This window comes from Elgaria multicarinata, chromosome 1 (assembly GCF_023053635.1).
Source record: "Elgaria multicarinata webbii isolate HBS135686 ecotype San Diego chromosome 1, rElgMul1.1.pri, whole genome shotgun sequence".
Lineage (NCBI taxonomy): Eukaryota > Metazoa > Chordata > Lepidosauria > Squamata > Anguidae > Elgaria > Elgaria multicarinata.
This window is the reverse complement of record NC_086171.1, coordinates 167962028-168023734: the sequence shown is the minus strand read 5'-3', so window position 1 is coordinate 168023734 and position 61707 is coordinate 167962028. Positions and strand designations below refer to the sequence as shown.

At 41.4% G+C, this 61707-nt stretch overlaps 2 protein-coding genes across 3 annotated transcripts; both read left to right on the top strand.

The window, feature by feature from the left end:
• The first annotated feature begins 1274 nt into the window (after positions 1-1274).
• Positions 1275-20833, top strand: RAB29 (RAB29, member RAS oncogene family). Its single transcript, XM_063142576.1, has 5 exons — positions 1275-1560; positions 10661-10732; positions 12299-12480; positions 18120-18241; positions 19177-20833. Exons 1-5 carry the CDS (start codon positions 1434-1436, stop codon positions 19295-19297), a joined length of 624 nt encoding a protein of 207 aa, XP_062998646.1. The 5' UTR covers positions 1275-1433; the 3' UTR covers positions 19298-20833.
• Positions 20834-29666: 8833 nt separating this feature from the next.
• Positions 29667-54324, top strand: NUCKS1 (nuclear casein kinase and cyclin dependent kinase substrate 1). 2 transcript variants are annotated; one of them, XM_063142555.1, is made up of 8 exons: positions 29667-29834; positions 38928-38977; positions 40721-40826; positions 47637-47689; positions 48368-48517; positions 50377-50529; positions 51641-51790; positions 52897-54324. In XM_063142555.1, exons 1-8 carry the CDS (start codon positions 29818-29820, stop codon positions 53118-53120), a joined length of 903 nt encoding a protein of 300 aa, XP_062998625.1. In that variant the 5' UTR covers positions 29667-29817; the 3' UTR covers positions 53121-54324. The 2 variants fall into 2 exon arrangements, with proteins under 2 accessions (XP_062998625.1, XP_062998634.1); XM_063142564.1 differs by lacking the exon at positions 51641-51790 and having other exon boundaries at positions 29669-29834.
• The last annotated feature ends 7383 nt before the right edge of the window (positions 54325-61707 follow it).

The window sequence follows — 61707 nt, the reverse complement described above, 5'->3', positions numbered from 1 at the left end:
TAAAACAGACAAAGTAGAGCCTTCAGCAATGTGGAATGGAGGAATTATATTACAAGCGTTTGGCTTATTTGCGTCTGTGAGAAATGCTGGAGGGAACGATTTTTAATTGCTGCCAGTTACGCACAAGGCACGTCCTCTGCATGCCTGTAATGGGTGGTACTACTGAAGCACAGCCCACTCCTTTAAGCAAAAAGTACAGTAGCTGCACTCCTGGCTAGCTACAATACTACCAAAAACAACGGTAGTTGTGTTGGTCATAATGAAATTTCTGAGTAAACAGCTGGATTGTATATATTTTTTAAAGAAAAGGAGGATCAAATATCTGCCTTTCTACTCCCAGCAGCTCCAGGTGAAATCTGAAACCATCACATCACCTACCGGAGCCTTATTTGAACATCTGCAAACACTTCCTCTTCATTGCCTCTCATGATGGTGAGCATACAGACAACATGATTTCAACACCTGAGTCATCTCCCACCGCCTTCCCTTTCTCCGTTTGAGGAAGAGATCCGGAGGGCTCGAAAGCGTGCTCAGACTTTGTGATCTTTTCATCATCGGCCTAAGTAACGTATTGTGCTTCGTGTTTTGGCACGAAAACAGAGGGAGGGAGCGGGGGGAACCCTCACCCTATGCACGCCGGGTAATGTAGTTCCCTTAATGGGGCAGGGCAGCCGCCTGGCCCCTCACATGACAGGCAGGGGAATGCGGAAAAGAGCCGGCGGCGCCGAAGCAGTGGCGATTGACACGCTTGCGAGATAAGGAAGTGCGGGCCGTATCGTCTCGGGAGGACGCGCAGCTGAAATCTCCTCTTCTTTTGCGTCTTCCTTGGCAAAGCGTAAACGCCTTTCCTTCCGGCTGCGGGGGACCCGCTGCTTCCACCGTGCAACAACGGCGTATAAACATTGGGCGTTTCTACCTAGCAAGCGTGCTGGGTTGTATATTGTTTTCCCCCGCTGTTCATGGGGTGGAGAACTCGTCCTTTTGGTTCCTCGTGTGTGTTTTAATGAGTAAGGAAGGGCGGGTGAGTCTTCTGCTGGGTACAAGTTCTTCAAAAGCCGGCATCGTAGCGTCTCGCTGAACTAACCGAGAGCTATGCCTTGCAGGAGGAAGTGAAGCATTAAACGTGAAAGCGGCGTACTAATTTTTAATTCTTTTTTGGGGGGGTCCCCGCTTTGACCCTCTAAATTTGGGGCTGGCCGGCTAGAACCCTGTCAAGCGCCCTTTCTCAGAGGAAAGTGATTCTTGCAGTCGGAGAAAAACCTGGAAGCGTGAAGTTCTGGCTCGCCGGTTCTTTCGGAGGCTGCCGTTGGGTGCACAGATTTTCTTTGTAGGGAAAAACGAGGTGTCTCTTTTCCCACGTGGCTGTCCATTCTGTAGACTGAAGGGGGAAAGGCGGAGTGCGCTTCCCTTGATTGGCTTTGCTCTTTCAAATCATGGTGGGCCATCACGACCATATGTTCAAAGTGCTGATCATTGGGGATGCCACTGTTGGGAAGACATCACTGGTCCAGCGATATGCAAACGATAGTTTCAACAAGCACTACAAATCTACGGTCGGAGGTGAGTGTTTGGGCTGGGTTCCCTCTGCCTCCCCCAGTGCTGCGTTAAAAGTCTTATTTGTGATAGAAAGATGATGAAGCTCTCTTATTTTTTCACGGACAGAAGTTATAATGAAATATATTACTTCATTTCTTTTAATTCCTCTTTTTTCTTTTTTTGTATGTTGCCTCTCTCAGTTCCTCTTTGTGACTCATTTGTGTTTCCACCCTTTGTTGAAATAAAACCATGTGTTTCTCATCCTGGGAAGCAATATGCCACTGAGGTAACCTAATAATATGTATGTCCACAATTACTCATTCTAAAATCTCCCATCTTGAGAACTTGTCTGAACAGCAGATTTCTTGGCCAAAACATCTGTTCGATTTTCTGGACTCTTCTATTGCTCCCCCATCTCCTGTTTTTTTTGCTAACTTTTAAAAATACATAGTTACATATAACCATATTTGCAGTTGCCAATTCTTAAATAATCATAGTCTGCACTTACTTATGCATTGGCTATGCAGCGTTTTGTTCCATAGGAGAAACTGACTTGGCCAAACACTGTCTCACTGTGACAGGGCTGACCTGTGTCATGTGTGCACGCGCCTCTCTTTTCCTTTTCGGTTTTTTGATTGGAAGCTCTTTGGGCTATCAAGGTGGAACATCTACCTTCCATCCTCCTATGTTCTACGTAGAGTATGTCTTTGGACCAAAATAAAGATGGCGCTCTCTTTTAGGCAAACTTCTGTTAATGTGGATGAGAAAGGCACGATTTAAATCACTGTGGGGTGTTTGCATGTCTGGTGACAGGAAACAACAAAACCTTTTGACACTTCATCATTTTGGAAGTGATGAGACTGTTGGGTTAGCTGCCTTCTTGACCTAAAGAGGTGGGGCAGCTCCAGGGCTGGCGTCAAGGGTAGGCGTGGTTGGGCCACCAGCAGAAGCCCATTGACAAAAGCTCCCTGGAGTTGCTCCTCCTCCACTTCACTATTGCAATCTGCATGATTACCTGCCTCTCGGTCTGGGCCAGAAAATGTTGGTGGTGAGAAGGAGGAGCAGGTGGTGAGAAGGAGGAGCAGGAGATGCCATGGCTGACTTGCTCACTGTCTCTCTGCCTGTCAAGCAAGCAAGTGGTAGCAGTGACATGGAAGAGGATGAGGAGCAGGAGCAGCTAGTGAGAAAACTCATTTAGGGAGTGGACCCATTTGGGGGTGCCCTGCCCAGGGGTCTCCAAAAACCTGGAGAGACGGCACTCCCCTCTCCCTTCTTGCTGTGTGTAAGCACTTAAGTATGGTGAGTGGATGGCAGAGGTGGAGGGAGCAACTAGGACAATAGAGGTTCTTATCAATAGTGGTGTTTCTGTGTGACTCAAACTTATAGAATGTTTGGTTCCACACCAGCATTACAAGCTGCAAGCAGGGCTGCTGACAGAATCTTCTGGGCCTGGTTTTCTATTTTTATTCTGCCTCCTCCCAGCTACTGAGTTGAAGAGATACATCATTCTCTCAGAAGGCAACCCCTGCAGAAGGCTCTTAAAAATATCAGGGCCAAACCACATTGGGCTTTGTTGAAAATAAAGTTTTATTTCCCAGCATCTTTAGATGCATTCCTTCTCTGCAGATCTATAATTCTTTAACAGGAATTACAGTGTCAGCGTGAGCAAGACTATTTATTGGTATATCATCTAAACTTATGTGATCACTGGGTGTCACAAGGAAAGTTCTATATTTTTGAGGGAGTAGTCCATTTAGTCACTCTTTCTCACTCCCAGTTTCCTTACAGAGCCTAGATATAAAAATGTATCTCTGAGTCCTAGCAGCCACAGCTGCCTCCCAAGATAACCATTGCTTATTGCCAAAAGTGTGCATCACATCTTCTGCAGCTACTTTTTTAAACAATCATCGAGTTGGAAGGGATTGTGTTGATCATCTAGTCTGACCCCCTGCCGAATGCAAGCTCTGCAATGTAGGATTCAACTACAGCACCCCTGACAGATGGCTACACAGCCTATCTTTTAATACAGCAAAGGAGAAGCTACCACCACCTGAAGCAGTCTGTTCCAACTGCTCAATAGTCCTTGCTGTTAGGAAGTTTCTCCTATTGCAGCAGTGGCCCATGGCTCCAATGCCAGTGGAGTGGTGTATCTGCACCTGGAGCGGAATCACAGCCCCACTGTTACCAGAGCCACCAGCCTCCACTATCCTAATGGTTAGCCAAACTCTGCTTCTTTGCAGCTTCCACCCATTGATTCTAGTCCTGCTCTCTGTAGCAACAACTCCCAATTACAATCTTGTAACTTTGCAATTTTGCAAACTCAGAGGTTGCCTTTTGAGGGGGTTCTCTCTCCATTCTGTTTTGTATATTGGTGTATTCTGTTTTGAAACCAGATAGCTGGCTATCCATTAAGCATAAACTTTTCTGTTGTCTCATACCTTGAAGAATCGATAGTTATATTGTCAGGAATAGCATGGTTGTAGATAAGGTGGGTAGTAGGCTGACCTTTCCTGTTGCTCGGCAAACAAATTCAACAGGCAACACCAGCAATATCTGACCTCTTTGGTTAAGGGATTGGTACAGAGCCACTTAACATGTCTTGACAGTATGATCATAATAAGGCTATAGCACACTGATTGGATTTTTGTCATTTCAAAGAACATTCTACTGATACATTAGACTGCAATTTTAACATTAATTATTGCACAATTGGCCCTAAATAATTGGTTCATTGATGGCAGCCTTCTTTGAATTTTTCTCCTTCTCCCATAATACTAGAACCTGAGGTCATCCCATGAAGCTGGTGGGAGATTCAAGACAAATAAAAGGAAGTACAACTTCACACAGTGCATAATTAAACTATGGAATTTACTATTGCAAGATGTACTACTACTACCAGTTCGGATGGCTTTAAAAGGGGGTTGGATAAATTCCGGGAGGAGAAGGCTATCAATGGCTACTAGCCCTGATGACTATGTGCTACCTCCAGTATCAGAGGCAGTATGCTTATATTCACCAGTTGCTGGGGAATATGGGTGGGAGGGTGCTGTTGCACTGTGCCCTGCTCTGTTGGTTCCTGGCTGACAGCTGTTTGGCCACTGTGTGAACAGAGTGCTGGACTAGATGGACCCTTGGTCTGATCCAGCATGACTTATGTTCTTATGGATGTAGTATTTAAAGTGAAGGGATTCAAGTTGGATTGATGGAAGTACTGGGTGTTTTTTTAAAAAAGTATATCTTTCCTAAAAGTGTCTTTGACACTTTTCTAAAGTGAGGACAATAGCAGTGGGTAAAATTATGACAAATATGATGTGAAAAGTCAATATGGAAAGCTACTCTGGTAATGTAGTCTTAAAATCTGTGAATCTTCTCTATTGCCCATGTTTTTGTGGAGGAACAGAACCAGCATGGTGAAAGTGCAGGGGTGGGCAGAAGGTATCTGGATGTACTGATAGATCTCTGGGTGAATTGCAGTAGATCAGCAAGGATTTCTGATTCCTAAATGTTTAACAATAACAGCAACAAAGTGACTCCCCTAACTATATTGGTAAAATGAAGAACCCTAGTATGGATTTTAGTGTGGAAAGACTCCAGTTCCATTCTGCTACTCAAAACAAACTCCTGGGTTTAGAATTCTTTTAATTCTAAGTGTGTCTTTTACCCCAGGTGCCAGTGGGTGGGTCTCAGGGTGTTAGTGCAAAACAAAGTAGATCCTGCAAACCTGAAATTTGCCCACCCCTGCTGTAGTGGATAGAACATCAGACTGAGACCAAACAAACTCTAGTTCAAATTCTTACCCAATCACGAAGCTCATTGGGTGCCCAGCCACCTTCTTTCAGCCTAATCTGCCTCGCAAAATTGTTGAGATGATCCTCTTCTGCTGCCTTGAATTCCTTGGAGGTTGGGAGGGGTACAAATATAGTAAACGTATAATTGGGTAGTTCTCATGGCATATTGAAGGACATGGCTCATATCAAAGAGCTGCATACATTAAGTAATGTTGACATGATAGCACTCTTCAAGTACGAAAGCTTGTCACACAGAGGAGGGCCAGAATCTCTTCTTGATCATCCCAGAGTGCAGAACATGGAATAATGAGCTCAAGTTACAGGAAGCCCGATTCTGGCTGGACATCAGAAATAACTTCCTGACTGTTAGAGTAGTACAACAATAGAACCGATTCCCTAGGAAGGTCATGGGCTCTCCCACGCTAGAGGCACTCAACGATGCAGCTTTCAGGTATTCCTGCATTGAGCAGGGGGTTGGACTTGATGGCCTTATAGGCCCCTTCCAACTCCACTATTCTATGACATCGCTAAGAGAAACGAAATAATATTTTAGGAGACGAAGTGGGCGTACCTTGCCATGCTGTTTGGAAAAAGAGCACTTTTGACCCTGCTTGCGAATAACATGATGTCTTGTTGCTTCATCTGAGGAGCCCGCGGCTGCTTTTAATTAATTTGAATGTGGCTGCTGAAGTAGTAATTGCTTTCACCTTGTATGTAATCCTTAGCCATTCTGCCTCTAAATGCTGAAAGCAAACATGTTATGAAGATGCCTGGATCAGCCCCAAGGCAAGATTTGCTATAACCCACACAGTATAGTTTGTAAGATGTACAAACTGGGCTATTGGTGAAATGAGTCTTGTCTTTTTATATTGATGGCTTTGACCAGGGTTCTTCTAAGTAGCCTGATTTTGTTCTCTGGAATGGAGGGGAATCTCTTAAATATCCACCCTGCATAAAGTAATGCTATTAAAAAAAGAAAAAAAAAAGAAATAAGGCTGGAGGGTTGTGGGGGAAGCAAGCAGTTAGGAGTCAAGGAGAGGCATCTTGAATGGTGCCATGGAACTTGGGTGTTTTCTGGCATATTCAACATTAGTCTGATTTCTGTTCCATTCATTTCAATGAGTCTATTCTAAGTAGGAATTGCATTGAATGCAACCCAAGGTTTTTATCCTGCAATTGCTGTGCCTCAAACATGGATTTTTATTGGGGGGCACAGGTGACATCACCTTCCACATGCCACCCTCCCATCATTGCCCGCCACTCCTGTTTTTTGTTTTTTAACCACCAAAAATTCCTGAAGGAGGGAAGAGCTCCTTCTAATTTTAATTTTTGTGAACCGCCCAGAGAGCTTCAGCTTGTTTATTATATTATATTTTATTTATTATAAAAATGCAATAAATAAATAAATAAAGAGCTGCTTAATGCCTTTTGGTAGCACTAATAACTGCCTGGAAGCACTCTTAGTCAATGTGGTACAACTACATTGTGACTCTCGGTGTCCCTAGGGTCATCTTTGCACTACACCAGTGTGGTGTAGTGGCTAGAGTGTTAGACTGGGAGTCGCAAGTTCCAGGTTCTAGTCCCCACTCAGCCATGGAAGTTCATTGGGTGGCTTTGGGCCAGTCACAGCCTCTCAGTCCAACCTACCTCAGAGGGTTGTTGTTGTGCGGTTAGAAATGGAGAGGAAGAGGATTATGTACGCTGTCTTGGGTTCCTTGGAGGAAAAAAGGTGGGATATAAATGCAATGAATAAATAAATGCTCTATTTGACACTCCTGAAAGCTTCACAGTGACTGTGACTGAAGAGTTCACAAGCTACAGAGAAGGCACCCAGTTTCTGGTTTGGTGTGATAGAGATGTAGTACATGGGGACGTTCTCTCCATAGAGCCAGTGCAGTGGTACAAACATAAGGCGAGGGAGGGTGCACGACAAGGGGAATAGCGAGTGAGTGGCTGCACCGCAGGGCTCCAAGCAGCCCCTCTGTCACTGCAGCAAATGCCATGGTGGGGGAGTGGCTGTCCCAGCACCCTCTGGAGGCAGCGGAGCAGCGGCAGCATGCCCTCCTGGCAGGAGTAGAGCAATTCGCTTCTCCTCCTGCTCCTCACCTTGCTTCATGAGAGGGCTGGCCTTGAGTGCCATCCACCCCTCACTGATGTACAAAGGACCCCGTTTTATCCCTGTGAAGATTCATTTACACTCCACTTCAAACTGTTGCAGTGGATCAACTTTGCAGTCTTCCCCCATCTCGTTTTCTCTAGTCTGCCTTTGGAAAAAGAATTCCCCACTTGAAACATGTCAGATCCACTGACCTAGATAATAGCTATCGACAAGTTTGGTTTTGTTCCTGTTGTGTTCTGGGGGGCAGGGCAGGGGAAGTGCAGTTCTCAGGGGATCCGCCTAACACACTTGCTGGAATCTGATTTTTATTACTTGGCTGGGGAGGGGGAAGCAGTTGTGATAACATTATGATTCAGGCAGCGTGTACAGCTGATGGTGAGAAATTAATTTTCAACTAGCCCTCCAAATGGAACTCTACTTAATACTTGTTGCCTAATTTTTTTGAAAAAATCTTATTGTGCATAGTTTTTCGATGTTTTTCTTTGGTTTTGCACTAAGTCCGTAAGATCATTAGTTAAAGAACAGAATCAAACTAGGGCAAGATTAGCACAGCTAGCTGCCTTAGTTTAAATTATCCCCATTGTATAAGACTGACCCTAATCAAAGTGGTCTGATTATCTCTGCTGTTTCTAGTGGGGGTGAATGCTTCCGAATTCGTGGCTCTAACTCACTTCACTGAAGCCCAGAGTAAATTCAGAAGATGTGATGCGAGGGTAGTGGCAGGAGTTGCAAAAGTTGTCTTTTCCTTTGGGGGAAAGGTTACACCCAGATGGCACAACTTTTTCTTTGTAGGGTGTGTGTAAAATAAACTCCCATTGTTACCCAGGTTGTGCTTCCACTATGGCATATTATGACCCAGTTCACAGTAGGCAATCTGAGGTCCTCCAGATGCTTTGTACTACACCGTCCATAATCCCAGATCATTGGCCATGCTGGCTGGGGCTTATGGATGTTGTTGTCCAACACATCTGGAGGACACCAGGTTGTCCACCCCTGGTCTAGCAAGATGTGTATGAGCCTAGGGGGAGGGAGCTCTTCTGCCTACAAGGAGAATAGGCTCATTCAAGTCTCACCAAACCAGACTTTAGCATGCTATCCCAATGCAGCAATTATCTTGTTGTAGTCCTTATAACAACCCTGTAAGGTTGTTCAGTCTTATTGTGGAATGGCTTGCCAGGAGAGATTCGTCAACTTAACAGTCTTCCAGAATTTAAGAAAGCCATAAAGACTGATCTCTTCTGGCAGGCCTACCCAGTTGAATTTTAAGATGCCTTTTTAATAATGTGCTGCTTTTAATAATGTATTAGTTTTAAATGTTTTAATTAGTTATATGTATTTTATGGTGTTTGCATTTGTGTTGTACCCCGCCTCGATCCAGAGGGAGAGGGAGGTAACAAATAAATTTATTATTATACCCATATTGCAGCTGGGGAGCTGAGCCTGAGAGCAGCATTCTTAAGGCTGCCTAGTTCAAACCAGAAATTTCCTGATTAAAGCTGTGGTCCCATACCTACTTATCCAGGAATAAGCCCAATTGAACTCAACGAGTCTTACTTTTGAGTGTACTTGGGTGTAATCAGTGGGTTCCGATGTCAGTGGGCTGGTGAATCTGTTCCGTGTTTCAGTCAGAACTCTGAAGGAGCTATCCAAGGAGCGAGATTCACCACCCCACTGACATTGGACACACCAGCCTCCACTGGCCATATTAGAACAGTGGGCTTTATAGTAGGAATATAAACAGTGTTGCTGGATTATATGCTGGTGTTGCCGTATTTTGGCCTGTTAGCTTGGGCCAAACATTTTTCTTGGGCGGTGGCTACTTTAGCAACTGCCTCTTCTAACCAACATCTTAATGAGTTTGAGAGTTACATTCAAGTGTGTGCATTTTTAAAACCCAATCTAGCTTTTCTTGGGAGAAATAAAACAAAAACAGCACTAATATCAGAAAGAAGAATGTGTATGTTCAGCTGCTGGGAGAGACAGTGGCCCTTGTGCTTAAAAGCAGATGCTGAGATTGATGCTGGAGATATTATGACAATGTACTGATGGAGTAAGAATGTTGCAATGCTAAAGACATCTTGAGGGATATGTGAGGCTTCTACCTCAAAGCAAATCTTATCTTCATATTTCAGGTGGAATAAATTCTTAATCCGTACAGGTAGATACAACCCCCCAGGATTTGGGACTTGAGTGTATATATGTGCACATGCACAAGGTATGTGCAGACTTCTGGCTAAAAGTTGCTTAGTTGCCACAGAAATTTGGAGAAGCAAAAGAACACGGTGAGGTTTGCCTTGCCAAATGGCTGTGGCCTGCAGGCAACTAGCTCCCCATGTGGTTAAAGCAGCATTCACGCAGTTAGCGGTTGTCTGTTTCAACCCTGAATCAGTGTGATTTACTGAAGCATAAACTTATTCCGCGGGGTCAGTAGTGCTAAAGTAATGCTGCGGCTTGTGCATAGTGCATCCCACTAGTAAGAAGAAAGTGAACAGCATCAAGTGTCAACACTGATTCTAGCCTGCTTGCACTGGTTCCCTGTATCCAAGCCTGATTCAAGGTGTTAGTTAGCATTGCACAGCTTGGGACCACAATACCTGATGGAGCATCTCTCCCGGCATAAATTGAGCCGTACACTACATTCAGCATCTAAGGCCCTTCTCCAGGTGCCTCCTTTGAGAAATGCTTGGGGCGGTGGTAACAAGGGAGAAGACCTTCTTGGTGGTGGCTCCCAATTATGGGATGATCTCCCCGATGAGGCCCACCTGGCACCAACATCGTTATCTCTTCAGCATCAGGTTAAAGATGCCCTCTTCCCTCAGGCATTCATTAGCACATAATGAGTTTTTCATCAGGTCCTGGATTATCTTTCATTGATTGTTTACAAAATTGTTTTTAGATATATGTTGTGTCTTGTGTCTGTGTCCATTTATATGTTTTCAGGTAAATGGGTTTTGTATTTTTAATGGTTTTTAATTTTTGTGAACCACCCAGAGAGCTTCAGCTATGGGGCAGTATAGAAATATCATAAATGAATGAAATCAGTGTGGAAGCAACTACAATGCTGCACAGCAGCCCGGTGCAAATCTCCTGTGGCATTCAAGCATCATTTACAAAACCTGAAACGGAATTGCTCAGCGGAGGAGTTCACATGCATCATGTTTTTGCTCATCTGCTAAGTGGCCTTTGCATTTTTCTTTCTCTTCCCATGGCTGTTCAGTGGACTTTGCTCTGAAGGTGGTGCAGTGGTCAGAGTCGGAGTCGGTGAGGCTGCAACTGTGGGACATAGCAGGTTAGTGCTGAGAAGTCACCTTTTTTCTTTGGACTACATTTTTTATATTCATTGTAGCTTCCCTACCTGTTTGTTTTCTTTCAATCTGCTTAGGATAATTTTTAAAGCAGTACCAAAGGGAACAACTAGGGAAGATTCTTGAAATTTAAAGAAGGGAGATATGTGTGTGTGTGTGTGTGTTAGGCCTTAGCTAGACCTAAGGATTATCCCAGGCAAATGGAGGGGTCGTCCCTGCCTGCTCCTGGGATCCCCTGTGTTTCATTTGGAAGCACAGGGATGATCCCGGGACAATCCCGGGATATAGGCCTGGTCTAGCCATGGCCTTAGAGACTAACTCACTTAGAGATTTCCTTGCTATATAAACTATAACTATCCCCACTGCCAAAAAGACAATCTCTTGTTCAATGGAAAAAGTGGCTTGTCTCTTCAGCAAAGTTCTGGCAACATAAGCAGTTCTCTTCTTTTGATTCCAAGCTGCCTTCTCAATGAGGACAACTTGTGGATCACCTTTAAGACAGGGAATCAGTCGGGCAGCTCTGTAGTTCTTCTGCACTACGTTCACTTTAGAGTCATAGTGGATAAGGTTAATGACTACTTGTCCTTATGGCTATATGCTACCTGCAGTATCAGAGGCAAAGAGTACCAGCTGCTGGGAAACACAACCATGCCCTACTTGTGGGTATACCACAGGCAGCTGGTTTGCCACTGTATGAACACATTTCTGGATTAGATGGACCCTTGGTCTGGTCCAGTAGGGCTCTTCTTAAATTCTTGTTCTCCTCTACCCTTCCATAGGTGCCCAAAACCTTACGCCATAAAACAGAGGTATACAACCTGCAGTTCTTGGCCTAATCTCATGTGGCCCTCAGTCTAATTTCAAAAGTGCTCTCCATGTGATCAGTGCAGACCTCTGGCAAGCATCTGTCCCTTCCTTGACAGCTTTCTGGGTAGGAAGGAAGGCAGAGGCTGGTTTCAAACTCCACAATAAACCACACTCAGAGGTTTATACATGTGTATTATATGGTTCAAAAGTTGAGTGTAGGTTGTTGTTGAACTGTGAATTATTGTTTTGTCTGAATGCAGCCATGTTAACAAACCATGAAGAGAACCCATAGTTCGTTATTGGATTGTGAACGGTGGGTTGTTTGTGGTTAACAAACCATTGTTTGTTATTGTGGCTGGGTTCAGATAACACAATAACCCACAGTTCAGCAACAACCCAAACTGAACCCATACTCCCATACTCAGAGAAAGAAAAAAGTCAGGGCCAGAGCTACTTTTGCCTCTGGCCCTGCCCACAGCTGACATTGGCCCATCCACCGCCAACATGCAGATTAATAAAATAATAGATCACAGTATGGGCCATTCCGCTTCTTCATTTTTTACATAGTTCTTGCTAGCAGGCAGTTAGGAGAGAGTCTATAGATAGGGCAAGGCTCCATTTTGTTTTGCCTTGGATCTTATTTGTATTGATTTGCAAAAATTTAGTATTGAAATACAGAAGGGAGATTCACGTTAGGACTGAATCTGACAATACCTGCCTTCATTGTCCCTTTAAACCTCCAGGACAAGAGCGCTTCACCTCTATGACTCGGCTGTATTACAAGGAAGCATCGGCCTGCGTGATCATGTTTGATGTCACCAGCATTAGCACGTTCACCAGCTGCCAGAAATGGAAGCAGGATTTGGACAGCAAGCTAAAGCTGCCGGATGGAAGCCTCGTCCCTTGCCTGCTGCTGGCTAATAAAGTGAGTAGGTCTAGCTTTCCTACCAGGCGATTCAAGATGGCTAGCTAAGGAGCGTTTTTACTCCAGTAGCAAATGGAAAGGATTTTGTTTTTCTTTTACCAATGGAAAGGTTGGGCCCCAAGTCTTTTAAGTGCCTATTAATGCCCCTGCTTGGAGGTACAGTGGGGTAAATTAGAGGTGTGCTGCTTGCAGTAGGGTTAGGAATTGGGAGATGGGGAGCGAATGAAAAAAGCTCAGTTGCAAAGCCTACGAGACAAGAGGAGATGCAAGGATGAACTAATGAAGAATGCCTGTGACTCTCTCCTGAAGGCCTGGCTCACCTGTACAGGTCTTCTAGTGCAATTTGCTCTGCTGGTGCCTTTTCATACTTGCTGCTCTCTGCTTGTGAATCATCATAATCTGGATAGTGTATGGAGTAGCCGTGGCGTTCCTGCCTATTTACCAGTGAGAATGCTTTTCAATAAGGCGTTTCCCACAGTACAAAGTAATGCTGCCACCAGGACCTTTGCCTCAGGTTCTACACCTTTACTTCTTGAGGTGTGAGGACACATTGGCTTTGATTCTGACCTATATTATTCTTTTTACTGCTTTATCCTTTTTTAGCCATGAGCTGTAGGTATAGGATTTTATAAAATAAAGAAGTACTTATTATTTACAACATTAAGATGGTAAAGAGTAAATCAAGTTTATATCCTCTCACACGCACGCGGACTTAATTACACCTATCTATTCCCTATCTAAACTACACAAGCACAACTCCCTGTTTATATGTCACACCATCTCTCGCTGCCGCTCATTCAGCCAATCATCTCACATATGCAAATATGTCATACCTCCTGTCACTCATACTACTCTCATTCTAGATCTTCTTATCAGAAAACAGACACATAACATTAATACACATATATAAATCCAGATTCATAACATATGTACATGTGACATAACAGAGAGAGAGAAAGAGGAGGGGAGGGGATTTTGGAAAGATCCTGAAAAGGGGTAAGTGTGGCTTTTCATGTCTTTGCATTGAGGAGAAGGGAGGGACGTCTGTGTGTGCATGCATAGATGTATGCATTCATGATGCATATATGGGGTGTGTGTGTGAGTGTGTGTGTGTGTGTGAGAGAGAGAGAGAACATATTGGTAGTGAGCCAGGGTGAGAGTGAAAAACAGAGGGAGGAATGAGTCGCCTGGCAAGGGGCAGAGGGAGAGAACAAGAGTTTGCCTGCTGTGAGATAGGTTTCTGTTGCTGCAGAAAACCAGGTTCAAAGGAGCTGTTTAGTATGTTTGGAGCTCAGACCCTATCTCTGCGTTGCACTCAGACTCTTGGGCAGGTAACATGTCCTTTGGGACTACCATGACGGCCATTTTGTGGTGATGCTCAGGACAGTTTCTCAAATTTCAAAATGTGCCCCAAAGGTTGTCTACCCTTATCTGTGAGGAGTTGTGGGTAGGCTATACCGCTTTTAGTTTCTGTGGTGAAAGTTAGTATAGTGGTGCTAGCTGTAAAATATTTGACCTGGACAGGGAGACCTAGGTTAAAATCCTCACTCAGCCAACTCACTTAGGCCAGTTGTATACTCCCAATTTCATTGGCTTAATAGGATAAAATGGGGGCAACCCCTGTGTATGCCTGCCCTGAGAACCTTAGAGGAAGGATTGGCCTTTTGGATTTTCCAAATCTGAGTTCATGATTAGCAATCCCACCAATTACGCGCTCTCCACACACACGCCACCACCATCCCCCAACCACTAAACAGGCATTGCATTTGATGCACTCTCTAGCAATGTAGGAGAATTTGGTTTCAGCTCACAAATCACTTGATGATGCCCCATTCTCAACCCTGAACGAGAGCACCTGGTCTCTGAAAATGTTTGCAAATTCTCAAACTTGCATTTGCAACATGCACGCTTGGAAAGTGCCCGACTTTCTCAAAATGCGCAATGAACCGAAAACAGATTGCAAATGAGAACAGGAGCAAGCCAAATCCGAGTTCTGAAGTAAAGTTTGGAGATTTTCAGCAAGCTCCAACATCCTTGGTTCTCCCATCACTGCTCCATTATGTATCTGGGTAAATGCATAGATAGGGAGAAAATACATAAACATACAGTCTGCAGCACTTAAAGCTTGCCAAGCAGTTATTACGCATGAGCCAGTAACAGGGGTAGGCAACCTTTTGGGGCCATGTATAAGTATATATACTGGCTCATGAAGAATCACTATGGCAAGGTACAATAGCAATAAATACTAGCATAGGGATGGGAGTAGCAGGGACAATCGAGCTCACTGAAATTCTGAAAAAAGCCCCCCAACAGCCAGTATTCCCCAGTGAGCATTTTGAAAGTTGGGCATTATAGGACTTCCTTGTGTCTAAAGAAGCATAGAATTGCGCCCTTAGCACATGTAACATAGAAGTGGGAGTATCTCTGGCATGCCCTTTGCCATCCATGAGCCAACCTAGTCTTGGAAGCTTCACTGCAGTTTCTATTTATGGAACTACCACAAGCTGATCTTTCCAGCCCGATGGGCCAGAAAACTCCTTAAATGAAAAGAGCACAGTTAAAGTTCAAGCCCATCTCACATGTGGCTAAACCCTGTCACCAACATGCCATGACCACAAAATGGATTGATACCTAGCCATCAAAAGCAAGATTGATACCCAGCCATCAAAAAAGTGACCCTTCATATAATATAATCTGAATATTCCAAGGCGACACAATAGTGGCTTGCCTAGTATATTTATGCCTGTGCTGAGGTCTGAATTGGGGATCTCCAGCTCGTAGTTTTAACCAGTGTATTCCAATTTGAAAATTAGAAAAATACTTTTTGGTCCAGTGGAGAGAGATCAGGATAAATCCCACGAGGTAGACAATGAGCACTAGATGTCAGGAAGAACTAAAACTAGTGGGTTTGATTTTTGAAAGGGTTTGTCCAAATTCCCAGGATCCCAGTAGCCCTCTGAAATGTCCCACAAAATGTTCTTAAGTTTTAAAAGAAGAAACAACAGCCCCTCCCCGTTCCCATGTTAATTTAATGCTTTGGATCATATTGCCTTCTTCTGCAAATGTTTGGCTATTTTCAGCATTCAGCTTGATGAGGGTTGGCTATCCACTATTCCTCAAAGGACTAAAATACAATAGCTGATGATTTAAATGATGGCAAAGGCAAGACAGTGAAGAACACCAGAGCTGCATTTCCTTCTAGGACAAGTTAAAGGCATTTAATTAATTGCAGTGCTTAATATGACTACCCCAAGAAAATGGGAACTGTGCAGCCAATCCATATAGAGTTTGCACCATATTAAGTAAATCTCTCCAGATGCATTGATTTCAATTTTCTTGATGCAGCCCAGTCTGTCCTTGACAAATGAGACTATTTTCCTTTCCAGGCTGACTGTCCTGCTTCTAACTGAGTAAAACAGTTTAGGGTATGCATGTTCAGACAGAAAAAATCCTACAACTCCCATTATCCCCCAGCCAGCATGCATAGGATTGCACCCTTGTTGTTTTGAATTGCTATTGTCAGAAAGCAATTTTGTTTTTCAGTGTGCTGAACACAGGGCTTCATCCAGACTTGCCCTTCTACAAATGGAAGGACCCCTCTCTGGTGGGAGGAGCGGCTCGTGAGCAGAGTTCCACGCATGAGAGCTCCGAATCCAGAATATAATGCTTGGGAAGGGGAGGGCTGGGCTGGTGTGGTCCAGGTCCTGAAGGCTGACATCTCAGATTGAATTGTTCAAAAATCCCCCCAAAATCAGACTTTAAGCTGCAGGGCACTGTATAGGTAGTCACTGAGCAAGCCCACAGGTTGCACAGCCTGGAGAAGCTGAGCTCTTTTGCTCCCATTTCTCATCTTGTCTGACCAAGCCTGAGGAAGCTCTCATCAGATTGAGCTAAAGCTCACGCAGTGCCTTTTTGACCCTGTTCAGACAACACGCTAAGCCATGGTGTTTAAACATTTTGAGCTATCCCTGAAGGCTTAGCATGTCTTGTGTAAGGCATTTTCCTTATGGTTGCTCCATAACCACGGTTTAATCACCTTCAATAACCATATGTTGCAACAGGGTTAGCGGCCCTAATCATGGCTTAGTGTGTCGTCTGTAAGGCCCCCATAGTTAAATCAATGCTACCATAGAGCTCTGCGGCAAGAATGGCTGAAATCAGCCAAAGTGCTCTGTTCAGCCAGTGCGCTCTCTGCTGCTGAGATCTACATAGCAGCTCTGAACATGCCAGCCGCCATTTTGCATTCTCGCCTGAAATCCACACACACAGCACACCTGTATGCTTGTACTGGAGCCTTCAGGTGAGGACATTGCACACAGCTCTTGTAATGGCTGCCAGGAGCCACGGTGAGTCTTGTAGTGTGCGCCCGTGAGCTCCTTAGCCTCAACATGGCTGCCAGAAAAAGCCAGGAAATGGCTGTCCAGAGCTGTGCGGGCCACAAGGGATGCGGAACGGACCAGTCAGAGGACTACCAGGATCAGTGGAGAGGTACATAGTTAGGGTGTGGTTAGGCAAGCCATGCAGGAGGCTGTGGTTTCATGGTCATGTGGCAGCAGCAGTAGGCGTGGTTGGTGATAGCCACTTTAACTGTGATTAGCATAACCAAGTTGCTCAAAGTGTCGTCTGAACAGGGCTGTTCAGGTTTGGGCAGAGCTATTACCAGCCCATAGGCAGGGAAAGACAGTTTGCAGAGAGTGCGCAAAGCTGGGGCGTTGGTCGCACCACAAATTTGTGTAAAGGCAGTATGATATTGGCAGGTTTATTCTCAATTCCTATTCTGATAATGCCTAGTATGGAGTTTACCTTTTTTCACAGCAGCCACACACTACATTGACACTTTCATTGAGCTGCCCACCACAATCCCAAAATCTCTTTCTTGGTTGGTCACCGCTAGCTCAGATCCCATCAGGTTATACTTGAAGTTGGGATTTTTTTTGCCCCAATGTGCATCACTCTACACTTGTTTACATTGAACTGTATTTGCCATTTGGATGCCCATTCCCCCAGTTTGGAGATTTTTTGCTAGTAGCCCCAGATATAATGAACAACAATGTTTAATATAATAAATAACATTTAAAGAGAGCCTGAAAGTCCCACAATTCACTTAGGACTGAGAACTCTGCATGTGCACTATCGCCAAGCTACTGGTAAACATTGGCAACAATTGGGAGTTAGTGTAGGGCCTAAAATTGGGGTTGTATGATGAAATTGAGGATGAAGAATGAGCATGTTCACTGACATTGTCTGACCCAGTTGTGTCTTCCAACAGGGTCTTTAAAGATATGAAGCTATTGAAACATGGATTTAGCAATGCACAAACATGTTTAGCCCTTTGGTTTCCGTCATGATACAAAATAGTTAGCCAGAAACAATTTAGCAAGAATTTAGACCGCCCTTTCTTCATAGGGCCATAAAAGATAAATACAATTACCGCAGTCTTTCCCAACCTTGTACCCTCCATATGTGTTGGACTACAACTCCCATCTTTTCCAGTCAGAAGCTTAAATCGAGTTAGAGCTTTGCCTTATAATTGGCCTGTTAGATGTGCTGTCTTACCATGTGAAGATCTGTGACTGATACAGAAAAAGAATTGTGCTCATTTATTAGTAGCTTTAAAGGGGAAAACTCTCTTTTTTCAGTGTGACCTTTATCCGTGGGCTGTGACCAAAGAAGAAATTGATCGGTTCAGCAAAGAGAATGGTTTTACTGGATGGACTGAAACATCTGTCAAGGAAAACAAGAATGTAAATGAATCTATGAGGTAGGCAGAACGATTTTTTTAAAAAATATTTCTAAAAGGTAATCTGACAATGGACGTATTGTGAACATGTGTCAAAGTGGTAGCACTACTGAAAAGTTTAGAGAGAATTCCTACTTACCACAGTTCCAAAAATGCAGGAATGTTTTCATCATGCTATGGCATTGGGGCTAAGGATGGCTTAGAATTAGGGTGAGGCAGCACTGAGAGACAGTGTGGTGGTTAGAGTGTTACATTTCGACTAGCCCAGTTGAAGTCCCCATTTGGCTGTGAAGCTCACTGGGTGACTTTGGGCAAGTCACTGACTCTCAGCCTAACAGACCTCACAGGGTTGTTGTGAGGATAAAATGGAGAGAAGGAGGATCATGTATGTTGCCTTAGGCTCCTTGGAGAAAAGGCAGGATTTAAACGTTACAGATAAATAAAGAATCAGATCTCAGCATCAGAGTGATTTGAGTTAGATGGCTGCAATCTTGGTTGGTGGCCAGGTTTTGGGATTTAACACTAATGCTCTATAGAGGCTTGAACTCTAGTGAAAGGGGCAGGAGATGGAACAAGTATACATTCTTTGTAAGTGAGGCACAATGGTGTATGCATAACCTTGTTGGCCTGAATACATCAAACTTGTTTTTGGTTCCTTTTGGTCCATATCATTCTCAGTCTCAACAAGCCCTACTTCTGCCAAAGTACAACAAATTCAGAGTTGCAAAACACATCTGTTACTGAGATGCTTCCTTCTCTGAGGTCCTGATGTAAAAGATGCAGCATTAACAGCGCAGTGCAGAATCCCATAATCTCACTGTGCCATACTTTTGATCCAGAATAGAGAGGCCACAACTGTGATTTAGTTCTTGGCCTCTCTTGGGGCGTGTGTGTGTGCATGCGCACAAAATGAGTGCTATGAGTTCTCTGTGTAACTTAACTCTGCTTCTTCTTAGAGTCCTTATTGAAAAGATGATGATGATGAGGTCCTTGGGTGACGGAGACGTGTCTGTTTCAGGCCACGGAGACTACATCAATCTAAAGGATGCATCCACGCCCAGCTGGGGATGCTGCTAGTTGCTTCTGCTCAGAGGGTGACAGCGCCTTTCAAACAAATATATATAGGGCTATTTTTTAAGCAGTAGCATATTGCCTTTTGACACTGCTGTAAGCAAGAATAGAGGAAGGAGTCCCTCAGCCTAGCAGAGACAAATGAAAGCGTTGCCTTTGCTGCTGACGGGCCACAAGTGTGCACTTTTGCTCTTCCTTTCGGCATTGCAACTTGAGGCCACGCAGGAATGAAGAATCTTCCACCCATTGTAGCCCACTGCAAAGTCTCCAGCTCCTGCCATTGCAGGACGAGTGGCTTTGGGGAACTTTCGGCACTCCAAAAGCAAAGCCAAGTAACCGGATTATGTTTTGACTAGCGTGCGTGCTAAACCATCCTTTGCTCTCACTTTGAAACAGGCTGCCTTTAAAGTACCGTCTGTGGGGACAGGCTCTGGCCTGCGATCATCCCCCCCCCTTTGTGATCCAGCTGCAGAATTTTCTTCATGCAGCTTTTCTAGAGGTGCCATTTTTGTCGTGGGGCGCCTATTGTATATATTTGCCAAGGGCTGCATGTTTAAGCACTGAAGGGGAAAGCACAATGAACTCTGGCCCTTTTTTGTCCCTGTTTTTATGTGGGGGACACAATTGTTAAGACTTTCCTGATGCCTTTTTTTTTTTTTTTTTTTTTAGGGAACTCTGCAATGAATTGAGGCAAAAGCTGTAAACTGCCCTTGCATTGATGCACCTTATTAGAGCTCCAGCACCATCCTTTGTTTTTATAGCCCTTTCCCTGGCAGGATCTAATTTGCCTCTTTCAAATTCTGATGAATTACTTCCCCTTAGCAGCCCTACTGTGTGGGTGTAGATAGCCATCATTGTAAGGCTATCTAAAAGCCCACCTACTGTTTTTAGTGATCTAAAGGGGGGAAACACAGAATAAGGGGACACAGGAGGACAAAAAGCAAGTGCTAAATCTTCCCTGTACTTTTTTTGATACCAAGTACTTCCCCTTCATCTTTTTAATGTGGTCATAGCTGATGGACTTCAGTATTTTTGTGGGATATATAACATTATAACTTGTTAGGTTTTAAAACTTGCCATAATTCAGGAAAGTTGAAGTGACAAAATGGTAAGATGTATTGAAGTGTTTGAATTTTTAATCTTCCTTTTAAAATAAACAGTCAAGGAGATGAATGTGTTATGGATAAAAGATTCCATGGATGAATAATGTGTCCACATTCTGGATAACTTACTCATTTCTTGGGAAATTGGTTAAAAACAAATATGTTAAGGTCTTAACAGAAAGCTCTATTAATGTCTGGCACTATTTGCATGTTGTCTCTGATAACATTACAGTAGATTTTAAACTATCAGTCCAAACTGAGAATGGGAACATTTGCCAGATAAATATAAAATGTATGTTCTGACACTTTTCTGAATTATCTAGAAAAGATACCCATTATTCATCCATTGGCTTTTGCCTTGTAATGTAGGCATTCCAGATTAATATTTTGTAAATAAAGATTATTAAACAGGTGCTGCTAAATAAAGATATGAACACTGCATGAGGAAGTAGGATCGCTTTAAGAATTAGATACTGTTTTTGGGTGGCAATAACTTCTTTATCTCCTATATTTTTTAAACGTGGTTAAGGCTGTTAGTGAGTTTCTGTGCTGTATCTAAAAATGCTGTTGAAGCGCTAACCACTGAAAAATTCAAGCTAAACATTGCTTTTAGGAGATTTTCTTTAGATAAACAGTGTTCCAGAACTTGGTTGCGTTGTGGTATTCTAGCATCTCGGTATACTATTTGAAATACGAAACAACGAAAGTAACCTCAGGTTGTTACTGTAAAATGAAGTGCAATTTTTCTGCTTGAATCCATGAAGAAATTGGTAGGAAAAGAACTTAAATAAGGGCTGCCACATGTTGGAGGCGGTCTTTATGATATGGCCATATATTTTTCTCCTTATAATACAGCAGTAGTTTTTGCTCTTGATACTATTTTTGAAAAGCAGCATATAATATAGAATTAAATTGAGAAATTACTGTCTGGTAACTGGGTACGGAGACCCTTTGGACATGTTTTCCAAGTTGTTTCAAGAAGAATCTCTGACACAAGACAGATTTATATCAGGGAGAGCAAAACATGGAGATTTAGCACATTCCCTTTCACTTTACGTGCTTGTGCACCAGCTCAAAGTTACTGTTTTAATTGTAGAGCATTTTAGAGGGAGCTAGACAAGAATGCTTGGCGCTGGGAGACCATTCAAGTCACTAACCTAGGGTACCTGGCTGTGTGAACACAACTATAGAATTTTGCACTTGAAAATCTGTGTGCATGACCTTGATTTATATGCATTTTCACTTTTTGTGCCTTTTGGATAATTAATAAACTAGGGTGTTGTTGTTGTTGTTTTCTACCACTCAAACTGTTATCACGGGGAGCTACTGTCATGGCTTGTGAATGTTTAAAAGCCCTGACAGCTCACAAAACAGCTGATTCCAAATGCTGTCTTAAGAGGACCAACTAGAATATAAAGTATATAATTAAAACACAAACACAAAAGCCACAAGACTTCTAAAATTAAAATAGTCCTCTGCAAGGCAAGTGTTGGTTCAAGTTTAAATCATGTGTGTTGTGCTTGGGTCTAAAATTTTGGCAAAAAGGTTTCTCCCAACACACTCTTTGTCATACTTAGCTTAAAGGACTTGTTACATTGGCTTTTAAAACATGTCTCCTTAAACACATACCTTTTGTACATACTAATCGCTTCTAATCTAAAACATACCATTTTCCTAAGTTGGATGCTGAAAGCTACTTAACAGATATGGATTCAATTATTTTACTTTGTGCTAAAACAGATTTTAGTCTACCTCTTTTTTTAAAAAAGGTGTTAAAATAATCAAGCAACAGTGACTACATATAAAAAGCACTTTAGCACACATTAAACATTTTAAAAAGAAATTAATAATATAATCTTTAAAATGAGAAGTTGATTAAAAATGGCATACTCAGAATTGTGCCTTTCCCATCTACATGGCTGCCATGTTGCTACTTGTGTTGATGGATGAACACACAGTAAAAGTGCTATATACCCTAGCCTCTGAAGTGTGAGAATTCAACTGCAATTCTGCCTGTGGTTTTTAGAGAAGGAACAATGAATGTGTAGTGCTAGAAGCTATTAGTCTGGAATCACCGCCAGTAATGAGGCTCAGATAACTAGAAACTTTACTGCATGGAGTTGTCACAGTGAGAGTATATAGACCACATTCCATCAATCTGGTCAGTATTAACTGAAATTTACTCTCAGTCCATTGGTTGCTATGCACATTCTCACTAATTCTTCTCATATCCCTTGATTCTCATTGCAGTATTTTATGTCTTAACAGTATTTGTTTTTATATCAAAGGGACAAATGGGATTTTAGTTGTATCATTAAATAACCAGTGCAATACTGGGAGAACTAAAACATATTTGAAATAAAAAGGTCTGATGTTGCTTGTTCACAGCTATTGATTTCTCATTTCAACAGTCTAAAACATGCTTTGATACAGCTGGAGTTCTCTATCCCCATCCAAACCTCTACTTACTGAGGTAAAACAAGGGAATCATTCTTGCCCATGTTAATGGTTCAGTTGGGCCACTGTACTGGAATAGATGGTTAGAATTGTACTGTTTGAAACATCCACATACCACTAAATATGCTTAGGATTCTATAATGGTAATTTCAAAAAGATGGATCAAGATCTTCTGGAGAATTGTGGAGGCCTTCCTCAGGTGTCTTGTATTGGGTGTTTGGGTGCTTTTTAAGGCTTGGTGGATCTGAAGAAATTGTGAGGAGGTTGACGCAATAGCTATAAGTTGTTGGTTAAAATAGGTGGACTGCAATCTCTTGTTTCCCCCAAAGAGATTGCAAAACTTTGGGGGAAAGATTTGAATGAGACAGCTGGTTACAGGTGGGCACTGAATTTAGTTACGGACCACACAAGTGGCATTTATTGGTACTCTGTAATTATATTGTTTCAAAAGGTGCCTTTTGGCATTTGTGCACTGATGATTTCAAAATCTGTATTAGGGCAATAGATTAAGCTAACTCAAGGTAGCAAAATACTGTGCAGCCTTTTGAATTGGCCCTGCTGATGGTAGACCTATGACTCACCAAAGCACTGCTGGAATGAAGAAACAAACAATGAGTGATCCCCTATTCTGTTACTCAGAACTATCTCCATCCTTGAGCAAAACACCTAGATAGCTTGACAGGTAGGGGAAAAAAGCAGTTGGACAGTTCTTATATTGGCAAGCTGGAGATAATTTGGTGTACCAGATTTTCAAAAAAGAAGCCAATTCAGTAGGTTTATCAACTGAACTTTTAATACCACAAAAGAAAGCAATGACATCTATTCTTCCATCTTTATAGTACTTTCAAGTAGTGATAAGCTCTTCCAGTATGAATTCGAAGTATGTGTAGACACAAATGCTGGAGGTTATTTATCAATCATGATGTTCTGTCTTGAATGTGGGTGGTATGCATTTCGATGACTGCTCAACCTGCATTTTGATATAAGAAAAAATAACTGCATTGATTTGAGGCAGACATCCGTTTGGGGCTTTTGTTCATGAGCAATTGCACATAGCATATGCTATTTGTGCATGTTTATCAGCAGCCTAAGACAGTTTACATATAAGAAGGAGAAAACCTTCAGTGTAGTCTGTTCTGTTCCCACAAGAACTGCTTTTTAGCTCTTCTGTTTTAAATCTGTATTTTAAATCTCTGCATTGCTGCTCGGTTTTATTCGGTTTTACTTTTTATATTGTTTTAAATTTCTATATTTTATATCTTACACGGTTCCTTATGGTTTAAATTTTTGTAACCCACCCAAAGAGCTTCGGCTATTCGACAGTATAGAAATAAAATAAATACGCTCACATACACGTACACACTCTCTCTATCCCCATCTCAGTGTGCAGGGATGGTCAGGATTAAATCCCCCTTCCCTGATCACTGAGATCTAGGCCCTAGATCTCAGTGTCAGGGTAGGTAACTGACCCTCCAGATGTATTCATCAACCCTAGCCAAAATAAATGTTGAAGCATTCTGGGAGTTGTCGGCCAGAATATCTGGAGGGTCATAAGTTGCCCACCCCTGTCCTAAATGAATCAAGTGTTGTTTCTTGTCCTGGGATGGTAACCACCAATCTGCAATTAAGAAAGTGATTGAAATTCCCTCTAAGGGACTGAATAAACAATTAAGTGTTTCCAGGAGTACCAATTTCTTTCTTGAAAGTCATGTAAACCACCCTTTCCCAACTTGGTGCCCTCCAGATTTTAGGACTTCCAACTCCCATAAATCCCAGCCAGCATGGCCAATGGTCAGGAATTCTGGGAGTTGTTGTCCAAAACATCTAGAGGGTACCAGCTTTGGGAAGACTAATGTAAACAGTCTTGGAGAATTGTTGATTTAACAGATGGTAGTAGATATTCTGGAGTTATAGGAGTTGATATTTCTCTTTGAATAATTATTGATGATGTTTAATGAACTGGTAGGGTATGAAATGAGAAGTTTTGCATCTGATAATATTTTCAGTCCAAAGCAGATTATCATTGGGAAGGGCGATAACAAAATAGCATTTATAAATGGACATGTGGTATACACTGGGGGAAATTGAAAATATGGAGCCAATGTGGAAGCTTCCAACTAAATGAACGTATAAAACAAGATTTATTCATGTTTGCTTTGTGTACAGCACAAATCTAGATCTGTTTACTCAGAAGTACCTCTGAATTCAAGGGAACTTGCTCTCTAAGTGAAACTTAGGCTTGCTTCCCCCCTGGTAGTTTTTGGGATGTGCCATGTTCAGCAATCCAGTAATAAAGAATGCTAAGGATGCATCTGACAGAATTTCCCTCCCATGTTTTAAGTCTGGCATTTCTGTGATAAATTTCAGTGTCCCTGTACTTTCTGAAGTGAGGCAGTGGTGACACAAGATAGAGCCTTTTCTATTACGACACACCTTTCCATCTCATTCCCCAGGAAAGTTATTTTTTCAGTGCCAGGTGGAGACTTTATTTGCCCAGGCTACTTAGAATGTTTAGTTTGGCTCATTGCTTCATCTGGCTTTTTAATACTCTTCTGTATTAAAAGATTACTGTATTAATCTTTTATTGAGACAGTTTTGTTTCCATATTTTGTAAACTGCTTTTGGGTGTTGTATACGAAAAACTGGTATATACATCCTTTAAGGCAATAAATAAGTCTGAAGTTTGGAAAGTGAGCTAAATAGACAAAACAACAATTTTTGGGTTTATAGAAGCTGCCACCACAGTTACCTGCTTCCTAGACAGAGCTCGGAGAGCTGCAAAGGAGAAGTGGTCAGCACATATTGGCTGAGTGGGCAACATGCTAATAAACTGGGGGTAATAGGAACAGAATGGGAAACAACTGTTGATTAGTGTCATGTGAACTCAACCATTGACTCAATTCACACAATTGCAACTTGGAAATTAGCTTATTTCCCCTACCACACGTGTGTGTGTGTGTGTGTGTGTGTGTGTGTGTGTGTGTATTAGCATAACTACCCTCAGCAGCACGGCTTGTATCAAATGAATCTGGCCAGGGTGGCTTGTTCTTGTGGTTTAGAATCCATACCAGAAACCATGGGCTGTTGTAGGGTTGTGGTGTGGCTTGTTAACCATGGCAACAAGCCACCCTGCCTGGGTTTGCATAACAAGCCATGCTGCTGTGAGTAATTATGCTAATCCATCTGGCCTGTGACCAGCACTTGCAGGGTTGTTAACAAGCTGCTTATTAACTATCCAGTGATCATGTGAACTATGTCATAGATTCCACGGGTTGGGTGCACACACTATATTAAAAACAGTCATGTTAATGTATCCTAAAGAGAATGGAGAGAAATTACTCAAAACCTAATGGGCAATTCAAAACACATTTTACTAGGGAGCAGTCCCATATTTTGCACTTTTATGGAGAGAGTGCATATAACATAGGTTAGTCATTACAAATCAGCAAACAAACCTCAGTATGTCTGTATTTAGAATTACTTGAAATAGATTAAGTTAATTAATATTTTAAGTGTCAAGTACCCAAGGGCTCATCTAAACATTCTAGGCTGGCTGATTTCATTCACAACAGAGAGATTATGTCTGTCCAATGTAGCATATTTTGATCAGCCTCATTCATAGCAGTAATATTGTTTCTTCCATCTACATGATAAGTAACAGAGGTCTCCTAAGCAGCTGGAAGAATTACAATGTAGAAGCGAAGCGTCATTTTAAATGCCTTCTCAAAAGTTGAATCTTGTAATGTGAATAAAATAGGAAGGGTGGCAGAGCCTGAGATTACGATACTAGGGAAGCCCTCCCCATCCTGGTATTTTGGACTTCAATGCCCATCAACCCCAGAAAGCATGGCCAATGGTCAGGAATTCTAGGCGCTGTTGTCCAAAACATCTGTAAGGCATCAGTTTGGGGAAGGCTGTACTAAAGGATATAACATCCAACTACATATTGTTAAGGCTGGAATGCTATGGATACTTATTGGTGGGGGCAATTCTATGTTCCCTGGACAGAGCGGGGCCATAGGATAGCTAAATTGCAGGATCTGAGACAGCGCTCCGACCTCAGAGCCAGGAATCCGATCTCCCCTCCCTCTCCCCCTCACAGCAGGCATGGGGAAAATCACACTGGCTGCCTCCCTGAGGTCACAAAGGTGAGCTTGGAGGGGAGAGAAAGGGGGCATGCCAGTGGGCAGGGAGGGATTAGAGAGCTGGGAGATTATGCCATATCTCTAGGTCTCCCCAACCTCCTTACCTCCCAACTCCTCAGAGTTCCAGCTAGATGGGTGAAAAAGCTGAAAGGCAAAGTGGGAGGAGCACAGAGGCGAAGATTGACTCTGCCGCTCCTCCCACTCTCCATTGGATGGCCGTAAGCCTCCTAGTTCAGAGCGTACAGCCACCCCCATAGGATTGCAACCTTAATTAATTTATATCCTTGCTTTCTGCCAAAGAATGGCACCCAAGGCATCTAACAAAAACAAAATCCTAATTCAAACATAGCATTTAAACAAATAAATTAAATCACAATTAAAATGCAACCAACAAATAAGCAGCCGCCACCATTTTTTTAGTCTTTAGCAGCAGATCAGTTTATATACCAAGCTGTCTGAATAAAAAGGTCTTTGCCTGCTGCTGGGGGGAAGGGGGCAACCGAGAGGAACAGTAGGAAGTTCCAGAGCTTGGGAGCGGCCACCATAGGAACACAGGAAAATACCTGAGTCAGACCATTGGTCCATCTGGTCCATCTAGCCCTGTATTGTCAACAACACAGACTAGAAGTGGCTCTACAGGGTATGGTAATGGGGATTGGACCCAACTATCCCAGTCCTCCATACCATCCAGTCAGCCACCTTTGCTTGCTTGTTTCCTCTGGATTGCTAAATCGTTTTTCCTGTATTTCTGACCTCCTTACCCTCTTGCCAAAGATAGGACACATGTGCAGGTAGAGTAGTCTTCCCCAGCCTGGTCCCCTCCAGATGTTCTGGAGTTCAACTCACATCAACCCCAGCCAGCATGGCCAATGGCCAGGATTGTAGTCTTCTGGAGGGCACTATGTTGGAGAAGGCTGAGATGAGTGTTCAGAAGGAGCAGTAACCACCATTTGGCCAATCCCTCCTCCTGAGAAGAAAAGGCTGAGTGATTCTGTGAGGTAAGCAGCTGCTCCTGCAAGGAATAACTGCTTTCTCTTGTTCACCTTCTCACTCTCTGGGTGGCTTGCTTGTGGAGGTGGATAGGAAAGCAAGCAAGCACATTTCCTACCTCCTACTTACACTCTTTGGGCAGGGTGGATTGGGCCTATGTTGTGGTCAAGAGAGTATGAGCAGTGATTGCCCACTTATCCTCTCTCTTTGGGACGTGCAGCATATAGGGTCAGTCATGGAAGCAGCAACCGTTTATCCTCTTGCTTGCTCACTCAAATTCTCCCTCTGGGCAGCACAATGGTGGAGATTCTGCTCAGTGAGCCAAATCTTCCCGGCTGTGCGATCCAGAAAAAGAGACGGGTGAGCAAGAGGAGGCAGTAGCTGTTCCTTGCACAAGCAGCTGCTGACTCCACACGATCACACAACTCTTCTCTGGGAAGCAAGGACAGGCAAATTATGGTCGTGGTTGATTGATTGCCTGCCATCTCCCCCTGCAATGCTCTACCTGCTTGTACTTTCAATCTCTGGATGAGGCAGTAGGAAGGATTGGGTTTTGCCTAGGGGGTGGGGGTGGGGAAGCAATGGCCTACTGACCCGCTCTCAGTGCGCGGTGGAGAGGAAAAGAAGTGACTAAGCAAATGGTGGATACACTTTGGAAGGGCAGTGGCCACCACTACCTGTTCACTCATCTTCTCTCATGGGTGGTGTGGAGAGTACAGCTGCATGGCCAACCTTCTGTGCTGCATTGTCCAGAGAGAAGTCAAGCAAAGGCATCTATTTGCACTCTATCTAAGCAGTCTTGTGGGTCTAATCGTCCCTGCTTTGGCGCCCAGAGAGAGTGAGCAGACAGAAGAGGCTGGAGCAACTGTAGCCTTTTCTTTTGATTGCATACAGAAGTGTCAAAACTCGGAGAAGGTGTCACCACATGGAGGTGGGTCTTCTGGAGGGGTTGCCAGCTCCTCTCGTCCAGCATCTGCTGAATGGGCAGAACAAGGGAGGAGAGGCTGTTATCTGCTGCTTGTCACGTGAAGGTGTGTGTAGGATAGGAAGCGGGTACTTTTAGATAGTTCCCTTTTAAAGGGAAAACGTCCTCCCCGTGGTCCTCCAACAAATCTAGAGCTGAATACATAAGCACTAACTATGCAAGCATCGCGATAGGTGTCAGAGATACGTGGGACGGGATTGAATCCGATTCTCCTTTCCCTCCAAAAACCTAGCCCAGCCTTTAGTTCTCGAATCTGCCTTTTGGTTTTGGTTGCATGCCGTTTCATCTACGGCTAATAAATACACATGAATAAGGCTAATTCTCTCATGTACGAAAGAGGACTTCGCTTTTGAATTGGACGGCAATCGAAGCAGGCTCCTAGCGAATCTGCCCTCGTCAACCCCCGCCAGGTTTTTCTGTTGTTGGCTTCAGCTCTCATATTAGCTTTAACGAGAAGGGGCTCTCCTCCCGCTCTTAGGAGAGGAGGCGGGCCGTCGCTTCCGTGATGGTTCGAACGCGCCAATGAGACGCAGCAATGCCGCGCAACGCCCAATGAGAAAAATAGGGAGGAGATGCCAGCCGAGTAGGTTGCGCCGCCCTCTCAGCTCGGCGCATCTCCTCTGCTGGACGAAGTGCGACCATTTTGCAGGGGGGAGCGGCGAGCAGTGGCGATTGGCGGTGTAAGAGCTAAGTCTGGGGCGCGGGACGGCGGCGGCAGCCTGAGTCGCTGGGCCCGGGGACCAACGCCCCCCGGGAGGGCGAGCAAGAACGGCGCCGACCCTGCTCGGTTATTTTGCCGCCTGAGTCGCTAGCGCCCGCCTCAGGGCCTCGCTTGAACCATCCAAGATGTCTAGGCCCGTCAGGTGAGCCCTCTGCAAATGGAGAAAGGCCCGGGGCTGGCGTGGCTTCCCCTCCCGTAGGCCTCCCAGGGCCCTTTGCTGGGGAAGCGAGCGGACCTGGCCTCGTCCCACGCGAGGGAGGGAAGGCGGCCAGGAGTGGGGTATGGCGGGAGAGGAGAAGAGAGGGGAGGGGCGTGTGCAGGCATGCAGCGTGCTGCTGCTCTTCCTCGGCAGTCGGCTGCACGCTGCTGCCGCCGCCCTGCAGGTCCCTTCTTACAGGATGCAATGCTGCCCCTTAAGGTTAGCGCAAGCAAAGTCCATGTCTCTGCGGGGGAGGAAGCGTTTGTATCCGGAGCTCTTTATCTGTGCACGTCGTCGGTGTAGATCGAGTGAGCGAAGGCAAGCCTCGCGCGTCACTGGCGGAGAGAGTCGTGTGTGTCTTTGCTTTGGGGAAAGGGGAGGGGGGCACGCGTTGTTACTCTGCCTTTCGTGCAACGAGCTTCGAGCGACGACGTGCACTTACTGTGTCATTTCGTACAGTATTGCTAGTCCATCAGCTTGCTCGCACGAGGGTTCGAGCCAAAGGTGCTCCCTTTTGGGAAGGTGTGCACGTGAGGACGCTGTGCATGTTGTTTTTTGTGTGGGGGTGTGTGTCATGGGGTCTGATTGCAGCAATGGACTGAATAAAAAGTAAGCATGACCATGTTTTGTTGCCACGTATGAAAGGCTGTGTTCTCTGGTCTTTTTCTTTTCCAAGGAGCTGTGGATGGTGTGCATGGTTGTGCCACTAATTATATGTTCTCGCAACAATCCTGTGAGGTAGGTTAGGCTGAAAGAAAATGACTGGCTCACAAGGCTCTCCAGTAAGCGACATGGCTGACTAGGGATTAGAACCTTAGGGGACAGGATGCTGCAAGTGTACATGATTTTTGGGTGGCCTTAATAGTTAAGCCAAAAATAATGATAGTTGTGTCCATGCCAGTGTCTCTCCCCCCCCCCCCCCGGTCAGTTTAGCTGCTGCTTACTCAAGGTGTTCTGGGCATCTTGGCCACACAACAATCAAGGAAGCATCTCCCCCACCCCCTACTGAGGGGAAGGGAAATAAGGAGCATGCTGGCTCAGCTGGAGGCATTTGAGGCCCAAAGTTCCTCAACTGAATTGGAATGCTTCCTGCCTACATTCCTGCAAGAGCTTCTTTTTGGACTGCTGTTCTGCCAAAGCACACTGGCCAAGCTAGCATGTTCTCCACTCAAAAGGTGCTTCCATGTCTGTGTATCAGCAGAGGCACTTCCCGCCACCCTGGGTGCCAGGTGTTATGAAACCAGCTTAGTTGCTGCTAACTGCAATTTTTGGTTTCACTACTAAGTCCAGCCAAAAATTGTGAAACCACTTACTATATTTCTAATTCTCCCAGTTTTCTTATAACTATCACCTGTTGTAGGTCAGACACTGATAGTGATTTGGCCTAGCTTCTCAGTCACGTCAATGGCTGAACAGGCTGCCCCAATCAAAGTCCACTCCAGCACTGACCACTGCATCAGACTGGCTTTTAAGGCAGTGTTTTACAAAGGTTCTAAGAGTTTCCTATTGTGTTTTGGAACTGCAACGGAATAAACATTCTACTTTGCTTTCTTGAATCACACCTGCAAATGTTAAAACAGGACTGCTTAAGCTTGATTAAATGTGCAATTAAGTAGGATTCCTGCTAGATCTTGTACCCCAGTGCCTTAATTGTGTAGTTCTGCAAGGGGCTTTTATTTAAGGAACAATAAGTTGTCGAAGTATATTAACACATTCATTGGGAACTGTAAGTGTATATTAATAACTTCTTTGCATGGGGCCACTGGGATACTGAAGAAGAGAAAATGGTATTTTGATCTCAGTAACCCTGTTTAAATTATGCTTAATTAATTATACAACGTAGTCTTGCTATTTAGATTTTGGTTTAAGGGAAAGTCATTTGATTTTGGGAAGGTCTAAAGTTGATTTGGTCTTTAACTCAGTATTAATAAATATGAACTGAGATACACAGCAAGGGCACTTAAAGTGGAGCTGGCAGTCCTTGAAGCTAACCAAACCTGCACAAAACGTTTAATTTGCAAATACATCCCAAATTGTATCACATACCACTTAATATCTTGTAGAAATTTATTTATTTATTATATTTCTATACCACCCAATAGCCGGAGCTCTCTAACAATGAAGTTTCCATTGGCCTGGGTAGTTTATCCTTTTTAATGTTTTCTTCAATGTCCCATCTAAAATGAATTTTAGTACCATTTCTGTCCTTAGTTAATATATACATCCGAATTCGCATCCTAACTGGAAGGTGTGTGCACACTCATACCTCACTAGAATAATCAGAAATAGATTTTGAGGATATGCGATGCTAATTTAATTTATTGCTGAATACATTGATTTGAATGATTTGCTTCTTGTGATATGCAAAGCTGCAATTACCTGTCACTGTGGGTTCAACTTCTCTGATTAAGTGTTCAGACCTGGGATACTATAGGTAATGATTGGGTGCTTCTTGCATTGGGTGTCAAGATACTGTCATGACTTATAAAACCCTGCAATCATGTATTCACTTTCCTGAGACTAAGTCCCAGTGGGACTTGCATCTAAGTAGATGTGTATAGGCTTGTACAGTAAGTGGTTTTGGCCCTACATTTCTTGGAGATCATCTCCTTCCCTGTGCTTCAAAGTGATCCCATAGACCAAGAAAATGTAGAAGTACTTTTTTGATTGCAGCTCCATAAACACTGAAAGTTCCTCGTAGCATCTGACTCCCTGGAGATTGCTCAAAGCTTCAGACTTGAAAGATGTTCTGATTATATACATTTTAAAATCAATATTGGGGTCTTTTAATTTATTAAAGCTGCAATGGTATAATTATGTCTTATGAGCCTATTTTCTATCTTTTTTGTGTACTTGATTCCAAGAGGTAATGTCCATACCAATAACTACTGACAATATCCATTCATAGGAAATCTGAAGGCAGGTTCTTATGTCTATTGAAATCATCAGCACTTGAAATAGTTTGTTTGTTGAGGATTCAACATTGTTTTTATCCTATGTGACCCAAGTTGATGTCCAGTGAGAGGGATTCTACCTAGGTAGAGGTGAGGCTTATATCCTGGGCAATAGTCTGCTTAAATAGAAACAAAAATTTGTGTCCCGGCAATTCGTTCTATAAAACGTTGAGCAGATTTATATAATATCGTTTATTTTGCTAATGTAAACTTGCTTGATTTACTAATTTAAATATTTATAACCATGGCAGTATCCAAAGGGGCAGTTCAGCGAGCGGCCCCTCCTGCTGATTCCATTGTGTAAGTGGGACCCAATGCTTGCACAGCACAAATTTAATGCTTCCTACAGGAAGTGCCAAAATGAGCAGAAATGCGCATTTCTGGATCAAAAATGTGAGCTCCTCTGACCTGCACCATTCTAGAAATAAGTGTTTCCGCTCATTTCTTGTTCCTCCCAGTAGTGCTTTTGTAGCTTGTGGAACGGAATCATCTGGGCCACTGTACCCCATTAGATACTGCCCCAGGTCCACAGAAGCCACCTCCTTCCAAACCACTCAAGATCCTTTTAAGTCACTTTTTTGGCTTCTGCATTTTCAAACATGGTCCACATACTTTCAAGCACATTTTCGAAGATGCAAAAGTTAGAAGCCCCTCCCCTCCAAAAAAAACACATGCAAGCTGATATGATCAGGAAGCAAAATCCCATATTCTGAGCCATTTGTGTGCTCCCATGGAATTGCATTGTACTTGTAGTTGTGCTCTCTCTGCTTTATCTAGTGGTTTACTTGAAGAAGGGGCAGTGTAAACTGCTATTCAATAGGGGGTGCAATATTAATCTTTAAAGTAAAGAATTGAGATTTGAAATTGGATTGGGGGGATTAAAAAAGGACATGAACAATTTTTCTTTCTCTTAGAATTGTGCAATATTTTTAAGGAAAAGGTTTTAAAATCTGTTTTGTAAATAACCACACAAGTTACTAGCGTGCAAAAACTTATTAGCCTGCTTGGAGCTATCAAAGGAGTGACCTTCATTTCTATGCTTGGCACAGAGGAGGGAAATTCTCTCCTCTAACAGCCTGTTTGGTTTCTATGCTGGGTGCATTGCAGCCCAATCACTAACCTGCATGAAATTCCTGGTCTCCTTTACCAGACGTGTGCTTAAATACAAGGCTGTCTTAAAATACTGTTTTAGCTGCCCCTTATTCCTTCAAACTGCTTTCTACTAACTATGTAATCAACTTGTGGCATTCTACGTGTTTTAGCCTACAAGTTGATTACATAGGTATTAGAAAGCAGTTTGAAGGCGTAAGGACCACAAGTTGCCTGCCCCTGGTCTACAGTATTAAATAATATCAACTCTTGTGTATTTTAGTCATATCTTTCTTTCAAATTGTCATTTCTCCTCCAGATTCCTTCATCCTCTGTAACATGTGGGGAAAAAAACCTGTAGAAAATATAGCATCAAACTAAGATACAAGCTAATATGTAAAAGTAGAGAAGCTTGTTTCAGTCTGCAAATTTTCAGTCCATGGCGATAACAATGAAAGTTTAGAATTAGAAGCTATTGATCTTTCAGAAACTTACTTTGATTAGGAAAAACTAAAGATGGTAGTATTGTTTAAATAGCATTATATGGGTTTTTAGGTGCTAATTTTATCCATAGTTATCATGATACTTTTTAGTGCTGATGGTGATATACTACTAAAGAGTTTGATGTTTAATTCACTAGCCTCAATATTGTGATCTGTTAGGGTTTTTTCCCACCAGAGACCTGAAAGCAGTTTGAAAGGGATCGTTGCTTCTGGCTTGTATATTCCTCCCATCATTACTTCTGGGTAAATAGATGTTGCAGGTTTTTCTATTGTGTTTCTGGTTGATTGTGAGTGTTTGGAGAAGTTGTTTAACTCAGTTGGAATGGGCGGGCAGCAGCCAGTACACAGTTCATAGCTGTGATATGCAAACTGGGCCAGTGTGTATGTGCTTTTTTAAAAAAACAAAACAAAAACCAGTGCTGCTAATGATGGAGATCATGGTTAAACATAAGATCCCTCCATTTAGTTCACAGCTTTGCCCCAAGCTCACAAGTTCTAATAGTGAATTGGAACTACTCCCCTGCCCCCACCCCCAAGCACATACCAGTTTCAGATAAAGGATTTTCCTCAGGATCACAGCAGGGGAGAAATGGTTAAATTCCTCCTCCATACCTGCTCTGATTAGGTTAATTATCAACCATCCTAGCAGATGCAATTTGCAGTTTTAAAAACCTTGCATGGTAAATGCAAACACAAGATGCATTTAATGTCTCATTGAGTTAGACCTTAGAGAGAGGTGAGAGTTATCCATAAGAGTGGGATTACTATTTTTTTTAAAGCAGAGGTCTAATTTGTGTTTCTTTCAAAACAGATGGTACAACACCATGTGTACGGTAGGCAGCTGAAGATAATGTTCAGCTAAGCTTGTATATGGAATCAGCAGAAAGAAGAAATAAACAATAAAGGAAGTAGACTGGATTGCACTACATCAAAAGATTTGTACACTTTTTTTTATTTATTTGTTTATTACATTTTTATACCGCCCAATAGCCAAAGCTCTCTGGGCAGTTCACAAAAATTAAAACCACAATAAAACACCCAACAGGTTAAAAACACAATTACGAAATACAGTATAAAAAGCGCAACCAGGATAAAACCACACAGCAAAGTTGATATAAGATTAAAATACGGAGTTAAAACAGTTAAATTTAAGTTAAAATTAAGTGTTAAAATACTGAGTGAATAAAAAGGTCTTCAGCTGGCGACGAAAGCAGTACAGTGTAGGCGCCAGGCGGACCTCTCTGGGGAGCTCGTTCCACAACCGGGGTGCCACAGCGGAGAAAGCCCTCCTCCTAGGGGGGCTAGAATTTCTTTCTGGTACGTGTAAATTTCAGCAGGATTGATGAGGCATTATGGATTTTATGAACGCTCCCAATAACTGCTTTGTAATGGCGGAATGCAGAATCTACTCCCCGCCCTGAACTGCACGGACCCTGTAAAGGCGAAAGACCCTCGGTTGCACTGACCAGGAAGAGCTGCGGTGCTGGAAGGGCCCCAGAGCAGATCCAAGCCTCACCTGGGGCCGCGCCCTGGTCCCACCTTTGGCCCTCTGTGGCTTATTCCACAAGGCAGGCCATAGCTAAGAAGTAGACTGCCTTATGAAATAAGCATGTTGCATGTAACAAAATTTCATGACTTTGATAATAAGGCTGATCTTCAGACTTTCTGGTGAATGAATTTTGGCTTTGCTATGAAGGCCAGCCAAATACTGTGGATCCCTGTTGAACTTGTAATGTTTTTGTCTGACGATCTGCTTTCAAATACATCATGTTGTAAGGAAATCATTACTGGCAGATGTTCTGATGCAGTAGAAATTAAGTCATGTCAATAAGACAACTGTTCTAACTCTTGTTAAGTCAATATATGAAGAGGCAGAAAGTCATACCTGCCAATATAGAAACAACGGATGTTTGCCGTCTGACATGAAGAGCGCTTTAAATGAAATATAGCCTTATGTATTGTGTTTATTTTACTAGATGTATGTGTGGTGTAGTAGTATATGTAGTTTGTAGTGGGTTTTTTTGTACCTTATGTGTTTTTTGTGGAAAACAAATGTATTTATTGGGAAAAAATATATGAAGAGGCAAATATAGGGATAGTGGTACATCATATGGAGAGCCAATTCAATATCACTGTTGTGTCTGTGAGAAATATAGGTGGTCTTCTGTCATTGGCATCTTATTTTCATTATGCACAGAGAGGAAGCCTCTGGATAATGTGTGGGATGTAACAGAAAAGATGTTAGATACCCATCAATGAAGTATTCTACCAGCGTCAAAAAGTTACAGCAACAGCATTTCTACCGTTTCTACACATTAACTGGTATTCTATTCGGAAGTTATTTAAACAGCTTGCTTCAAATGGGGAGTGGGGTTGCGCTACAGAACCACCACCCCCATGTCACAGATGTGATGTCATCCTCCTTGGCCTCCATGCATAGAACAAGACTTTCTGGTGGTGGGGCTATGCACATACAGCTATAGGCATAGGATTGAGCTGAGTTAGGCATTCAAAGTCCCCATGCTAGCTACTGAAACTTCTTCCCAGACTTGGAAAAAGTATGCTGTGATCCAACAGGAAGTGGATCACTTCTTCTTTGGAGTATGGTCTATCCCCTTCTCATAGCCCGGGAAGAAGCTTCAGAGGTGGGTGTTTGGAGTGGGTCTTCCTACCTGCCCTGTAATAAGTCCAGCATGAAGTTTTGCGTCAAGATGGCGATTGCAACTTTTAGTATCCTGCTATACTGGTTTGTCTCAAAAATAACTTCATTTGCGATTATTTTAAAGTTTGCATGTATTTTTCTCTTTGTACTAGACTAGTAGAAATAGAACCACCATGATACAGTGCTACAAGCCCAGACAGTCAATCCAGAAAGTTTACAGTTAAATCATATTGCAGGCAGGTCAAATGAATAGGCTGCATGCTCACTGTCTCCAGATGCTAGTTCATTAACAAACCTCGTGGTATTTGGATAAAACAGGAAAGTGCAGTTTGTTCCAAACTGCAAAGGGAAGCTTCAAGTTTCCATCCCTTACCTAAGAGGAAAGAAGGGAGAGTGTGAGCCTGATGCTTGCCACAGCTCATTCTCATCACAACAAACCAGTTGTGATGTCTGAATGCAGCCTCGAGCTGTTCACACAACACACTAACTCACACTCAGTGGATAAGTATAGGTTGTTAGTTGAATTGTTTGTTGTGGGTTAGCGTGTTGTCTGAACCCAGGACATTTTCTGCAGGTTGGTTTGTTAAACATGCAACGTGGCTTGTTAACAGCCTGAACAACCCAACAACACACCATGAGTTCTCAAGGTGGCTTGTTCAAGAAAAATAATTCACACTGCATGGTTAACAAGCCATTGCAGAAAATGTCCAGGGTTCCGACAGCATGCTAACCCACAGTTCAACTAACACCCTGATTCAACAACAACCAGACTCAACCAGTGAGTATGAGTTAGTGTGTTGTACAAACCTAGCCATTGTATATGTGCCTACAATGTGCAGAAATGTATGTGGAAAAGACATTAAATTTCTCACTTTGTATAAGTAGCACTAATTGTAAGATAGCTTTATTCCATAACAGTATGTATAAAACAGTATAGGACAAAAGTGCATCCGAAGTCATTTATTCTATCAGGATTCAAAAAGCTGTTCTTAATTACTTCCTTCAACAGCAATGGAAATATTCAAAGACTATTTGAAAAATTCACTTTTTAAAAAAGTTGATTCTTCCAACAATTTACTAAATCTGTAACCAGTTTACAAAAAAATAGAAACATAACTAACTCGGTTGCTTCTTCACCAGCAGGTACTAGAACTGGTTTATTCCAAATCATGAATGGAAGTTTTAGTGTGTGCAGAACATTGATCCTCCAGATATTGTCAGTTGATTGCCTTCTTGCCTGTGCGCAATTATTTTCAAGTAGTTCACAAAGCCAGGAATGCCTGTTGCTTCTAGTGACCCCTCCCCCCACCCCCAATCTTCTCTGAGCAGGAACATAAGCAGCCACGTGTCACTGCCCATGACTTGTTGCAGGAATCAAAGAGCCTTCCATGCAATTTGGGTTTCTAGTCCATAAAGCTCTCATGAGGGATTGAATGGGACTAGAAGAAAACAACTGTTGAAAGAACTGAACTTGTGTATTGATATGAAACGCATGAGATAGTGTACTAAGAGACATTAAATTATGGTGAATTGGGAAAGGCAAATTCTGTTGTTGTTTTTTTTTGGTTCTGATAAAAGTTAATGCTTTAAAATCCTTCACCACTATTTGACTGGTCAATAATTGACGAAATCTTTTTTGACTGGTCAAATTTTCAGGAGAATGGAGCAGCTTGTTTTGTATGTGGCTTTGTCTGTACGTTTGTGTACATAATGGCGCTGCTAAATCAGGGGGACTTTACAATCTGTAGGTGAAGATGTAGTCTGTTTTTGTGTTTTAAAGCTGGTTATAGATGCGATAAAATTTAACGAATATCTTTTACTGTCCTAGGAACAGAAAGGTGGTAGACTACTCACAGTTCCAGGAATCTGATGATGCAGGTAACTACCATTCCCAGGCAAAAATGTAGATAGTCTTCCATAGCCACTGAAAGAAGAAGAGGCCGACAAATGCTTGAAAGACTAGGGGTCTTTCTAGATAGTAAATATGCTTTCAATTACATAGTCAAATGAACATTTGAATAAAGGGGTGATATTGAGGTGCTGTCTTGAATAGATTCTTTGGAATTGCTAGTTTTTGCAGCTAGTTGTAGCATGTGACTTTTTAATTTCCATGCTTCTGAAAAACATTCTTCCTTAGCCTACTCCAAATGAATTGTATTAAGGTTTCTGGAACCTGTACATATATTTTTACTTTCTTGGAAAGCAGGCATGCTGTTGCTAATGTCTGGTGAATGAAGTTGTTATGGTGGTAATTAATAAAAACAAAATATGGTGCATTCCTGTGTTTCTAATTTTGTTTTGTTGGCTTTTAAGTTCAGTTTATAATTTGCACAAGATCTACATCAATTTAGAAATAGCAAGACCTTTCCAGGGATTTAAAGCTAATTTGTTGTGTTTATATTGTTTGTTTGAGCTCAAACTACTGTTGTTTTGGCCTTCTGAACTAGCCGTTTCCCAGCTTTCTATAAAAGAAAGCAAAAATTTGTAAAATATTGATTATGACAGAGAGGCTGGAGCAAAGCACCACTGTGGAGTGCAGCATCTTTGAAAAAGGTTGTATTTATAAATTTATGCCCAGTGTTTTAAATTTTATTTTCTATACCCCACCCTTCAACAGGTTTCCAGGGTGGATTCTGGTATTACAACTAAGCTTTGAATACATTGCTTTTCTTCCAGGAAACACTTTGTCTTCCTCCAATTAGAGAGGATGTAAGCTCTGAGAGGATTCTTTGCCTATGTCTGGCAAGAGATTCAGAAGATACCACAGACAATTACCTGCTTTTTAAGAGAGAACTTCCTTGTCTGTCATAAACCCCTGTGCATTGCAGTGGATTCTGGGATAGTCACTTGATTCACACAGCACTAGCCAAGCCTCTTGTGCCTCACCATTGCTTTGTTTGAACCAAGTGTGTTCTAGAACACCCCCAGCAGTCCACCCTGGCTTCCAGATGCAGGGGATTGGTTTTGGTGGTCAAAATATTTGGGAAGTTTGTTCACAATTACAGATTTTCACATTTAGGAAACCCTGCTAATCTTCCAAGGAATCTATGTTGTAGGATATTATTATTCACTAATATGGAAAAGCAGTAGTTTTTGAAAAAATTGAGAGAATTGGCATCACTCTTCTTTTTGTATTATGGGATGTAAACCAAACAACAAAGAGCCATCTCCTAATCCATTCTTAGGTGTATATATAGTTCTTATCCAGTGACCCTGCTGGCTCTGTCTGTGAGCCTTCATCTAACTTCTTAAACAACAGGATTTATCTTTTTTATTAAACCAGACCCATTTGAAATTCTCAGTATATCTCTCCCCAACCGACATAGTTTATACCTTACTTTCTGTCAGTGCCCTCAAAGTGACTTACAAATGTTAAGCCATCTTACAAATTACAGTAAAATAATAAAATACAACCAGTTCATAAAAACAAATCATAATGGCAGAAAACTATAAACCCTATTTAAAAACAACAACCGGGGTTTCAACACTTCTGCTCAAGTATTCTGTTGTTTTATGCAGTTTTAGCATGATGCTATAGTTTTAAAGTTATACTATTTAATTATGCTAACTGGCAAACTTATAATTTCCCATTAAGACTGTTTTATCTCATTTGTTATGTAGATGAAGAATATGGCAGAGATTCAGCTCCTCCAGCCAAGAAAATCCGTTCATCACCAAGGGAAGCAAAAAATAAGAGGCGGTCTGGAAAGAATTCTCAAGAGGATAGGTAAGCTGGAGTTGGATTCCCAAATAGTTAGGTTTGTTATATAGAAAGCTTTGTATTCAGTGTCCATATGCTTTCCTGGATAAGTTTGGATCATTAGAAAATATAAATCTTACAGAAACACTCATTGACAATAGATATAGGGTAACGTAATATGTTGCATGTGTGTTAAACTTGCACAAAAAAGTGTTTCAGGTTTGTCCATGAAGGGTGTGAGTCCCCTTTTCTTAGATTTTTCTCTGGAATAGATTTTGGGGCTCCTGGGAGTTTGGAGGGGCTGGCAAGGAATTGTACCTGACCTGATCTTGTGCTTATATATAAGGTCAGGGACAATGGGAGAGACAGGGTCCTGGCAACAACAAATCTTGGCCTTTGCTATTAAGGCAAGCCAAAAGTTGTGAGCTCCTGACCCTACCTTATCTGAAGAACGTCTCTTTGAACTGTTCCTGCCCTGAACTGGAATCCACTGTCTTAAGATCTATGTGCACTTGGTAGATAAGACACAATGATAAGTTATGCATCACAGTTCTGTCCTTTCTACAGTAATCTAGTATTGTTATTTGGAACTGTTAGGACCACCTTGCAAATAACTTACAGGCTGGCCTGCCTGTTCCCAACTTATGTTAGTCACTTGTAGTGTACTGACAACCATACATGGGGAGAAATGTCTTTGGTTTTACAGAAGCTTCTCTCGATGGGGAAATCCGCAGAAGCAATTTTTACTCTCCAGAGGCTGCTAGGATTAAAATGTTTTGTAGATCTTCAATGAGCATATATTGATTGAAATGTACTCAGATTGAACAAGGCATATGCTGCTCATAAATGTCAGTTGGTGCAGGATATGGCTGCAAGAGTCTTAACTGAGATAGAGCATTACGAACATATTACACAAGAACTTCCCTGTTTTTGTTGGCTCCTGATTTGTTTCTGGACCTAATTCAGAATGCTGGTTCTAATCTATAACGTCATCCATGGCTTTCAACCTCTATATTTTAAGGATCGCCTCTTCCCATGTTATACCTCTCCGAGCCCTAGGATCATCAGTGGAGGCCCTTTTCCAAATGCCCCCTCCATGTACAGTTCAGAGTGTAATGATGCTGGAGAACTCCTGCTAAGCAGTCCTGTCCCCGTCCCACCCCCCAAACTACGGAACATTCTCTCTAGAGAAGCTCACCTTCACTAATTGTCTTTCCGGCACCAAGTGAAGACTTTTCTGTTCTTCCAATTTAACATCAGTTTAATACTTTCAACATCATCTTAATATTTTAACATTTAAATATTGATAGTACTTCTGTTTCTGATTTTATGATAGATTATATGTGTTTTGCTCTTCTAGATTATAGATCTCATCAGGTTATTTGCTCTATCGTGCTTTTGGCTTCTATATTTGTTTAGTGCAGGGTGGATAAAAATAAATGATTTTTTTAAAAAAAATCCAAAAAAATTGATTTTTTAAAAAATTTAAATTGGATTGTTTTAATAAAATGCTTTTTGAGGAAAAATCTATCTAAAGATAGTTTTCTGTTTAAGATACATTATAGTCCAATCATGAAATAAGGATTCGTTTTTAATTATGTAGCATGAGACTGTATATTCATGCAATGTTTAATTTTTTTGGTAAATGAATTCCATTAATCCTTTCACAACGTCATGCTTTTCCAGAGGTTTCTGTAAGATGATTGGGCGTTTTTTTCTATCTAGACGATATCACAGTTGCTTGGTTTTACAGTTCTCAAAACTGTGAATTTGTGTCTGCAGAGATCACAATCCCATTGTTCCTTTGCAAATCTATGTACACAGAATCAACCCCTTACCTCTTGAGTGCTAAGTTTCAAAAAAAAAAATCAATGAATAGATTGTTAGGAGTGGAATAGATCTGGACAAGAAGCTAAGTGTGAGGAAAGAGGGGCAAGCAGTAAAAATGAAAGTGAAACCTTTTGAGCAGAATACTCCGCAAGTCTTTGATCTTTGTGTGTATAGCCTTAGGTTCATCATATTATTCTTTCCCTGGAGGAGAAAATCTATAATGGCAGCAGGCCGTAAAAGAGACCCAGTTTGGGAATATTTTAATGAAGTTCCTCTACCTATGGGTAAGGCAGGCATGCGTGCAAAATGCAAACACTGCAACAAAGAAATGCAAGGCCTGGTGGCCGGAATGAAACAACGTCATGAGAAGTGCTGCGATGAAGATGGCAAAAGGAACATGTTTGAACAGGCAGGATCTTCAGGTTGGTAAACGTTTTGATTTCATCAAATTTCTTAAAGACTGCCTTGAGGAACTGTCATGTTTGAGCAAAATTATATTATTACTGCATATTACTGTCATTTTGATACAGTTGTTATGAAGAAATAAAGAGTTGAAACAAGAAAATATTCCTTTTGGGGGCAGTACTGAGTGGCAGTGAATACAATGAGTAATAATAAATAAGCAGAAATGGTATAAATAATAAAATAACAGCATTGACTTTTTTGTTTAGGGGAATCCATCATCAACATAAAGGATTCTGGAAACTATCCACCTTCGAGATCACCATTCTCCTGTTCTACAGTTTCAGAGATCTGTCCAGAATAGTGTTTCAGTCACATCATATACATCACACATCCACAATTTTATCACCTAAAAGAAAGAAAAAAGCCGACCATCCAGGAACCACCATAGATAAGTTCGTAATAAAAACCAGCAGATTAGGAAAAGAGTTAATTGATGAAAAAATTTGCCCTGTTTGTTTACATGACAAACTCTTCTTTCCGTCTGATTGAAAACCCACACTTCATTAATATGGTTCAGTCACTGAGACCAGGATACAGTCCACCCAGCAGAGCAGATGTTGCAGGAAAACTGCTGGATAAAGTGTATGACAGAGAAATGGAGCAATGTGCAACAGCTCTAGAGGGTAAAATTGTTAACCTAAATCTTGATGGGTGGAGTAATGTCCACAATGATCCTGTTGTATGTGCTTGTATAACAACAGAAGAAGAGAATGTCTTCCTTGCAGAAACAGTTGATACGTCAGGAAATGCACCCACAGCAGAATACTTACAAGAAGTGGCAGCAAAAGCTATAAACGTGAACATAAATTCAAATGTCTAGTACGTAGTTTGGTCACAGACAATGCTGCAAATGTATCCAAGATGAGAAGAAATTTAGAAGAGCAGGAAGGGAATACAAAGCTAATAACATATAGTTGCAGTGCTCATTTGCTGCACCTCCTAGCCAAAGACTTCAGTGTTCCAGAAATAAAGACTAATGTCGTTGAAATGGCTAAATAATTCTGTAACAATCATTTGCAGCAGCAGCTCTGAAAAGAATGGGTGGAACCAAGCTAATACTCCCACAAGATGTTAGATGGAACTATGTAGTGGACTGGATCAGTATATCAAGAACTGGCCTATTCTGATGACAGTTTGTGAACAAAATCGAGAGAAAATAGATGGCACTGTCACAGCCAAAGTCCTCGACATTGGGGTTAAGAGAAATGTTGAACATATGCTGAGCATCCTGAAAACCATTTCTGAAGCTTTAAACAAAATACAGAAAAATAGCTGTTTTATTGCTGATGCTGTTGAAATTTGGAAGGAACTGAGTGAACACTTAAAAACAGAACTACACACTGACAGAATTGAAAATGAGAAATGTTTTTTAAGCGTTAAAAAAACGAATGGGACAAGCATTGTCTCCAGCTCATTTTCTCGCAAATATTGTCAATATCCAGTACCGGGGTCAAACCTTAAGTGCTGAGGAAGAGGAGCTAGCTATGACATGGGTATCCAGCAATCATCCATCTGTAATGCTGACTATAATAAACTTCAGAGCTAAGAAATATATTCATATATATACATATGTTCAAGAAATATATGTTTGCTGATGGTTTTTTAAAGAAAGTCACACCAGTGAACTGGTGGAAGTCACTTAAGCACTGTTGAAGTAATGATTTCACTTTTAACAGCAGTAGCTGCTTCTGCTGGCGTAGAAAGAAGATTCTCTTCCTTTAGACTCAGAAATCATTTGGGACCCGAAAAAGCAGGAAAGCTTGTTTTTCTTTTCCAGATTATGAACTGACAAGAAGATGAAGATGAGTGAGCTACAGAGGACAGTATTTTAAGTTTTTCATGTGTGGACTGGGCTGATAGTCTTATGTTTTTTTAAAAAGATATTTTGTTTAACCATATCAGTTAACAAACATGGATGTTTAAGCAAATACAAGACTACGTATGCTATAATGTTATTGTTTTAGTTAAATAAAACTTTAAATTGTTATTAAGGTAATGATTATTTTTCTCCTTTCAATAAAGTACAGCAGAAAAGTTGTCCAAATATGAATGAATAACCTATTAAATTGGAGATAGTTCACCTTGCAATAATTTCATAATTATCTGTCTATGATGTGTTTCTAATAGTATAACCAAATCAGTACTTTTTGATATAACTAAAACTAATCTGAAAAGTTGTTATTCTAAAAATGAAACCTTCATCTGGTTGTAAATATTAAGATTATTATTATTATTATTTATTTATATAGCACCATCAATGTACATGGTGCTGTACAGAGTAAAACAGTAAATAGCAAGACCCTGCTGCATAGGCTTACAATCTAATATCCACCTAGTAAGAATCATACTAGTAAGAATGAGTTTTTTGGGGGGGGGAGTCACATGATTAAATCGAGTCTTTCTGAGTAGTGATTTAAATCAAATTGATTTAAATCTAACCCCCCCGGTTTAGTGTATATTATGATAGTGTGTTATAGTTTCCAGATGTTGTCATCGTCTACTTGTAACTCTCCTGTGTTTTCCCACTGCTTTTATCTTGTTTCTTTCCACAAAAAATCTGTTAAGGAGGAAAATATGTAATAGCAGAGCCCTTTTAAAGTCAGCAAGCACAGTTTGAATTTTGAGAACACTGTGCACACTCTCACAAAATGGCTGCCATTGGGGACCTCACCATTTATAAAAGTAACTTGCCCAAGATTGTAAGTTCAAGACAGGTGGAAGCTGAGTTCCAAAACACAAAATAACTCTTTGCATTCCAAATAAAGATGGTGCTGGAGCACTTTGCAGCATGCTTCTAGCCTCCCAGTTTTTTTTTAAATTGTAATTTTTAAAAAAGGTTAAGAAATGTCTGGCACATTTGTGTCCAGAGGCAACAAATTCAAGACCCCAGAGCTACACAGTGGCTCAGTTCAGGCAACACGTTTCTCTTCACAGTGTGGACTCCCATGGAGTTGAGTAAAATTCAACACAGAGTTTGATTGACAGTTCCTCCACCCTCTTTCCTTCCCCAGGCAGCCATTGCTGGAAAATAAACCCAATCCCGGCAGCTCTCCTAGAGCAGATCTTGCTTCTTTTGCTGCTCTTGCTGGGGAACTCTGGCCAGTGGGAAAAGTCAACGCAACGTTAAACTCAACGGAGCCCTTCACACAACACAACGGTTGTGCAGGAACTCTCCTCTGCACAGCATTCTCTTTCTCATTCACTCTCTTTCTCTCACACCCACCCACACAGACCATTCCTTTCCTCCTCCTGAACTGAGGAGGGGAGCAATCAGTTTTGGCTAAATATACAGACAGCTCCCCCACATTCATCTGGCTGGCTGTACAGTGCTTTTATAGCCCTGTGAGAGTGGATCCCAGGAGATCTGAGAGGCATTGTGGTGGTGGTGGGGGAGGAGAGCAATTGTGTGCAAGAAATGCAAAATGTGTGATCGCAGCAATTAAATCCCAGTGGAACACAGTTCCCCCATCCTTTGCTCCTCCATTAGAGCCAGTGTGGAGTAGTGGCTAAAATGTTGAACTGGGAGTTGGGAGATCCGGGTTCTAGTCCCCACTTGGACATGGAAACCCACTGGGTGACTTTGGGCCAGTCACAGACTCTCAGCCCAACCCACCTCACAGGGTGGTTGTTGTGAAGATAAAATGGAGAGGAGGAGGATTATGTACACCACCTTGGGTTCCTTGGAGGAAAAAATGTGGGATATAAATGCAATAATACATACCTACGTACATACATTAGGAAAAGTGAGGGACGGAACAGTGGAAGTTGGCAGGAGAGGCAGTAATGAAACTGGTGGGGCTGAGAAGGTGTCACTGCAGACTGCATTACTTCTGCTGTAAAATATGGAAGGGGTTGTAAAATGCTGTGCCCTGAAATAGTCGCGTAGAGTATTTGATAATACTTTTATTCTTTCTTACCATATTGATGCTAGAAGTGGTGGATAGTGTAAGATTTCCTCTTTCCTTTATCCTTCATACCCCAAGAGGAAGAAATATAAAGCTAGAGATGTCCACAAAGTGCACACTTCCATTTCTTGAATGTGCTTTTATTTGCTGCCTTTTAATGCTTAACTCCTTGAATTCCTAAAATCTGAAATATTTGTTTCACAATTATTTTGCCGAGCTATTTAGCTTACTTTGTAAATCAGTTCTTACAGTGCTGTTCCAATTATGAATGTCATAGGGACATAACCTTGGTATGCAAATTGTATAATTAAATTGCAGATGGTCTCCCTTAAGTATCCTATGTTGCAGCTTGGGAAGTACTAGAGTTGTTTTAGCAATTAAATTAAATGGCTTGTTGTCTTTAGAATGGTATCATGCACAAGTTCTATGGAAGATGATGTTTTAAAGAAAATAATAAAACCCCACAGAATTGAGAAAAGATTCAGCCAACTCTTTTTATTCAGCTGGTGCAACCTAACTGCTTTCCTCCTTTTCCTACAGTGGAGAAATCTTCTAATCTCAAATCACACCAATATATAAATAATATTTGTGACAGTACATAAAATAGAACTCTTAAAATTTGTTTTCCTTTTTACAGTGAGGACTCGGAAAAAGATCTGAAGACAAAGAGAGACGATTCACACTCAGCAGGTAGCCATGTATCTCATACAGCAGGGGTGCAGGGTCATAGGGCAGGGGCCAAATCCAGCCCTCTGAGAAGCCCCCAATTTGGCCATTTGAGTGCTGAACTGGGTCCCAAATGTCTGCAACCCTTTGCCCCAATCACTGATGATTTGGTAGTTTCCTGGGTTTTGTGAATCTCCCCCCCCCCACCTCTAAAAACTGAATACCTCTCCTGAATCTTTAGTTACTAGCAATAAGAGCTTTAAGCTAAAATATGCTGGTATTTTGGCCCTACCCCATTTTGCCTCTTCTACTGGAATGTGCCCCCCCTCCCAGCTTCTCTAAAATGGAATTTGGCCCATTTTGAAAGATTTTGCACCCATGTCATACAGTGTGGATAACTAATCAATGCATTTTATGGTTGCAATTTCTGTGAACCTCCCAGAGAGCTTTGGGTATTGGGTGGTATAGAAATGTTATAAATAAATAAAATAATGGCATCTGTATCAGAACATGTTGCCTGAAACACCTAAATGCATCCTACCCTCAATAGCCATAATAGTATTAAATTCATTTTTCTTTTGTTCTGCACTTGCTCACTGTTCTGTAGCATTAAGTCCTGAAATGGTTAGGCCATTCTGATTATGTACTCCCCTGTAGTAGATAGGTATCTAACCGTCATTTCCCTCCATTGTTTTCTCTCAGATGAAGATTTTGGCAGTGAAGATGACTTAGGAGCAGGTGATGGCAAAGCTGATAGTGACTATGAGAGTTCTCAAAAGAACAAAAAAGGAAAAAAACCCAAGCCTGACAAGAACAAAAGAGCAACTTCCAAATCCAGGAAAAGAGCTGCAGGTAATGACTATGCAAATCAAGTTGCTCACTGTATTGAGTTTTCCTATAAAGTATCTGTATATCAATTAATGCCTAAGTAATACATGTTAACAGCTACTAAAATCTTGTACAGACATGTACAGATAGTGTCTTGAATTCAACATTCCACCAGTGGAAAAGAAACTCTTGGTGGAATAGATCTCCCTCCACTCTGCAGCCTCTCAGTCTCCCCCCCGCCCCGCCCCGCCCCGCCCCAGTCTGCTCTGGAGGGTTCGAGAATCCTCTGGAGCAGAATTGAAGGGCTACAGGGGGAGAAAAGGACAGAAATATTGAATTTAAAACGATGTTGCAGAAAAACTTGGAAGAATCCAGATTTTAATTAAAATAACCAATTTGGCCTATGAAAGCCAATTCAGCAGTATCTGCTCTAGCTCTTTTTCTGCCCTTGGCATCTTAGTTCTAGTTTTGTTCATATCCCCCCCTTTTTTTAAAAAAAGGAATTTATATTTATCCCACAAACCTTAATTCAGATGAGAGCTATAGAAAGGAAAAGAACAGTAGGCTATCTGTTACGACATTGAGCAGTAATTAGCCCTGCTTCTTTGACTAACAGTGTGGAAAGCTGTAAGTTAATCAATGCTGGATGCTCCATTAACAGTTCAAATTGGTATCTTGCATTGAGACATCTTGTCAGGTTTCCCAGTCCCTCAGGCAAGCACATATTCTGGCAAATTGAAACAGGACACCCAAATCAGTGAGATTTCAGAACAGTCAAAAGCTAAACACTACTATCGTGATGAGATCCCCATCAACATGGTTTCCCTGTTGCCGTTTCCATGGTTCTGAACACAAGGGAAATTCAGTCCTTACGTGGATCCCAAACCCGTACAAGAAAGGGGGATGATTCCTGATATGATCCCTCAGGCAATCAAAGGAGTAAATTCTTGAAAGGCGTAACAAACCACTCAAGAAAGCTAGGCCAGCCTTGGTAACTCCAGGCAACAATGGTCAAGGCTTAAACAAGATCCAGGGAAGGGTAAACCCACAGATGCAAGGAGTTCTGTGCTACTGCTTTTGCATGGGCAACGCTTTGCTCCATGAGTCTAAACAGCCGTAGATCAAACTCATTCTGCCAGCACACTGAGCTGATGACAAAGACACACAATCCACAGCAAAAGAGCGTTCAAGTCTATGAAAAGCTTCACAGTACTTTTCATGGCAAGTCCTTAGCAATGCAAAGTTCCAATTAGGAGAGTATGTGCAGAATGCTTTCAGAATCTCAGACGATGATGGATCCAAGGAGGGAGGGATTTTGGGCATTGAGGATGAGACGTTCCTAGAAAAGGCTCCTCACCTTTGCATCAGCTTAAAAAGGGAGACGTAGGTCTCTTCCAGACCACTTGACAGACAGGGGCTTTTGGTCTTTCAGCAGTGCCCCTAATCTAAGCGACCCTTTTATAAACCCCTACCCTTTCTCTATCAAATTCTTACAAACAGCTTCTCTACCAAAGCTAATACAAGCAAATAGCTGCAGAGAATAGAGCAACTCCCAATCCCTGGTCTAAAAACACTAACAGAAATCAACTCACACAGTTTCTAACATTCCAGAAGTTGAATAAGCTCAAAGCTTTCTAAACTACTTCTAATTAAATCTTAGCTTAAAAAAATACATAACCCCACAGCAGTGCTAAAACTATCCCTAACACATCTCCAGAATAATTGCAAATTTGAAGCTTTCAGGTGTTTAGTGGCCAGCAAATCTCAATTACATCATGAATAGATAAGGTGTTATTTCTACTTCGATTATTCCTTGCCCCAAGTTGGAAGTGTCTGCTATACTGTCCATTTATTTATTTATTATTTGGGTGGTTTTGTAACAGAGGACAGTGAGGATGAGAAAGAAGACCACAAAAATGTGCGTCAGCAGCGACAGGCAGCATCTAAAGCTGCTTCCAAGCAACGAGAAATGCTCATGGATGATGTGGGCAGTGAGGAGGAAGATCAGGAAGAGGAGGAGGCAGCATTCCAGGAAAGTAAGTGGCGTTGAATGGATGACACACACACGAATGGGGAATAGTGCAACCATGAATATGATAAACTGCAACCATGTATGATATGGTGTCCAGGTTAAGTTGACCTGACAGGCAAACCTGCTGTTTCAGCTTCTTCAGCATTGAATGTATACCATTGTTAATGTACTTGATGTCCATTTTTTCTGTTAGCAAGAAAGACTGAAAGAAAAACAGCTGTTTCTCAAGTTCAGGGAGCAAAATCTTTTAGGACATGTGGAGAGCCTTTAAGCAGTATTACTATTAGTTTGTATTTACAAACTTGCCATATTCGTCACTGTTTTATCTTCAGCACTGGGCAACAAACTGATTTACAAATACCATCCTATCTGGCATCATGATACAGTAAAGGGCTTCAAATTCCCTTATATTTAGAAATAACCAAAAGTTTTAAAACCAGTATGTGTTAAAACGCCTGCATCTTAAATGTTGCTTTCTGATTTGTCTGTTGTGTAAATTGTCAGACACTTGCTCTAAATGATTAAAGATGCAGGACCCATGTGAAATTTGCAGTGAATATGTACAAATAAACAGAAACCCAGTGAATCAGTGAACTGATGCACTAGAATCATGGACACCTGGATTCAAAACATGGAACTCTGTTATATGAAGCAGTAAGGTACTGCTATTCCATATATAATAAGTTACTGGCGTTGGCTTCAGAGGGCACTTCTACAGCTTGCTACAAGATGGAAGAACATTAAACAAGAGAAGAGTCATGACAGGCTGGGAAGGGCATTGATATAGAACCTGCAGCAGCTGATATAGGAAAAGGTCAGGCTGAGCCTGCAGGTAAGCTCTTAAGAGAAGGAGAAATTTGCCTATGCAGCTGCTATTTTAAATAACTTTGCTGCTTGTCACCAGTCATAAAGCAGATTCACATGAGGAAATACTGAGGCGCAGAAGTCATGATTTCTCCAAGTTCTAGCAAGTATATTTCAGGATTATAGAAGCCAAGAATACTGACTCCTGTCCCTTGATCAACCTACCAGACTCTCTCCCTCATTCTGTCTCTCTTCCAAGTGAACAAGGACAGCCCTTCTTAGAGACATTTCATTCCTCTCTCTCTGCACAGAAGATTCTGGCAGCGATGAAGACTTCCTTGTGGAAGATGATGATGATAGTGACTATGGCAGTTCAAAAAAGAAGAACAAAAAAGTGGCTAAGAAATCCAAACCAGAAAGGAAAGAAAAGAAAATGCCTAAACCAAGGCTAAAGGCTACAGGTGAGCTGAGCTTGCTTCAAACGTTCTTCCTTTGCTCCTGTTAGGAATGACATAATGGCGTTTTGTTTGCAACTGCCTATGTTTTCTCAGCTCTTCATCTCTTGTGCTTAAAATAATATGAATCAAACAATTTTCAATTAGCATTTTATTCATATTAATATGTGGCAATTTATATACTATGGTAGAGCCATATGGTAATCTGTATTGTAGATTACTCCTTTTTTCCAAAGGTCCAAAGAACTGAGTGGCTGAATCAGGATGGGATTCTATGAATTCTTGGTTGCCACTATTGTGTTCAGACCACTTGCCAGTGCTGATTAAAACAGGTGATGTTTGTGCCTATCAACCCCAATGAATAGTTCCTTTAATTCCATTACAAATGAAAATAAGATGGTGAACTTTGACCCAGAACTACAACATCTTGAAAATGATACTAATTTGGTTAAACCTTGCCTTTAAAAAAGTGCAAATTTCAGCTTGGGTAGAAACTTCTGCTTAAATACTTTGATTGAATTATCTAAACTGCTTGGATCACGGATGTACCTGACTGTTATAATGCATTCTGTATTCATGGAGAACTTAAGAATTAATGCATGTATGCTGGCTGTGCTCACAGCCCGAAATTAGTTATGATACTTGAAAAGCTGTGCATTATTTAGGAGCATGTAGGGCCACAAATTGCCTTATCCCCAACTTGTCTTCTCAAAATGCTGTGATTCCTTCATATTGTAGCAGAAATCATTCTGTATGAAAACTGCTCGTATCGTAACCTTTTGTGCTCATATTTGTTGAGAGGACTTGGAAGGCAAGCATCAGTTCTAATAGTCTTGCTGCCACCTTGAAGATCAAATGCAATCAATAGCCCCAGTTGTAGGCTGGCACGTTTTGTTGCTGAAACAAAATAGACTAGGACCTCAGATTTATTGCAGACTCTTCATTGAATAACTGTTCTGCATCGTTACCTTGTAGTAAAGCAAACTTTGTTCAGTAGTGTTATTACAATCTTATTCCTAGATTTCTAGACAGCAGTGTTAAGAAACAAACAAAACCCCACTTAAATTAATTGAAAGATGCTTCGTTACATTTTGGTACATTTCTTCTTTCAGTCACACCTAGTCCAGTGAAGGGCAAAGGGAAGGGGGCAGGCCGTCCCACAGCTTCAAAGACATCAAAAGAAAAGACCCCATCCCCAAAAGATGATGATGATGACGAAGAAGATGATGAATATGATCCTGAAAGTCCTCCACAAAAGAAGAAATCAGTTCGTTCTCGTCACGACAAATCTGGGGATGAAGGGTCTGAAGATGAAGTCCCGTCTGGTGAAGATTAAATGGTGGTGTGGGAGAGAAACTTTTTTGAGAGAGAGTAAGGAAAAGAGAATATACTTAGGGGGTAGAACATGGTTTTGGTTGTGGCTTGACTCATGGGCTGTGAATGCCACCTTTACTTTAGCTGTTTTAATAGTACAGTTCTTTCTTCTTTTTTAAAAGAGAACCTTTACACAATAATGTTTTGATGTCACAGTCTCTCCTGGCCATTCCGTTCACCCCAACCAAAATCTGAAAGCCATTTAGATTTAAATTAACAGCTTACTAAAGATATATTTTTGAAGGCTTACTGCAGTTGTAAAGCAATAAGATTGAGGCTGACACTTGGAGGATCAGAGCTAACAAATAGCATAGGTTTTCCAAAGCTGGGAAATTTGTCTAAGATAACTTGCTTAATTGAATCCAAAACAAATACATTCTTGCACATAGAATTCCTCTTGGCATAAATTCATCTTTAGAATACGAATTACTTTGAATTGCATCAAGTGTTTTTAAGTTCCAATATTCTGAATGTTTGGGGTTCCACAGTCTATTTTTAATGGCCAAGGTAATTTTAATGACCTTTTGATCTGTTCTGTATTTCAGTCTTTAGAAAGGCCCTATCTGTTCATGCCATTGATATCCTTGCTTTTTCCTGGTTAGGATTGCATTCCAGCTAGCCAAAATGCATACTTTTCCTTCCAACTTCTGCTTTCAATTTTCCGTCTTTTTATGCTTATATGAATCTTTGTGAAAATGTAAAGCTTGGTTTAAGGGAGACATTCTGGAAGCTGGAACAGCAATTTTGAAAATTTTTGGGAGGGGGACTGAGGTAGGCTTTTCCTTACAAATGTGAACATGACTTTCTATAATGCTGCAGTCCCTGTTTCAATTTACGAGCATTTGCTTAAGTGTTATTTTTTCTTGATAATCCTCAAAAGTAGGACTACTTGGCTTCCATCAACAAAGAATATAATTTGCCCTTGCCCATCCCTTCGTTGCTTAGCTTAGTTCTTTCCTGCAGGGCAAATGCTGCTTGTCATCTGGTTAGCAGAGGCCAGTATTACCTAGGTTAAGCAAGGAACAGAGTATGAACTGGAAGACATGAGGGATGTAGCAAACATGTGGTACATCACAAAAATAGGATATCCTGCACAATATATTTGAGACAGGAGTGTGTCCTTGCAATGTAATAACCCTTAACCCATAAATCAGTATTGCCAATTTTTTAAAAAAGGTGAGTTTCACCTTTTTGACCTAGATAAAGGAATTGCAGTATTTAGTGTAAACTGGAGTGCCACCTGCATTATGTTTGTAATAATACACTTTTTCAATCATAATCTCATTTCAAATTGAGGTTGAGTATTAGTGTTCTGAAGCCAGATCCTTTGACATCTACATATTACACTGTAAAATAATTAGCCTAGTGGATGTGGATGCAGTTCACAAGTATTCTCTTCAAGGACCAGGCCTGTCTGACTAGTATTGGAAAGCCAAAAGGAAGAATGCATACGCAATGAAGTATCATGTGGTTGTCTCTTTCACACATGCACACACACACACACACCACAGACATCGGTATGCATTTTTAAACCTAGGTATGTGCAGACTATTTTCTTCTATTTATAGTAGCTCAACTCATGTCTACAGTATATAATTTCCACTACAAATCTGTTTTGGGTTTTAGCAGGGGGAATACAAGTTCATCCTGGCTTGAAATGACAGTTTTGATCTAGATGTTGGCTCATGTACTTTTGAACAATACAAAGTAAACATGTCCTGAGTTCTTCCTTGGACAAAAACAAATCCAGCTTGAATCACTTTTGCCAATTTAACTATGGTTGAGTGATTTGGATATTATAGGCAGGAAGATTGTATTGCTCCTTTCAGAGTGTTGATTTGAAAATGGTACTTATCCCATATTACAAATGAAGTGCTTGGTGATCTAGCCTACTCAGCTGCTCCAAATATACACGTTTTGGAGTGGTTACCTCTAAATAATTGTGGTCAGCCAGCTGTTTATTAGCCTCTAAATATTTTTCTGCTCCTGATTCAGAATTGTTTTGTAGAATGTTCATTTTTCTCTTGGTATCCTTTGTTTAACAGATACAACTGTGTATAATAGGCATTGAAAAGTCATTAAGACTCTGTTTTTTCTTCAACTATTTGAACCAATTACCACCTTTAATTTTGTGAAATAAGTCTGTTAGACATTATATATGGTGGCAAACAGATTTCTTTACCTTGAACCTGTGAAACCCAAACTCTAGCTAACTACTATGCTTTTACTGGGGATATGCCCCCCCTTAGAAGCAAACATTTTAGAAGGCCCTGAAAACACTAATGTAGTTAATAACTGCTTGTAACAGCAGTAAAAATGTTAACATTTTAAACATTTTACTCTATTTTACAGAATTCACTTGTGCTCTGCCTCTCTGAATATTGCTTTTGAATTCAGTATTCTAGGGATGCAATAGCAGTTCATTACTTTGTTCTATAGAACAAGCATTGCGAGAAAAACAAATAGGTATACACCAGTGTGCATTATTCAGTTGCTTCCTGGGAATGGCAGGTTATTTAATATCCTAGTTTAATTAAGCATTTCTTGCAAATCTGGAAAACCAAAAGCAAATGTGTTTAGTGTATTTAAGTTATAGCTTCGCAAGTAATTGGGAGAACAAGCATCTAAACAAAATTTCAGTGAGGTTTTGAAAGTGCTTGTTGCAGCTTATTCTTTGGGCATGACCCAGGTGATGGTTGTCGTGATGCTGAAGAAAGAGCCTGCACACCTTAAAAATGAATATCCCAATACACTTTTTGTGATGGCTTTTTCTCTTTAATGCATTGTGTTAGGACAAATCAAACCAACTTAAACGCAGAGGCATGGTGATTGGTTTGATCTAACATAAAAATCATGTTTAAATACCTTGGGAGAGATCAGGAAATTTTATATAAATTGAGATGGTCTGTAAACCCTTCTGGAATCATTGGAAGCATTTAAGGGAATATACTCAATCGTAATATGCCTGCAACAAGTACTGAAACTATTAATTGTGTGGATTGAAAATACTTTTAAAACTGAATTTAAAAGCATTACCCTAAGTACAACAAACAGCTAAACTAAGGAGTGGAGCTTGGGAAGGGGAAGAGCTGTAACATGCTGGAAGCTTATGAGCTGTAGAAATCGGTGCTTTTGCTTTATGTAATTTTTCTGTGGAGTGTTTATTTTTTATAACAAATCATAATGTTGGCACATGGTTTTATAAAATAAAAGGAAATTGATTCCCATGATTTTAGGTATTTGGGAAGTGATATTTGTGCTTTGTGGGGGAGATTGACTCTTTTTTTGCCTCTTCCTCTTTCAAGTAGCTTCAGTGAATAGGCGCTGTGTGGGGCTAGGGTTCCCCACTGCTGAAACCTAATAGCCCCTCTCATCTCTTCTCCCCCCCCCCTCCCCCTGCTGCAGTTATATTTGAACAAACTACTTGTGGAATCAGGGGCCCCAAATACAAACTTGATAGTAAATCACTCTTGTGTTTGTGTGTGATAGTCCACCATGAGGCAGAATACTTGTAATAATTTTAAAGGCCCAAAATTAATTGTTGAAGAAAACTAAGCTGACAGTCGCCTTGGGTATTCCTTCTTTCCTTCACGTTCATTTCAATTTTCAGCTTCATTGGGTAGCTCACACTTAGTTCTCTTCTATTAAAATCTCTTCTAATGCTTAAAACAGAATTTCCCCCTTTTCAGGTCTGTTAAAGCATTACATGCCGACTTGATGTGTTGACCACTTTGAAAAGACCTGTGGCCCCACCTGCCCCTGTACAAAACTGTAGAAAACAGAATGGTTCCATCAGTTTGAGCATGCTTGGTGTGACTGCAAGATACCGTCGTGCATATGCTTTGTATATCCGGGGAGGAATTTTTTTTATAGAGGGGAATAGGGGTTTGGGGCAGAACAATACACAAACCTGCTTAAGCCACAATAACATGAAAACCCCTTCAAGTATCTTGTGTGAGTGGGAGCGAGCGCGCATGTGTGTGTGCATGCGTGGATGTCCGTCTGACAATTTAATGTGTGTTGGAAATTTGTGAATTTTACTTTTCCTGCAGAAACTTATTTCAAAAGTTGTATATAAGAGAATTACATAATTTGTTTACCAGGAACATGTCATCATGTAAACCCTGAACTATTCTCAAACATAAGCGGTAAAAAGACTCCAAGTGGGGGCAAATACCCTTAGGATCAGCTAGGAGTTGATAGGGAATGCAGTGGATATTTGTCTTGGGTATTCACTACCCTGTTGGATTTTCAGCCTCCCGTGGGATTTTTCATGAGTTGGCCATGAAAGACGAAGTGCTGGCTAAAATACTCTGCTTCTGCTAGTCAGTTATCTGAAGGAATATTCTTAAACCCGTGTGCCAAGGATGCCAGTCATGATAATAACCAATAGGGTTGTCAGTCCCTTGACAAATCTACAGCATGGTACTAGGAGTTCAGTTTGAATGTAACATTAATGCTTAATTTAAAAATGCATTTTTTGAAAAGGGGTTGAAGTGAACATGACGTTGTTGACCATGTTCGTGAATTATAGATGCAACATGCATTGGTAGAATTGTGTGATGGTCTTTTGTGCTACTTAATTTTACATATTCCAGTCTCTGTATGTACTTGCAATTAAAAAAAAAACTTAAAAAAAAAACAATCCCTGCTTTGCTTTTTATTGAAGGGTTCCCAGGACTGTGTATCTGCTCCTGAGCTCTGTTTTAAGTATGTGTACCCTTGGCTTGTATTTTGTATTAAAAGAAAACATGGAAAAGAACCCTTTATTGTTCAGCATGTTGGAATTGTGTCCCCCTCATTTTCTCTCTCTTTCTCTCTCTCTCTCTTTCTCTCTCTCTCTTTGAATATATTAAGCAACTTATTCTTCTGTATCTTATTTTCTTTTGTAAACTTTTTGGTTTTGTTTAAAAATGGCTTTATAAAAGGGCTTTTATAACCCATACAGATGACTTCTGTGATTTTTCCACTCCTTATGTGCCTAGTATAAATTTGTATTTGTTTTTTTTAAATCACCTAATAGTCTGCAAGTAAACTGACAAATTCTGTGTTAAGTCCATTTATCATAAATTCTGAAGATTCCCGATCAAGGTAGGGTACTATTTAAGAACATCAAATGTTCGTATTTTGCACACTTGGGTAGCATAACCTTATGCATGTTTACTCAAGTTGCTTAGGATTGCAGTCTGAGGTAATTAAATAATTTTAGATGCTCATAAAACTATACAACTATCTCAGGGAGATTTCCCAAGTTTTGAGAGAAATTTGCCTATATGCATGTTAGGTTTTTTTGAAGTAACGAATTCAAATCTTTCTGAATTTGATACTCTTCAGTCTTGATCCCAAAAGGAAAGATGCAGTCATGATAGCTAACACCAACTACTTAATAGCAGAAATCTACTCTTGGAACTACACTATTATCTAATTTTGAGGGAAAGCTAATATTAGGCCTAACATCTCAAAGATTTTAGAAGCCTAAGCTGAAAAATTACAAAATGTGTTATGGAACTATGGATGAGCCTTCTGTGAAACTGAGAAGATGGAAAGGTAAAATATCCGAAGTGGCTGCCAAAAAATAATGTCTTAGTTAAACCTGAAACAATATGCATCATTTTGTAATCGAAACAATGAAAAATGTGCAACTACAGGGATTTGGTTGGATCCAATGCTGGTGGAACAGATTTTCCCTCCCTGTCGCTGACTGCTTATACTCCCAAGTCTGGTCAGGAACATTGAGGGATACAAGTAGATTTGGGGTGTACGCAAGGGGCTTCATGGAGGATGAAAGCAAGGAGATACCCACTCACATGCATTAAATTTAATCCATAGAACCTGATAGAGGGCTGGTTTGCATGTCTCGGCAGCAAATTGTGGGCTGATAACTCATGATTTGCCAGGAAGTGCACTGCTGGATTCGAATGTCATGGATGTTCATAGGGTGGTTTTTCAAACTGGGAGCTGCTTGCACACTTTGTGCGGCCCTGGCAAATTGTGCATCAACCCATGATTTGCTGCTGTGATGTGCGTTGTTTTTTATCTGCTTTTTGTATCAACATTTTAAAATTTATTGAAGACCTATTTTATTTTTATTTATTTATTGCATTTTTATACCGCCCAACAGCTGAAGCTCCCTATTAGAAGCAAAATAATTGGATTCTTTGACTATTTCACAGAAACCAAGCAGCTGTTTATTTCCCTAAATAAACAGAAACCAAGCAGCTGTTTATTTCCTTGGCAAAAGTAAAAACTAGTTGTATATTATGTGTGTGCAAAAAGTGGACACAAGCAAGGGGAAACTACATGGGAAAACTTTTAAACTGCTGTATCTTAACCATTTTTAGTCAATGTTTCAACATTTGGCCATTTTTATGTCTTACTGTGATTTTGTGCACAATTTCAACTTGAGACACATAGTCAATCTATTAATATTGGAATGTATTATTAGAATGTTGGGGCATTCTCATCTGTTTAAGCAACTGTAGTACAAAAATAAGAATTCTCTGTCAGCATCAACCAGAGCTTGAATGACAGATCCTCCATCCTGAAAATGTGTAGCGTTTGCTTTCAGAGATCATATTGTGTTACTTTTACAAGCCTTAGCTCTCTGTTTGACAAGCATGACAAGCCGGAAAACTTCACATCCTGTTATGCAATGGTGTTATGTATAACAGCCTTGACTGGACAACTGCTGTCAGAGCCAAGGACAATGAAAACACTCATGGACCTCTTATAGCTTCTATAATCAACTTCTTTGCTTTATCAATGTTAACTGCCACATTTCTTAATTGACCGTTCCTTTCAAAAATGTATCAACAATAGCATACCTACTAAGAAACACACTGAAGCAAACATGCCGCTCAACTACATACATATTACCATTATTTCTCCAGTTTGAAAAATATTTTGTATTCAGTAGAAACGTGAGATATAAATTTAGCTTGAACACTTAGAATAATTGCAAAAAAAGTATGTCCTACCACTGCTCCATAAAATACCATGTTTGAGTAATGTATTTCCAGTGTTCAGGCACAAGTGCTGTTGCTCATGTAGCCAAAACAGCAGCACTAATACACAAGACTGACAAAGAAGTAGGCCTGAGGGACTCTCAAAGTTTGCAGAAGTATAAATGATATTTTTTGGGTGGGGGGATTGTGGCAACCCTCAAATTGAGAACTGACTATGTTCATTGGCCACAGAAGTTGATGCACTATTTGAGGAGGAAATGCAGAAAACCAGATGGGAGGGAAAGTATAATGGAGTACCTTGGAGAGTGGCTTTGAACAGAGATACTCCACACTGCAACATTTTGTTACAGGTTCTGCTTTTTTGGCCTACAGGTGATAAAAGACCTGTCCGTAGGGGGGCAAAATACAATTTTGTGGGCAAAATTATTTGGCATTTGTGCATAAGTTTTTACCTCTGTTGGTTTTTTCAAAGTATGTGTATATATTATAAGCCAGGGGTAGGCAAGCTTTTTGGGCTGTGGGCACATTTGGCAATTTTGCTGGGTGCTGCTACAAAATGGCTGCCACAGGGCAAAGGACAAGCAACCTGCCTAAAAGACTGAGTACATGGCAGAGGTAGGGCCTGAACCACAACACACTAAACAACTCCTTTGAACCCAATTTTCTGCACCAATATAAACCTATTACACAATAATACCAGCTGCCAATAAGAAAATAAGTTAACTTAAAAAAAATAAGTGAGAGGAATTGATCACCTTCGCACACTCCAAGAAAGGTGGCTGGGGATGCACTGGTTCCCACAGGCACCGTGTTGCCTACCCCTGTTATAGACTGGTCTTGGCTTAGTACAAAGTAATGTAATCAATGGAAAGCTAACATGATTACGTACTTAATTCTAAATTTTCCTTCTAATATTAGTGGAAAGAGCATATTGTCAATTAGGGGTGTGCACGGACCCCCCGCTCCGCTTCTCTTCCAGATCCGCGATTTGCGGATTGGGCCGCTTTGCTCCGCCTATGTCCGCTCCACTCCGGATCCGGATCGGAGCTCCGTTCCGCCCCCCCCCCCCCATAGGCTTGCATTAAGCTAAAAAAGTATACAACTTTTTTTCTGTTAAAGTTAGAAACCTCAAGTTTGGCACCATGACACCTCAAGACTCAAGGCAATCCCATCATCCCCTGATTTTTGGGGAATTTATGAAAATCGGACACCCCATTCACACCCCTTTCGATAGCTCCGTCAATTTGCACGTTAGAAATCTCAAACTTGCCACCATGACAGCTTATCCAGGGATACACATGCACGCCAAGACTCAAGGCAGTCCCATCATCCCCTGATTTTTGGGGAATTTATGAAAATCGGACACCCCATTCACACCCCTTTTGATAGCTCCGTCAATTTGCACGTTAGAAACTTCAAACTCACCAGCATGATAGCTTATCCAGGGATACACATGCACGCCAAGACTCAAGGCAGTCCCATCATCCCATGATTTTTGGGGAATTTATGAAATTCGGGCATCCCATTCATACCCCTTTCGATAGCTCCGTCAATTTGCACATTAGAAACCTCAAACTCGGCACC

Excerpts from the sequence above, each read along its gene's own strand:
- RAB29 (XM_063142576.1), top strand. The coding sequence starts at position 1,434 with ATGGTGGGCCATCACGACCATATGTTCAAAGTGCTGATCATTGGGGAT. Across the intron at positions 1,561-10,660 it reads CTACAAATCTACGGTCGGAG|TGGACTTTGCTCTGAAGGTG; the intron begins GTGAGTGTTTGG and ends ATGGCTGTTCAG. Across the intron at positions 12,481-18,119 it reads GCCTGCTGCTGGCTAATAAA|TGTGACCTTTATCCGTGGGC; the intron begins GTGAGTAGGTCT and ends CTCTTTTTTCAG.
- NUCKS1 (XM_063142555.1), top strand. Across the intron at positions 38,978-40,720 it reads CCAGGAATCTGATGATGCAG|ATGAAGAATATGGCAGAGAT; the intron begins GTAACTACCATT and ends TTTGTTATGTAG. Across the intron at positions 50,530-51,640 it reads GGAGGCAGCATTCCAGGAAA|AAGATTCTGGCAGCGATGAA; the intron begins GTAAGTGGCGTT and ends CTCTCTGCACAG.